The sequence below is a fragment of the Poeciliopsis prolifica genome, unplaced genomic scaffold (genome assembly GCF_027474105.1).
Source record: "Poeciliopsis prolifica strain line A6 unplaced genomic scaffold, Auburn_PproV2 SCAFFOLD048, whole genome shotgun sequence".
Classification (NCBI taxonomy): domain Eukaryota; kingdom Metazoa; phylum Chordata; class Actinopteri; order Cyprinodontiformes; family Poeciliidae; genus Poeciliopsis; species Poeciliopsis prolifica.
In genome coordinates, this window is record NW_026562423.1 from 4,217,316 (window position 1) to 4,284,334 (window position 67,019).

General features: G+C 38.5%; 3 protein-coding genes and 1 pseudogene across 3 annotated transcripts; 2 read left to right on the plus strand and 2 right to left on the minus strand.

The window, feature by feature from the left end:
- Positions 1 to 26,564: 26,564 nt before the first annotated feature.
- On the minus strand, positions 26,565 to 30,078 carry LOC129377611 (stonustoxin subunit alpha-like). The gene is given in 5 exon segments (XM_055057697.1): positions 26,565 to 27,327; positions 27,329 to 27,614; positions 27,865 to 29,346; positions 29,779 to 29,878; positions 30,018 to 30,078. Coding segments are annotated over 4 exon segments (2,091 nt in total). The 5' UTR covers positions 29,870 to 29,878; positions 30,018 to 30,078; the 3' UTR covers positions 26,565 to 27,095.
- Positions 30,079 to 33,719: 3,641 nt separating this feature from the next.
- On the plus strand, positions 33,720 to 36,857 carry LOC129377571 (microfibril-associated glycoprotein 4-like). Its single transcript, XM_055057617.1, has 6 exons — positions 33,720 to 33,879; positions 34,172 to 34,327; positions 35,012 to 35,050; positions 35,213 to 35,309; positions 35,382 to 35,549; positions 36,196 to 36,857. The coding sequence occupies exons 1-6, from the start codon at positions 33,874 to 33,876 to the stop codon at positions 36,447 to 36,449; spliced, it is 720 nt and encodes a 239-aa protein (XP_054913592.1). The 5' UTR covers positions 33,720 to 33,873; the 3' UTR covers positions 36,450 to 36,857.
- Positions 36,858 to 38,728: 1,871 nt separating this feature from the next.
- LOC129377616 (neutral ceramidase-like) lies at positions 38,729 to 50,204 on the plus strand. Its single transcript, XM_055057704.1, is given in 25 exon segments — positions 38,729 to 38,830; positions 39,364 to 39,487; positions 39,871 to 39,950; positions 42,120 to 42,260; positions 42,683 to 42,859; positions 43,024 to 43,132; positions 43,135 to 43,150; positions 43,683 to 43,760; positions 44,297 to 44,393; positions 44,395 to 44,415; positions 44,560 to 44,685; positions 44,762 to 44,848; positions 46,576 to 46,678; positions 47,095 to 47,101; positions 47,190 to 47,266; positions 47,360 to 47,410; positions 47,413 to 47,474; positions 47,675 to 47,769; positions 47,871 to 47,910; positions 47,995 to 48,093; positions 48,369 to 48,464; positions 48,902 to 49,051; positions 49,336 to 49,392; positions 49,527 to 49,612; positions 49,930 to 50,204. Coding segments are annotated over 24 exon segments (2,193 nt in total). The 5' UTR covers positions 38,729 to 38,830; positions 39,364 to 39,372; the 3' UTR covers positions 50,153 to 50,204.
- A 2,827-nt stretch (positions 50,205 to 53,031) lies between these two features.
- LOC129377579 (protein FAM13A-like) lies at positions 53,032 to 60,081 on the minus strand (annotated as a pseudogene).
- Between the last annotated feature and the right edge of the window lie 6,938 nt (positions 60,082 to 67,019).

Genomic DNA, 67,019 nt, shown 5'->3' on the forward strand with positions numbered 1-67,019 from the left:
TCTGTCAGGTTAGGGCACTGTCTTGCGCAGCAAGACGGTGCATTAACATTAGCACAAACATTACCATTTCACTGTTCTCGACTAGTGCACTGCCTTAGGCAGTGCAATGAGCTTATCCTGCCTTATCTTTTCCACCCAGGTTAGGGCTCTGCTTTGCGGAGCAAGGCAGAGCATTAGCATTAGCCTTTTATCTTAAATGAGGTATTAGCCATTTTCCTTACTTATTACCCAAGGTTAGTATACTGAATGGAGTAAGTCAATTACAGACTTCATGCTAGAGATGCCCCACATGCTACTGAAAGCATGTAGGCTCACATTAGCATTTTGGCTAATTTTAGTTTATACATTACTTTTAACATACTGCTTGGTGCAAGTCCATGTTAGTTAACGTGCTTGTAACTTTCTACCTACTATTGATTACACTGCAGCTTTCTTGAGCATTGATGCTAATGTTTAGCATCAGAACGCTGGGTCCAAACCGACGGGCACACTTTGGCAGGCCCCGGTTAAATTTCTTCAGGAATTTTCTAGTTGCTCTGTTTTTATTCTCCTGTTACCCCTCCTTCCAACCTCCAGTGATGAGTTGAAGAGTTTCATTGCACGAGGGACAAAGGAGTTCCTTAGTTCCTTAGTCTGTTGGTCTCCCACTGAATCTGCTTTCCTGGCTGCTGCTGACAGTGTGCAGAGGGAGGCTGGTGTTGTTCATAATAGCCTTGAGTTTTTATAAGCATCACAAATTTGCTTGGAAGATGTAGTTGCTAAAGTTGTGGAAGCATGTTGCTTGGTTGAAGGAGAATATACTACAGTGTTGCTTAGATTTATTTAATTTTTTTTTCTCCATATAATCCACTACAGAGGAATAGTGGATCATTTGGCCTATCTGTTCATTAAATATGGCCCCTGTTTTGTTTTTTTGTTTGTTTTTTTTTTTGCTTTTTTTTTTTACGTTTTGAAAACCAAACCGCCTCAGGGTCTGTGCTGAGCTTGGAAGAAATTTAAATGGGTTGCATGCATAATGAGCACCAAACAAGTTTGTGAAATTTCAAAGTTGCTAATTTTCTATGTCTCCTCGGTCCCCTGGCTACTCTTGATTGCTGAATTATTCATTTCATTTCAGTTCAGGTTGTCCTCCTCCTGATAGCCATCAGGGCATTCCTCAGTGAACAGCTGGATTTTCTTGCTGGAGTAAAAGAAAACCTATTGTGCATATGTGTGTCTCTACATACTATCAACTTAGAAGAATGTTCAGTTATTATAGGCAGATATATATGAATAAAAACTTTTCTTCATTTATGGTGAGAGTGGTTTTGTTTTTTTGTTTTTTACAAATGAAACTGAATCTGAAAATAAATTGGATTTGATAGGATACATTTACCAGGAGATGCTCTTTTCTATATATATTTATTATTATTATTATTATTATTATTATTATTATTATTATTATTATTATTATTATTATTATATATTATTATTCCTTGTAGTAGATTGCAGTACAAACTATAGAAATGACAATAGCACTAACTCAGGCAGAAATCAGTATCTTTTGCAGGGCTGTAGACGGATGAAATGGGGAAGATTTCAAGACATCGCCATACGTCTATAGAGATGGTAGTCAGTTTGTGGCAAATGGCCTTTGGACCTGTTACCTATATTGTTCACATCTCACACACATACACACACACACACACGGTTACGGACAGCAATACATACTAATGCTTTCAGGGAAACGGCCAAAACTTTAAGCCGTTTAAGTTTTTGATTTCCTGTAGGGTCAGCACGCCCAGGCCTCCAAACATCTGATGATGAATGACCATCCACTCACATAAAATGGGATTTTTTTTTTTCTTTTTCTTCAACGAAATGTGGTAACTGGATCATTTTTCAAAAACTAGTTGAATGAACAGAAGTTTCCTTCTGGAGGGCTTGAAAGGAGTTTCACATGACCTCAGCCTCTTTCCCAGGTGATCTGTCTCTCGAAGGTGCAACTGAGCTCTTAACTTTATAAGTATTTTATGGCTGAGTGATTCATACTTAAGATGCCTAACAAACACAATGAAATGTTTGAGTGAAAGTTGTGATTTAAAATCTTAACTGTCACACAGGACAGCAGAGTCTTCAGTTGTCTAACGTGTAAGCCTTTTGTGAGTGACCGTCAAGGAAGGAATTAATAGACTGAAAATGAATCACGGAGCATTCAATGGACATAAAATAAATCTTTGAAGAATATTCATAAAGCCGGAGGACTATTGTCTCATACGATTGCAATTTTTAAAATACATCTTTTAAAATGACCTCTTACTCAGAGGTCTGGACCCAGTGGTGGCCATTTTTAAGGGCTGGCTCCAACGTGGGAGATGCAGCAGAAAGCAAAATGGAAAATGTGAAGAGTGCTTTTTACAAGTACGTCTGAGCATTAAGACATTCCTCCTCGCTCTGATTGGTTGATTTCTGACTGGAATAGATACATTTCTTCAAATGACAGTACAACCACAGCGAGGACAATTCTCCTTCTGGACACTTTAAGTATTTTCTAAAAGCTGCCTTTCTCATTTTAACACAAAACAGATTTACAAAGGAGCTTTACACTTAAATGTATTTTTTTCTTTACTCAATCTCACGCTCATTATCTAAAAGTAAAGCTTGAAGAAACTGCCAATCTCCACAGCAAACAAATATAATAATAAAAAAAAAATAGCCAGTTTTCACTAATCCTTTGGGCGAATATTTTATGCAGCCTCCTTTTGCAACATTTACACCAGCTCATTTGGTTCAAACAGCCTGAGGCTGTACTGTATCTCACTGAGCTTTATGACTACAAAAGAACTGTTCTCATTCCTTCCGGGTGTGTTGGTTCCACCGCTGTTCGATAATTTCTTCTCGATGCCACAGATTCTTTACCAGACTTTGTTCTGGACTTTGACTTCTAGCAGAACAGAGACAGATGCAGTTCATCCAGGAAGTATTCACAGCACTTCTCTTTTTTAGTATCTTTTTACGTCACATCCATCATTCAAATTGTATTCAATGAGGTTCCTTAAAATTCTATTCATAAATATCTCCTTATGACCATGTGGTAAATTAATGAGTAAAAAAAAAATTTGGAAACTCGAACAAGACATAATGACGATGATTTGATTTTATTTTTCTTGGCTGAGATGTTTTAGCCACAGTGTGCATACTCTAGGTAAAAGATTATGAAGTCTTTTGATTCTTGCCAAATGGCCAACTTGCAAACAATTATGTATTAAAATTGAAGCAACAAACTTGAAAATGGTTTGTATACTTTCATAACATAAAGTAACCATATCATCTCTGTTTTTAAATCACTTTAAAACAAATAAAATATTCTGTTGCATTAATGGGAGTGAAAAGTTTTTTATTTATACGGTCCCAGCTGCTACTTTGGGAAAAAACAAAGATCCCATAATACGTATTTTTAGATCTAATCTTCTTGATATAATAGTAACTCTCGTCCAGCCAGAAGTCATTTCTTGAACTGTTTCCAGCAATATTTGATCAAATTGAAATTGCAGCTTTCTCAAGATGTTGAGACTTAACGTGTTCTTTTTCTTTTTTTCCAATAATGAGTGACTCGGTTTCCCACTTAGCTCCACTTTCCTGCCTTTTCGCTGTTGCTTTACTGACAGTTCTATTTAGGGAGTTGCAGTCCAGGGGGAAAAGGGTTACTTTATAGATGCTGCTTTGCGGTAGACTCTTGAACTACAAATCTAGATCAAGAAGTTCCAAAAGCTAATTCAAAGAACAAAACATGTCAAAGTTTTTGTCTCCTCCTGAGATTAGAGAGTGTTTATTAGCCACCTTTGGGTCAAAGGCATACAGAAGTAATAACATAAGGGCAAAATGTCATGGAGTTGGAATGATTTTCACAAGGTTAGGAAACAAACACAAGGAGCCCACGGCCTCCACCCTAATTCATCACCTTTGTAGTTATCTTTAGAGCCGTGGATTGATGAGTTTCTCCAGCCTGCTCAACCAAGTGTAAAATCCCTTGTAATACATTCCATTTTTTAATTTGGGTCACAACCAGATGCTGCATACCAATGCCACTTTTACAAAGCTTCTCCAAACTTGGACCTTTTTTTTTTTTTTTCTATTCTGCAACATAAATCTACTAACAATTCCTCTCCTTGGCTGACATGAGCTTAGATTGCTCTAACAAGTCATTTTTCTGCGCCCGCGTTTGTGTGTGTGTGTCCCTACATTGTACAATTTCCTGTTTTTTTTTTTTGTTTTTGTTGTTGTTTTTTTTAATTAAAACTCAAGAATAAGAAACTCTTTTTACTTTTGGTTTCTCATTTAAGCATTTTTAAAGACTTCATTCACTCTTTTTTTCTTTTTTTTTGCAAAAGCAATGATACAAGTGAAGTCATCTAAACACTAACTGGTATGAAAGATGTGCAGAATTTTTCATTCATCATTGTAAATATACTGCTGGAAAAAAAACAAAAACAAAGCTTATTAAAGATGTGTTTATTCACTTTGACATTTTATTTTGCATGTGCACTAACCTGGATGGCTGTGGACAAACAAAGAAGTTAATTATAGTAAGACCTTTAAAATTAAAACTTTTTTGAATCTGATTTTATAGACAGTAACAACTGACGAGACCAAAAGCAGCAAGGTAGCATTAAAATTTATGTGGTTTTCAAATTTAATTATCTCAGTTTTCTGTATATATTTCATCACCTGAGCTTTTGGAAAGGCTTACTCATATCCAGGATTTAGTCGCAAGTAGCAAAATGTATGTGACCATAAAAAAATTAAAATAAAAAAAAAAATGAACAAGTGTGTTTGAGCTTTGTAATCGTAACCGTGAGAAGAAGCATTACACATTTAAATCCCTGGCAATGTTTTACAAATCCATTCGGAGTACGTAGAATTGCCTAGTCATCAGAATTTGTCGCCAGGGGGATTTGAAGCGTAGCCAAACTTTTAAACCTGCAGTTTTACATTTAGTGTGAATGTTTTTACATTTGTATGAAATGAAAAGATAACCAAAAGCATGTTGAAAGGGTGTCAATATAAAACTACTAGAGAGGTCCAACAGGATGTGAAGATTTCCACAGGAGCTTCTCCCACTCTTTCCTCATCTGTTCCCCATGTTGCTCTCTGTTCATTACTACAAGTCCTTCTGAAACACTTCGGAATCAATCATATTGGCAGAACAATTATTGTGCTGAAGCACGCCACCCCACTGGCCATCACCGCGCCTTAAAGCTGCAGCAGAAATACAGACACAGACATGCAACCCACTCAAAGTAATTTACATAATTAATTACCCTCAGCTTGATGTCTGACCTCAGTTCTTCTGGACCTATATCCGTAAATATCTCCCTAAGTTTAGGAACTTATGAATGTTTGTGTACGTCGGTAAGCTGTTGTCTTATCTTATTTCAGAATTATTATTTTTTTGTCAAACTAACATCTGCCTTCAATATTCATCGTTACATGTAGGCCAGCAGTTCATATGGCATGAAATCCCCTTTGAACCATCTGACTATGGGTAGTCAGATGGACCTTGCTACATATTCGTCTGATCCAAAGAACAGAACCTGAACAAATGACAAGATCAGACCTATATACAGCCTCCAAACTATTTCATCAACAATGCCTAACTAACCGTGCTTGTTACTGTTGTGCATCAGCTCTGTCCCTCAAATCATTTGAGGTATTTTGACCTTCCCTTCTTAATGACAAAACTCTTTCACACATAACTTCCTCAATTGCATGCCATTTGTTTAATTTCTGAACACTGACTCGGCCAAAAGACAAAAAAAATATCTTTGTGTTGCAATTTTCTTAAATGTCTAAATTAAACCATGAGCTTTTTCCAGGCCAAATAAAGTAGCAGAGACGCTAAATCTCGCATCAACAACAGTGAGGGATGTTTTCGCAGACGCCTGTACACAACAATAAGGAATATTCTCTGAGGATCTTTTCTTCCCTTTCAAAACGTGCAAGTGTTTTAACTTGCTCTCAGACCTGTCATTGAACTGAGATGCATAAAGAGGCTCCATGCTGGCAAGCAGATGGAACAGAAGCAGCAAAAACTCTTAATGCTTTTGCTCAAGACAAAGCAAGTCATGTAAGCAAAAAAGGAAAAGAGAGGATAAAAAGTTGTTTATTTCTTTAAAAACAGTTTAAGCTAATATCAGCAATAAATGTTTTGTTAAAACTGTGGGAGGAAGCCAGAGTACCCAATGGGAAAACATGCAAGCTCAAGCCGGAATTTAAGTAACGGCGTTCTTGAATTCATTGTGAATAGTCTCTCGTCCCCTCTTGTGAGAATATTATACACAGGCTCAATTAATGTATGCATACACCCGTGTTTATATTCAGCTAAATGTTTCCCAACCGAGCGCCTTGACTACACAGAATCCGTTTAGCCACCAGTTTGTCCTTCAGAAGTCTGAAGCTGACAAGTGTGGAAGCCTGAGTCTGCAGACTGTGAAGATCCAGAGCCGTGAATCTTAAAAGATAGTGAGTAGGATGGGGGGAGGAGGGGGATGCAGGGTATGATGCGAGCACAAATCCTGTTTACCCTGTGCACTACAAACTTCCTCATCAACTGCGGCACCCTGCCACTTCCTTTTTTTTTTCAGAAGACACTTCCATTGTCGGCTTCTTCACTGATGAGGACTGGAGAAACAGGATTTTGTAGACCAGTGCCAGTGGAAACTGTGAAGGCCGAGAGGCTCAATTTTTCTGTATACAAAATAACCTGCAGGATTGTGGACAGAGGCGCAACAAAACTGATAAAAGGGATACAATAATTTATTTTAAAAACAACTAGTTAAAAAGGAAACATTTACTGAAGAAGGATCATTATACAAGTCCATTAAAAAAAGTCTTAACTGGCCCACAACAGGGGGAAGAGGAAGGGGCGCGGTCCGCTGCTGCTCACACGTCCAGCCCGGTCCAAACAATCCTCCAGTCCACACGGACCTCAGTGAGCGCTAGCCAACGGCTCCGTTCAGGGGAACACGGTCCTTACTGCTTCTGTACGTCCAGCCTGATCTCCGGTTCTCAGCCCAGCAGTTCCACTTCCTTAGCCGACCGCCCGCTCCTCTGCCGCGACCAGATTAGCAGTCCTCAGGGCCGGTCCCTCCTGTAGCCAACGCCTGAAGCCAGTCCGAGCCGTCTGCCGCTCCTTCACGCCGTCACAGTCCCAATGGCCTTTTTACTCCTCCTGATCTGTAAACAACTTGATGAAGATGCGGATCAGCTGTGTTGCTGCCGTGGGGGCATGCGGCACGTGACCAACAACCAATCAAAACATGCAAAAACAAAACATTTAATCCAAAATAAACTAAGAAAATAACTTCAAAATATACAATCCAAAACAATATCAAAATCTAACTCAAAAGGAACAAGGTCACCTTGCCACACCCCCCCACACTTTAATGAGGCCCGTCCCGGCCGATGTTTAGTCTCTATAACGAGAAGGACATTGTCCTTGTAGCGCGTGTTGAACGGCGCAATCCTTGTTCCGGTTCTTCATTAACCACAGGGTAATAGAGCATTAACGGCAGTTCAGGTGTCTCAACAGAAGGTTGTTCTCTCAACACATCAATGGAAGGAGCAATACAAGGTCTTTAGATGCAAATGATTTGCCTGAATCGCATAAGGTAAAAATTTTGATTGGTGCCTTGTCTGGGTTGCCCAGACGCCAAATTAATGTGCTCTGTGATGATGAACGTGATAGGGTGACAAAAATATTTTCAGTTTTGGATGACTTGTATACAAAGAAGGTTCCTGTGTCTGCTTTACGGTCACAATTTTTTGGTTGTGTGCAGAAACCAGGTGAGTCCGTTCAGGCATACGGACTCCGGTTGAGAGAGCTGTACCGTAAACTACAGAAACACAATGCAACTGAAGCACCCACTGATATTCACCTTAGGGACCAATTCCTGCTTGGCCTGGAGGATGGCGCCATGCTTCAGCTGCTAAAGCGAGTTGTGCGCCTAGACCCTGATGCGACCTTCAGCGCTGTTCAACAAGAGGCTCTTCTATTAGAAGAGGAACAAAGTCCAAGATGGCCTGAAGCGACATGTGCCGCGGTAAGGGACCCTAAACACTGTTCGATCTCACAGAGTGATGTGTGGAAACAGGAGCTGAAAAAGGAACTTATGGAGGAAGTAAAGGCCCAGATGAAGGACCTGGCCTGTGAACTGATCAAGGACCAGAGGACAAAGGGTCCCATGCCAACATCAGCGTACCCCAGGATTGTTCCCCCACGTCGCCGAGGGAAATGGCACCCGGACCGTGACACCAGTTACCAATGGGATGAGGATGGTAGGCCTATTTGTAGGGTGTGCAAAAAATCTGGACATATAGCCAGATTTTGCAGAGAATCCTCTGTAAATCAGCCAGCTTTAAACTAGCACACCCTACTGTAGCGGCCTATACAGTGGGGTCAGGTCAGCGAGACCAAAAGGCCACGACCGATTTAGTGGGGAACTGCCCCTATGTGGAGGTGTTTGTGGGAGGAGTCAGGTTGGAGGGACTTTTGGACACTGGTTCACAAGTGACACTTATGCAGCAGAGCCTGTTCCTCGAACATTTTCCTGACTGTGATGTTAGTAATGCACCTACCTACATCCAGCTTAAGGCGGCAAATGGCCTTAAGATCCCCTGTATAGGGTACGCCCTAATGGACTTTAAGATTGAGGGTGTTGATATTAACCAGAAGGGTGTTTTTGTAGTGACTGATGAATGTTCTACTAACCCCTTTGTCATTGGCATGAATGTAATTAGACCCTGTTGGGATGTAGTCTTCTGCAACCCGGGGAAGCCTTTGTCTTTTTGCTGCCAGAGCCCGAGGTTCCAACGGGCATGGCGGGAGGCTTTTTCTCTTTGCCGGAGGATAACTGTTGCCACAGAGGACGACTTCAAAGGATATGTCTGGCCAGCTCAGCGACGAGGGGTTAAGATCCCGGCAAGAAGCGAGGTGGTGATCTGGGGACGAGCTCGAGCAGGACCAGCTGGGAGAGACTATTGTGGCCTGGTGGAAGCCTTGGAGGAGCCCGACACTGTTTCAGTGGCCCGCACCCTCGCTGTCGTCAGAAATGGTAGGCTCCCTGTTCGGCTGAAAAATTTGAATAACTTTCCAGTTACTTTAGGGCGCTACCGGAAAATTGGCCGCCTCTATCAGGTTGATGACGTGGATGTCCATGGAGGTCGTGATGTCGGCCTCACTGTTGATGACGGCGGTGTGGTGCAGGTTGGACTGGTGGAAGCTGTGGATTCCTTAGAGGAGAGCCGAAGCTTCAGCCTACAGAGACTGGTGGAACAACCAGTTTTAACGCCTGCTGAGGCCAGTAAGTTGGCCACCTTATTACAAAAATGGGAGAAAGTGTTTTCTAAACATGATGAGGACTTCGGTCGGACGGATGCCGTCAAGCACACCATTCCGACGGGAGATGCATGCCCCACAAGGGAGAGATTCAGACCACTGCCACCACTCATGTATAAAGAAATGAGGTCATTATTAGCGGACATGTTGGACAAAGGTGTGATAACTGAAAGTTCCAGCCCCTGGGCCGCACCTATTGTCATGGTCAAGAAAAAAGATGGGAGCTGGAGGTTCTGTGTCGATTACAGAAACTGAACTCTGTTACTCATAAAGATGCCTTCCCTCTCCCTAGGATTGAAGAGACTCTGACCTCCCTCTCCAAGGCAGAGTGGTTTTCCACCTTAGATTTGGCCAGTGGATATTGGCAAGTCGAGGTTGATCCTAAGGATAGAGAAAAGACTGCCTTTACTACACCTTTGGGCCTTTTTGAATTTCAGCGCATGCCATTCGGCCTCTGCAATGCACCTGCAACATTTCAGAGATTGATGCAACAATGCTTAAGTGGTCAGATCGCTGAGTCTCTGCTTGTATACTTGGATGATATAATTGTATATTCACCTGATTTTGATACCCACCTACAGCACTTGGAAGAAGTCTTCATGTGTTTGTGGAAGCATGGCCTGAAGTTGAGACCTGACAAGTGTAACCTGCTTCAGAAAGAGGTGAGATTCCTGGGTCATGTGGTCAATCAGAGGGGAGTTATGCCTGATCCAGAGAAGGTGACTGCAGTTACAGAGTGGAATGCCCCAAAGACTGTTAAGGAAGTACGGGCGTTTTTGGGCCTGGCAGGCTACTATAGACGTTTCATCCAGGGGTTCTCTAAGATCGCATACCCACTTAATTCTCTGTTAACAGGCATCCCTACTGACAAGAAGCATGGTGCAAAATTAATTGATTGGACATTAGAATGTCAAATTGCATTTGACAAACTGAAGGAGGCGTTAACTCAAGCACCAATATTGGCCTATGCAGACTACACCCAGCCCTTTAGGTTGTACACTGATGCCAGCAATTATGGATTGGGTGCAGTACTGGCACAAAATCAAGAAGGAGAAGAGCGAGTAATCGCTTATGCTAGTCGTAGTTTACACCCTACCGAGAGAAATGATGCAAACTATAGCTCATTTAAATTGGAGCTTTTGGCACTGAAATGGGCAATTACTGAAAAATTTAAGGACTATTTGACTGGTGCCAAGTTCACAGTATTTACGGACAATAACCCAGTTGCCCACCTTCAAACTGCCAAACTAGGGGCAGTGGAACAAAGATGGGTTGCTCAGCTGGCCTCATTTGATTTTGAGGTAAAGTACCGAGCGGGAAAAGAGAATGTTAACGCAGATGCATTGTCTAGATTCCCCAAAACTTCCATCAACAGTGGCTGTGCTGTGGCGACTTTAACAGAGGCGGATACAGAAGACGTGGCTTTACTGAAGTGGGGTGAAGATTGGCAGGCTCTACAATCGGCAGACCCAGACATACATCAGGTACGAGTGTATGTGGAAGAAGGGAGAACCCCAAATACGACTGAGCAGGCAACTCTAAGTGAACCAGCAAAAAAGTTGTTAAAACACTGGAAAAGACTCTGTATACAAAATAACCTGCAGGATTGTGGACAGAGGCGCAACAAACTGATAAAAGGGATACAATAATTTATTTTAAAAACAACTAGTTAAAAAGGAAACATTTGCTGAAGAAGGATCATTATACAAGTCCATTAAAAAAAAGTCTTAACTGGCCCACAACAGGGGGAAGAGGAAGGGGCGCGGTCCGCTGCTGCTCACACGTCCAGCCGGGTCCAAACAATCCTCCAGTCCACACGGACCTCAGTGAGCGCTAGCCAACGGCTCCGTTCAGGGGAACACGGTCCTTACTGCTTCTGTACGTCCAGCCTGATCTCCGGTTCTCAGCCCAGCAGTTCCACTTCCTTAGCCGACCGCCCGCTCCTCTGCCGCGACCAGATTAGCAGTCCTCAGGGCCGGTCCCTCCTGTAGCCAACGCCTGAAGCCAGTCCGAGCCGTCTGCCGCTCCTTCACGCCGTCACAGTCCCAATGGCCTTTTTACTCCTCCTGATCTGTAAACAACTTGATGAAGATGCGGATCAGCTGTGTTGCTGCCGTGGGGCGCATGCGGCACGTGACCAACAACCAATCAAAACATGCAAAAACAAAACATTTAATCCAAAATAAACTAAGAAAATAACTTCAAAATATACAATCCAAAACAATATCAAAATCTAACTCAAAAGGAAAAACAAGGTCACCTTGCCACAGAACCGTGTCCAGATCATTGCAGGAAAAAACTACACAACTAATGGAGGAGCATCCCAGGGAATGGGCGATGACTCCTATAAGAAAGTGGGTCTTCCTGCGAACAAAAAACTAGACCCGAAGTACGTAGAACAGACTCTACCAAAAGATAAGGGTCTTTTAGGATGCAGGGGCGTGAACGACCTTTCTTTTTTTTCCTTTTTTGACTCACAGGTCAGACTGTCAATTTCCTGTGCTGCGATTTGCTGGAGGGAGAAAACATAACTTTCAACAGCCAAGAGGAAGCAGCTGGATAATTTGATCAAAGAAGGTCACCTCTGTCCTCAGACGGCCCCTCAATCCACTGAAGGTAACCAAACTAATATCATCCGTAGCCAATTTCTCTCACAGTTACAGCATTGGAAGCCTCCTGATGTAAGATTACGATTGGATGATGTTGTGGATCGGCTTTACCATGCACTCAGGGCTGAAGAAGCAAAGTATCTGTGACATCAAATACGTCTCCTTCTGGAGAACTTAGTGTTGGTTAATTTTGCTAATATTTTCAGCAGCAAACAAAACAAAAAAATTATATAGTGATGAGGGTATTATGCATTTAACATTAGCTTAACTTTGTAATTTTTCTGGTCTCTGGTATAGTTTTAGCAATGTTATTAGATTCATAATTGGTAACTTCTGTTTTTTTTTTAAATGTAAGACAAGGTTTACATTTCCTCCAATGCACTAATCTGTAAACAAATCTACAGGGAAACAACTCTGAAAAACTGAGACAGCAAAATGTGCTGCTCTTTCTGCTCCGTTTCTTCATATGCTGTGTGTGTGTGTGTGGGGAGGAGGGTGAGGGGTGTATGCGTGTGTGTGCCTGAGCATGCATGTGTGCGTGTCCAGGCAACCCCATTATCAGAACAACAGCGAGTACTGAAGAGGGCCTGCTCTGAGGCTTGTGCAGACTGACCTCTGACTCCTCTTGATTGTTTTCAGGCCTCCGCTGGATCTCTCCTGCTCCTTCTCAGCTGCTGCTGCTTCTCTCTGTCGTCCAAATTGTCATCGCAGCACCGCTGACAACGCGGCGTCCTCAGGGCTGATTTGATAGGTAGCCGGTCGCCTCACCTCCCCACCACCTCCAGACTATCGAAACGGAGGAAAATAGTAATTGCATCTGATATTGCATAGATGGAAGTGTGTTCTCTTCAGCGCCGTCCTTTTGTTTCCACAAGAGATTTCAGATATGTTGTGATCGCACAAGGCTAAGCTGCATTCTTCATGTCTTATAGAGCAGGCAGCAAATGGCTCCTAGCTCCCCTGGATTAAACCACATTGACGAATTTCTTTTGGCACCTGACGTAAATGTTTTTTTGTTTTTGTTTTGTTTTTGTTTTCTTTCCCCATCACCAATTTATTGTTTAATCAGCAAAATTGCACTGTAATTTTCTTTCCCTCTACATCTTTTTTATTTACCCTGTTCTCATAAGCTATTAATATTTTAATTTGGTCTTCCACATTTTAATGTAATAGCAGCCCACATAAATTTGCAATTTCAGGAAAATGAGCACTGAGGGATTATTAAAATGTTTTCAGCATTTGCAACAGAAATTTACATGTCGCGCTTAACATGCATGTCATAGCAAACGGAACAGGTCAAAGGTAACGTTGCTTCAAATTGATCTTGTAGATTAGGTCGTTTTCAGAACTTAAGAGCATCTTTTGGCGTAATTCCAGTTTCAGACATTCAAGGTAAGTCAGTTAATGATTTAAAAACGTTTTTGGTGTGTTTTATTAGTACAGAGTGAGGCGAAGTGTGTTTAAAAGCACCTAAATTATTTTTCACACGTATGGCGTTACCCTCCATCTCGGCAACAGAACGCCAAGCTTTCCAGCAGCAGCGATCACCATTAAAAAAAAAGAACCTCAAATAGATTCTGCTTGAAACCTGCGATACAACTTATAGTAGTCAGTCAGAAAAATGTATTTTTTAAAATCATTTTGCACTGTGTGTGTCTTTGTGTTGCCGAAGATGCACCCCACCAATGATTTTTGTAGACATGCACCAGCCTGGTTACACCATTAAGAGGGAGTAGCTTTAAATTATTGTTTGGACTTCACTGAAAAGCTTATTTGTTTTACAATGCAGACTGATTAAATTCTCTGGAATATATATATGTACAAATAGCACAGAGGTAATCTTGAGTTACACTGACAAAGGGCTCCACAGGGATGTGAGCAAATCTTATGATTCCACAAATAGTGAAGTAGTTAAAGCTCGATGTACAAAGACATACACAGCTCCAACTGAGCCCCTTTTTTGTCAGTGGTTCGAATATTAGTATTCACGTGGTACAGTACTTGCTGTTCTGCTGCTGGGGAGAACAGATCGGGAATATTTCTTTAAACCTTTCCAGAGCAGTTGCACCTAACCCACAGTGGGACCTCTCCAGAAGCCCTGCTGCTTCTTTATTGGAAGTAAGAAATGTGCATAACAGAGAACATGCCTGTCTGGCAGGACCAAACAAAGGCAAATCTGACAAACAAAGAGAACAAAAAAAAGCGGCATGAGTCAAGACGGTTACGGCAAGGAATGTGTTTTTAATGGGTAGAACGTAAATGTCGAGCAGACTTTCAGAGAGCAATACACACATCTGCCCTCATTTCCGAAGGAGCATTTCCTTCTAACAACTAGACAAATATGAATAGTCTTTTAACATAAAAGAATTTGTTGAAATCTGTCGAAATCTCAGATGAGAGCATTACAACGGACATCAAGATTTGCATGTGCATCAGCATGCCAAGTCACGCTCAGGAAGCTCCCAAGCTTCAGTCTATAACATCTCCACGTTCTCACACACACACACACACACTTCGAAGATTTCACTGATCAGACCCTCACAGCTTGTATCGAAGCCTGAGCTCTAAGCCCCCTGAAAGCAGCGTGCCTTGGGCTACACCAGCTGAAGAAATCCCTCCTCAGTCCCTGAAGAGGGAAAAAGAAGAAGCAAAAGAAATCACTTGCCTCTAAGCTCCAGAGAAAACAGAAATTTGCCAGACTTAACACTTATTTTATATTTCTAGTCACTTTTATAACAGAAGATTGTTAACGATGTTTTAATCTCATCACTGAAAACTGGATGTGTCAACGATATGGAAACTGAGAAACGAATTGCAAAACCACAACAACTCAATCGATTGGTCATCCATCTAAAGAGACAAGCTACATTTGTACATCTGTTGCCATGGGGGGATGGAGGGGATTTAGAAAGTGACTAATACTGGGCAAGTATTTGCAGCGTTTCAAGCTTCATTTTAATATTTAAGAAATAGAAGCATCTGTTGATCTAATTCCATGAAGGATTCACAGCAAAGCAGTCCCAGATTGGTTTGGGTAGCTTTTTTCCTCCCTTTCAACAATTAAATCATTTAACAACTGCCTTTTTCGTTACTCAGATTATTTTTATAAGGAAAGTACCCAGACTACTTTCAAAGCCCACATTACAATCTTTCATTTTGAGCTACATGTGGATGCACTGATTTAAACTAAGTCATGCTGCTTTGGGTTATCTTAGCCTTATCCTTATCTGCAATACACACAAACACACACATACACACACATGCTGCTTGGACCTTACAAAGAATTATGAGGCTGTATTGTCACTATTATAGCTGGAGAACAGCTTTACTTTTCTCAGGTAGAGAGCTGTTACTAAAGTCTCAGACAGTAGGTGTATCGTAACACAGTGATTTTTATTTGATTTTTTTTTCAGGTAAACAAGACGAATAGAAGAAAACAGAAAAAAAAATGAAGTGTTTTCTCAGCTACGTTTCTTCAAAACACACAATATGTTCTTGTTTCCACCGTTAGCTGATGATGTATGTTTGCACAGACATTGTGGTCACATCCTACACATACGTATGTCTCTCCATATAAGAAAAGTTCCTGTGAACAGGCATTGGAAGTTAGCATGTTAGCTGCAACGCTCAAACATCTGGTAATGTTTGTATTATTCATATTAAATCAAAATAAATCAATTCTAACAGACTTCCACAGAGAGTTGGAAGATGCTGTCTGACACTAGCGAGATGATATCATTGTCCAACTGGTGGCCTTGGAAAACAACCGAGAGCCTTAATGTTTGCAAATCAAATCAAGGACATACTTTATTGATAGTACAGCCTGTGTTTTGATGAAACTAATATTGACGTGTTTTGCCGTAATGAGCATGAATCGAAAATGAAATGCGCCGATGGCAAAATCATGTTGTCGAGGAGTTTCGCCGTAGGAGGTGCTGGACCGCTTAACAAAACAAATCAAACTTTATGAGGAACGGACTTTGTGTGGAAATATTGTTATTGTACGAACTTCCAACGTAATCCAGGTAGAGTCACTGAATGAGGATCTGTGCTTTCAAAGAGCCACGGCGTCTTGCAGCAGGAGACAGAGCAAGTCAAGAACATAAGTGATTATTGCCACATTATACCGAGTCAGTTCAGGACACGTCTCACCAGATCTATTAACTTCAGATGTTAAAGTTAGTCCAAAGCTCGTTAACGTTCTCTGACAAGGTGGGATGTTTGAAAGTAACTCATCTATATTCTTACAGTGAGTTTAACTAAATTTTAAAAAAAGTCTGTATTATTTTCATCAGTTCATCAGGGCCAAACAAAGGAGCATTTATTCTCTAGAATAAAGAAGAACATGAATACTTTATCTGTGTATCTGTGGGCAGCATTACAATGATCATGAAGCCTGGAAGTAATATATTTGCAGGTATGTAAAGATTACGACAACAGAAAGTAAAAACAAACATGAATGGAAGTCAGCGATGAAGCGACCTGCTAAACTTTGCAATCCTGCAACGCAGTGAGATGAGCCTCTCATCAGTGCAGCTGTAAGGAGATTTTTTTTTTTCAGTGCTTGAACGTAACTTCCCTCATCTGCAGCTCCATCTTAGTTCTGAGAGCGTGCGGCCTCCTGCCTTTGACAGAAGTGTCCATTTTTACCCTTTTTGTTGCGGCGCCAACTATTTTCGACTGTCAAGCAGACAACGGCAACGAACAGAGTATTTTCAGGGAGTGCGTGAAAAACAGAAACATGCATATTATGTCTCAGGAAGAAGTGACAGATGTGTCCCTTACTGGGAACACACAATGTTTATTTTGGCAGGCTGTTCCACTTTGATCGAATGGTACAACACGCAGGCATTTGTTGAGCCATCAGACTGTTAGCTCTCCTGAAGTCCACCCCCAGCTCCATGGTTTTTGTTGTAAAGATGGCGTCATCAAAGCCCATTGACATGCTCACTTGTAATCCCTGTAAAGAGATGTTCTCAAAAACAGAATATTCTGGAGGTAAGAAAGGGTCTGAGTAATCTGACAGCCGAGTGTCTGCGCAGTGACAAGTCAACAAAGATCATTCATGTTCACTCGCTTGTTGTTTCCCATCATTCAAAGGCTGGCCAACAACTAGAGGAAGCTTCGTTCCCAGTTGGGCAGCAAAGTCCAACAGAATTATCCAGCTGAGGTCCGTAAAGCTCCGCCGCTGTTTAATGAGCGCACACACGCAGATTCGAGGTGTCTTGATTAACTCCCACTCACACAGCGGCAGTTTTCCTCACAGAGCCTGCTTCTATCAGACTTAAAATGGCTTCATGGTCTACACGTCCTGCGGTGTTCTAATAAAAGCACTGAAAACATTATAATTGACAGGTTTAAATCCCTAGACGATTACTTAGACGAGAACGTGACTCACTCAGTACCCGGCGGTGGTCCACACTTTGGTTATTGCATTTAACAATCACTTCCACCACACTAAACTGATTGTATTAATACTTTTTCAAAGCTCCACACACTTCTACACACCTTTTCTTTCTTTTTTTTAATTTGGTTCCCGTGGTGGAAATAAATCAGGAAGGAACGTTAACCAAGAAAACTATCATGGCTTAACAAACGTTCAGCCTCATTTCTCTAACTTGACTCTCAATCTTGTAGATGATATGAAAAGTCTTGGTTTAACCCCTTCTTTGATCTGTTGTGTGGGATTGCCAAATTCACTCTTTTTGATAAAATAGCCATTTGAGAAGCAACACATCTTTTATTTGTATAGAGAAGCACTTAAATGTAGAAAGGGTTTCATTTAGAGTTCAGCAATTCATACTATCATTTTTACAATACCAAATATGCTGTATTAAATTGCTAAGTAGCAAGGCAATGTCATAAGAGCATTAAAAAACAACACTCTACATATTTGATTGAAATGCCAAATAGTAGAAATAGGTACTGATAAGTCTCTTCATCAACTCTAGTCTATCAGTAGTTCTTACCGTATATATAAACTTTAAAACCTTATGAACGAGCAATGCAATTTATATTAATAAAAACAATCAATTGAGTCATGAAAGAGAAGCCAGTGGAGTGAGTCCAGAACCAAAGTTTAATGGTTCCCTTTAGTAGAAATCCAAGCCGCTAATCATATTACGCTAAACTTATTTTGGGAACACCCTCAAAATTTTAATATCAAACCACCGAAGTGTCTGAACATTGGGACAAAAAAAAAAAAAAAAGCTTTCCAGTTCAAACTTAGGTGCCCATGTCAAATGGTGGAGGTCAGCATGAACATTAAGCTAAATTGTTATAATGTTGAAATGTGTTTGTTACAACGCTTCCAATAATCACCCTGATCTGGGGTCAATTTACCCTCTAAATGAACAGGGTTTTTTTTTTTTTTTTTTTTTTTTTGGGAGGGGGGGGCGAGATTTAGATTCCAAAAAGCAGCATCCTTTTTCTTCCATCACTAATTATTTCACTTCAGTCTCTCTACGTAAACCAATCACTCGTAACCTCCCGGCAGAAGTTTGTCCTCGTGCCCAAATTTAATTTACCCCTAATTCAGATATTCTCAGTCAATAAAAATGTTCTCCCTCCCCTTCGGCTCGCCGAGGTTGTTTTTAACGACGGGTTTAAATTGTTGAAGCCACAATTAGGATAAGGTAATTTCCCTGACATGCATCTCTATTCACCCCTTCTCTTGTTTATCCCTCTACTTTTTGCAGTCGGATTCACCCTCTCCATGGCTCCTTTGGCCAGTAAATGGAACAAATAAAAGGGGGGAAAAAAATTTCTTTTTCCGTTTCATACAGATAAATCTCATTTTGTGATGCTGGTCATAGAATCCAATCTCCTTCAGCTCCCACAGCAAATAATAGACAGACTGAAAGGCACAAGCCATTTCCAGATCCTGTACAAGACAGGCCTGATGCATTCAAAGTGATTCAAACATCAAATTGCATGCTTGTACGTTTTCTGTTACTGTTTTCATTCAGTTTTTTAGTGGGGGACTCAGGCTTGGGTCTATGTGACTTACTGCTGATGTGTGAGATATGGATGAACTTATTTATCCACATGTTTCTCCCTCACTGAGGGAGATATGGAGTCATTCAGATGTCTGCAAAGCCGGGTCACCATGACTTAAATAAAGTAAAAAAAAAAAAATAACTCTTAGTTCAATTGGACAGAACGAAAGAAATTTCTTTTTCAACGGTGTGAAAAACCTCCAAAATGAATTCAGCTAGTTAAGCAGTCCTAACTCTGGCATGAGCCCACAGACACTGTGGGCTTTACGGAGTAATGATTGCAGCAGCAGCTAGTTATCTGCACAGGGCCTCCGCAATTGATGAATGTCTTTTATTCGCAATAGACTGATGAAGAAAAATGGAGACAGAGGTCTTTTCCCTTGATAAGACGTGCATACCTGGAACTGTAACCTTGCCTCCTTCTTCTTCTGTATGGATATCTATATTCAGTGGTATGATGAATTTGCCAAAGCTGAGAGGTTCCACTGGGGAGTCAGATCATTCATCTGCTGCCATGTGAAATTCCATTGAACCGGAGCGCTCCCTCAGCAGCAGCCAGGAACACCACTTTAATCAATTTCACTGTCAGTGAGAGGGAGCAGAGAGCAACGTATTTACATATGGATGCTGGGGTTCCTTCACGTATAGCTGAGATGAAAGGGCCTCATAAACATTTTAATCTGCCACAAGGGGGGGTTGGCATTGTCTCGCTTTAGAGACAGCTGTAAGCAGCTCCTTCATTGTGAAAATGCTTGTAGGTTGTGCAGATGCATTGTTTCACACTGAAGCATAAACTGAAGCAAAAAGCTTGAAAAAGTTGATTGTAGCAAATTTCACTCTTCCTCAAAAGGGATGTGCTGGGCAAAGCAAACAACCTCCAGAATTCAGAATGAACAATCCTCAAGTTTATCCTGAAGAATATCTAATAAAAGGCCAGTGACAAGAATGTCAGCACAGTACCTAATAACGGGGACTTTGAGAGACAAATATATGGAAGCTAGTTTAAGAATTATGTTATTTTATGAGGAAATTGGGCTTCATTTAAAAGAAAAGGAATAATAATTCAAACACAGGGAGAGATGTCCACTGCTTGCAAAAAGAAATAGCTTGACATTCTGACAATGTTAATTAATATTTGAATATTGTGTGATAAGTTTTCACTGAAACCAACAAACCGAAGAAATAAAACAAGTATTAAAAAGAATGCCCAGCGGAATGGGTTAATCTTTCCAATGGTTTTTGTTCAATGTTTTTTTTTTTTTTTTCCTCTTGGGCACCAACAGAACCACTTTTTTTTTTTTTTTTACAAAGTAAAATGACAAAGATTGTAAAACACAATGACTCGCAATAAGTAACTGTAATCTGATTAGTGGATCACTCATTACTGACGTCACTGCTGGTGACGCTGTGGGTAGCAGTCGAGTCGCAGCATAGCACAACCTGACAGCGCAAGTCCCACTAAAACAGAGAGCTGCAACTAAAATGCACCTTGTGCCAAAGACTGACAAGTTCTCAAAGTTCTGAAAATATTTTTTAAAAATGTAAAAAAAAAAAGATAAAAAAAAGAACTAGTCCAAAGTGAGGAAATGTGTGAACTGAGATATTTCTCTATTCTCACCATTTTTTTAAACATTTTAATTTTAATTTTTTTTTGTATTTTCCCATTGTATTTTTATTTTTTCTTCTTATCCCGATCCCCTTGGGGAACTATTAACTCTTTCCACAAGAGAATAAGTACCCAGGAGAGTGGAGGCACTTGGCAGTGGCACCATAAAAAATTGCTGAGCTCGACAAAAGTGTTAAATGAATCCAATCTCAGAGGACAAGAAACAGAAGAAGACTGCAAAAGTTGTGTTTCTGTGCTTGCAGTGACTTAAATACTGGATGTCTGCACTATCTTCCTACTAATTAATTGTGATAAACCTGAAAATAATTTTCACCCATAACTCATTTTTTAAGCCATTTATTTGTATTGATTTTGACTACTATGGGAGATGCCAAATGAAAACACAGAATTTTGATGATCTGAAAAGTACATAAAAAATAAATAAATAAAAAATTTCTGAGTCAGAAAACCAGAAACATTTTGTGACAAACTTAACCACTCAATGTAAACAATTTTCATTTTGTCCCTTGTGGGAAATAATGGAACCTAAAAATTCAGAAAGTAGAAACAATTTTGGGGAAGACCACTTACGTAACAGATGTCCGTTAAACAGTTAATGAGAACCTCCTTGCTATTGGCAGAGGTCACCTGTTCAGACTGTTTCAGCAGTTGTCCTTTGGTCAGACTTCCTGTCTCTGGAAACTGTATGAAGCCCCATGAAAATCCACCTGTCTGTTCCTCAACCCTGCCTGATTTCTTTTAATGTTCCTATGAGATTAATGTGTTGGAGGTTTGCAACAGGCGTATTCCTATCTAACTCAAACCAGAAGTTTTCAAAGTCATGTCAGCTTCATAAAAATGTAAAACTGAGAACGTTGTATTTAAATTCAAACCATAAAACAATGGTTGTGTCTTTTATGTTTTGTATGTGTACGTATATCATTTTATCACAACAAGACAAAAGAATCTCTGAGTTTTTTCTATAAAATCAAGCATTTTCTTATCAGGTTGAGTTACGACCAGTCTATTTCATTTCATTCAGTCAGATGAGTACGGTCATTTTGTCTCTCAAACCTCTAACAGGTCAAGACACCTGTAACTCAATGCTGTGCGTTTGAGTAGCCCAAGATATATCAGATAACAAACCACTGGAACAAATGGGATTCTGTGATCAGGCTTTTTGTTTTGTTTTGTTTTTTATGACATCCTGCCATAATTTGGAAGTACTTTTCAAAGAACACCTTCAGAAACTTTTTTTTTTTTTTTTTGTAAGTGTTGTTAGTCTCTGGACTTCAAAAGAAATGCTTGAAAGTAATGGACTTTATCAGCTACTTAGCATTCATGTCACCAGCCATGAGGAACAAGGAGCAGAATGTTAGGAGTAACAGGCACAGTCCCAGTTCAAAATTTTAACAAAAAGAAACATATTATTAAAAATAATATGGTTCGTAGGTTTGTACACCTGTAGCGTGTACTATCTCCTGTGTACTGTATTGAATTAAATATATTAAAAATTACTACAAGCTGCAAACAGCCAACATCCAAAAGCATCAGAGGATGCCATGGTAACTTAAAGGATTTTCATCTTTCCTTAGTTATTGATTTAAAAGAAAAAAAAAACTTTTGTGTAGAATTTGGACATTTTCAATAAGAGTCTGCTTTGCATCTGGAAATTTCACATCCACTATGAACATTTTCTATATTTTTTTTCTTCTACTTTACAGGTAAAAAATTGAAACAGCACAAAACAAACAAACCAGCTCTGTAGGAAGAGTGTTAGTGTGCGTACATTTGTCATTAAGGAAAAGTATTTTGAACTTTTCAAAGACTATGACGCTCCACCACTACAGCTGTCCATGAAATATAATCATTTAATGAATGGCATGTTTTTAATTCCACAGAGCCAGAGCTAGATAGTCTTTGAACATTTTTAGGGTTTTTTATTAAGCCAAATGTCTACAGATATTTCCTTATATTCATTTTTTCTTACCAATTCCAATTCTCCCTGATAAATTTGACATTCCAAAATTAGGATTGTGGACTGTCCTGCATGCCCATATTGTAAGTAATGCCTTACAATCAAACATATTCGCTTTATACATGTGCAGAAAAACACCCATACAGTGGTTTCATTTCACTCCTCATCACATGAGATAAACCTTTTACCAACATTCAAGTTTCAGGCCAGGGGTTCCAGTCATGTTTTAGGTCTTTACGACACAACTCTAAGTCAATTTCAAAGTTTTTTATGCAAGTAAACCTAAGATGCCATTCTTTGCTTTTGGATAACGCATACAGTGAAACCATGCCCTGCAAAACCCCTTCACATGTTTCTATTAGGCTTATTTGAAATGAATGGGCATAAATGTCTGTTTCCTGTCTGTCAGAGTAATCTCAACGCTACTTGAGATCTAAGACAAAGCAGCAAATGGTGCTGGCCACTCACTGAAACAGCTGGTGACAAAGGACGGTTTCCAAGACATTTCTCCAGAAATGCCACCCTGTGTCTCATCCTGTCACTTTAATCAGGAACATCCTTCTTATCCTGCTCAGGATCTTTCGTGTTGCATTTGCTCAGCAGAGTGTAGAGTGGGCAATTAATGTGAGAAGCTGAGGCAGTTTGACAGACCCCTGTGTTGTTCATTGTGTTGGTGAACAGGCTCGACATGTGACCTGGAACAGTTCTTCCTCTCTCCTGTCTGCACATAATTTGTTCTGTCAATCTACTGCCATGCAACACGACCTCCAACTCCATTACGGTTTTGCAATTCTACTTGTCATTTCTGATATTTTACATCTTGAATTTTTATTTTTCTACTTTTCTAAATTATGACACATTTTCTAGGTTCCATTATTTCCCACAAGTGACAACAAAGGTTGTTCACATTGAGTAGTTTACACGGATAACAATTCCTAATATTGAGTATGTACGTGTCAACAGTGGAAAAGAAAGACTCCTTTTAACTGGAGATAGGGCTCAAAATCCCATATGAAATCCACCGCCCTGGCGGTTAATCTCCCAGATTGGCTGGAAAGCAATCACAGACATCCCGGTACATTGGCCAGGAGAGATCCTTTTCAGACATGACGGTGGACATGTACACAAATGGATGGAGCTCTTGTATTACATAGTGGACCACAGGTAAATCTTCATTTTAAGATCTGAGAGCAAGCCATGAAGGAGGATTGTGGGACATGGGGGTATTAATGGTATGCTCCCAGTTGTGGTCCATTGTGACTGTGGGGGAGCAGCTGCAGAACTTGACGGAACATTTGGGTGGATTGAATTTGTTCTTGTTTTCTGAGTACATGACCCTGACTGGACCAGGCCTGGAGCGTTGAAAGGAGCCACAGATACTTTATCACCTCACAAACCTGCACACTTAAGCACCCCATCACAGACTGCATTCTCCTGTACCAACAACTGGAAGTTCATGCCCCTGGTAAGGCAGGAGAACCTGAAACAGGAGCTAGCGTTCCATCACCCAAAGCCTGCAGGAGCTTTGCTGGACCACCCCCTGAGTCTTTATGGGACATTTGGGTGGACTGATAACCGTTAACATGGGACATTTATTTTATTTTCATGAAATAAAGAGAATATTTCATTCAGGAGACAGCTGTACATTTCGATCCTTAAACATGATTCAGGTAATCACTGATATTTACAGCAATAAAACACGGCTTTTTCACACAATGTGGATGACGTTGATTGCTGTAGAACTGAGGCTCTTTTGCTCTATAAATTTTGTTACACTGTCCCCTAGTGGAAATATAAAATAAGTTCTAGTCTTGATTGTTTTTTTTTTTATTATTTTATTTTGTTTTATTTTTGTTTCCCATCTCTTTGGGCACTGTATAGCAGTTTAAAATAATACCCTGTTAAGTCATGGTTATTTATATTTAAAACTAATTCCCAGTCTGACTATTGAGGAACAACGTAAAATATATTTTTCTCTTTGACAAAAAATACAAATAAAAAATAAAAACATCTGGAACATCAGGACATTGTGTAGATGTCATGTTAAAATGAACAAACCTCTCCAATTTGAATATGTTTAAACAGGTCATATCTCCACTGCTAAGAAACACAATTAAAATGAAATAACACTTCAGAGTTTAAAATAGGTTTAAGCTTTGTTTGTCTTCCCACCAGGTGGCAGTGTTTCACTTATTGAAAAGATACGAAAGCCCTAACAGCAACAACACACTCATCGTGGTGACGTCAATATTTTAGTTTTTTTAACCAGAAACTCAGTGAATAGACTTGGATGATAGTTCAGGGTAAAACGTCCATGAGATGTTTTGTTAATTAGATTTCTTTTTTTTTTATGTTTGATTTTTTTTTAAGAAAAAAAAAATCAAACATAAACTAATACTATGTAACACAACTTATCTAAACTGATCAGAATCACAAATCAGGAGAAAGGCTTACAAAAATGAAATAACTCAAAAATGAAACTTCTCCACATGATACAAAACATTACTGTCAGGCTAACTGATTACTTTTAAAATGTGCTTAAGAGTGTACGGTGTTTGAGAATTCAGATGAATCAAGAAAACTCAAGAAAAAAGTCACTGACCTCTTCTTTCACCCAGAAGGCATTTGGAAAGGATTTAAAAAAACATCATGTTTTCACAAGTTTTCCAAAGGACCTGAGGGTTGTACATTGTGTTGAAGTTATGCCCAGGCAAAGGCAGACATGTTTTTTGCCATTACTGTTTATTTTCATTTCATGGACCAGCAGTTTCTTTTCATAGAGACATGAAATATGTGGTCCCTGAGAGTAAACATTGAGTCCTTACACAAAGAACAATTGACACATTCTGCCATCAGCAGGAAACAATCCTCTCTCCAAGAAAAACCTTCTTCCTTCATCAGCTGCTTCAGGCTGCAGTAAAAACTAATGTAAACAAACTCTCGCACTCTTAACCTAATGAGGTCAACAAGAATTAGCTGAGTTTTACAGTCAGTCTTCACATAGAGAACAATGTCATTAGAAAAAGATTCTGTTCAGCCAGCGGCATCTTGTTCTAATACCAGTTCTTTCGTCAGTGACAGAAACTTCATCACAGGAACAGGTCTTGTTGAACTCGGTGCATCTTCACAACACGGCTAGTTTTTTTTTTTTTTTTCACTTTTTTTTTTTTTTTTTCCACTTGTGTCTTCACTCGTATAGAAGATACAAAAAAAATTTCATCCAAGATTTTTTTTTGCATGTGTTTTGAGAAGGTTTTTGTTTGCTTGTTTGTTTTTTGCAGTGTTGGGCTCCTTTTCTCACCTCAGTTAATCCACTGTATTCGGTTTTCACAAAAACAAAGTTAAAACCAGTCTAATCACAAGTCCAATTAGAATAAAATTACATCTGATCCGATTAAAAAAAGTTTCCCAGGTGTTTAAACTTTACTCCAGTGGGTTTCAGTGTTGCTGAGACTATGATCATGTTTTTTTATGTTTTAAAACATCAATAAAAAATTTGTTGCCATTAAGATTGCGGTGGAATGTGACTACTCTGTTCAGGATTTCATTTTTCCACTCTGAGGATCAGGACCTTTCCAGGGAAATGACTCTGAGTGTCTGAGGCTAAAGGAGAGATCAGACCTCCTATACTCTTTGCACAGAATACACTTTCAAAGTAAATCCTTTTTTTTAATTTTTGACAAAGTTATGATTCTTTTGGGGGTTTTTTCATGGAGAATTTAGAGACAAATGAATCAGCCAAAGCTGATGAAAAAAATCTTAAGCTGAAGATGAAGCCCTCAAATTAAGAATTATTTTGTTATATTTATATGTTATAGTTACGTCACCAAATCGCCGTTGATTGTTTTGCAGCGTTTTGTTACTTTTTTATCGGGAAAGGTTCAAATTTGATAAAAACGATAAAACTGAATGTAATGTTGAATAATTTCACAGCATTGCAATATAAGTCCAACTTTACTGAATTATTTAACGAGGTGCAAATATTCAGTTCACACAGTTCAACTCAGGATCCAACTTTATTGATTATTTCCACCAGGGGGCAGCATTTCACACGGTCAAAGACAGCATGCAGCACATTTCCTTGAAATAGAAAACTTAGCCAAAATATCTAAAAATCCAGCATTAAATGTCAGAAAAACCTGGACCATGGTTTTGTCTTGCTCACTACTTGGATTATTATTTAATCATTTATGTGAAGCTCAATGTTTTACATGATATATACATTTAATTTGTTTTACAGCTGTGAACAAAAACACAAAACTGATAAACACAAAAGGATATGTGTTCGCCTCAACACAAATCAGAATGAAAAATTCTCAAGCTCAACGTAAGCTTTACACAACAAAGCAAAACATATATCGCATCTATGTCCAAAAATAGTTCCTTATGACTTGACAATCTGATAGATTTAGAAAATGAGATAAAATACCACAGCAGGCTAAACAGCTCATGTTTTCAGTTTGCTTTACTTTTAGCTGTACAAAAAATCGTGACCAAACCAAGTCCATCACCAACATCTGCCGATCAGTTAATCAGCTGGGCAGAAGGTTGCATAGTTATCATCCAGTATCGCGTAAAGACCTGGGTAAACTGGATCAGAGAAGTTGGAATAAAAGGTTTGCAGGTGATGCAGACTTTTTCCACAAACAGCAAAGAAGGACACAGAACCAGCAGGGTAGTCCAGGTACACCCCAAACCTGTTGCATCCTATAGGAGGATCAACAACATAGCTCATGGCGTGGCTTTGGCCTGCCGTAATCATTCCGTGTATTATAAAAATTATAATATTTGTGATAATCCTCAAATGTTTTTTGCTTTCCAGGTTTTTCTCCAGTGCATACAAGAAGTACGCCTGTGTATGTGAACTCAACTGAGCTCCATGTGACCTCAAAGTAATGACGACCGGTCAGGCCTTCTGTGCACATAACAAGGGGAATAGAACCATCCGGAGGCTTCATTCTCCACATCTGCGTTGCCTTCTTGTTTCCCTCAGAGAGTTTGAGAGAGTCAGCGGCTGTGTTTGGGTCCAAGGTAAGATCACAGTAGTCTGATGGACATAGGAAGCACACCATTAAAGTCTGATTAGTTAATTTTAGTTCACTTTAGAACAAGTTATTATGTAAATATCAATCTACTACTGCAATAAATGATAATATGAGATGATATTAGTAAATTTAACACATCACTTGTTTTATAGGAATATGAATCCTTTCCTGAAAAGAAAGGTCTCACTCTCAACATCTTTGCTCAAACTAAAATTATGTATTTTAAAAATATCATGATGATAATGTACTTACAGTATAAGAGATCTCTTCGATCTAAGTTGGTTGTGACATCAGCAATAACAGGTTTTGAGAAGTCTTCAGTTTTTAGAATACCCTCAATGTACTGGTAGATGGTTGCTCCTTTGAATTTCCTATTTGGAAGAACTGCGACAAGGAAACAAAATTTCCTGCTGCTTTTTAGGTTCTTGCCAATTTGGTGGAACACTTTGGCTTTTTTCCTCATGTTGGCTACGATCTCATTGGAGAAGAACCAGTGGTCCTTCGTGGGTGCAGTCACACTGGGTGGTGGTGCTGTCGTATCTCTGCTCAAATATTTGGTCATCTGCTCAGTGAAGGGGTCGACAGTTTCCACAGAGGTGAAAACAAAGCAGAGAGCATTTTCTACACCCGCAGCCAGAGCTTCTCTGTCCAAGTCAGACTCATCTGGGACGGTCTTGATTCCTTCCATAATGTCTACACATGATTTGATGATGTTGATTTCTCTCTCTGCGTTGTCTAACCACCTATCTAAGTGTTCCTCACAGAATGGAGACTGTTTGTGGTCATCAAGGAGTTTGTCTACAGACTTTTCATCTTCTTTACCGTCACGAATCAAGGGAATCTTCTTCTGCATGGTTTTCCTGAGCATTGTTGTGTAGTCATTACAGAGATCATGGAAGCGCTTATACTTTTTATAAAGCTCCGGAAAACATTCCACCACTTTCTCATCCAGAGCCTCATTGCACCTCATTTGCATTTCTCTGATACTTTCCAGAGTGTTGGTGGCTTTTCTGACCAAACCAACAGAAAAGTCTCCCATCAGCTCTGACGCAGATGGTTCCAGATTCTTCAGAGGAGTCAGCCAGACCTTAATAGGAACTGAGTTCTCTCCATTTTTTCCAAGGAGCTCTGGAAGCCGGGCGTACGTCTTCACTGCATCCTCAAAGGATGCAGGGTTCTTGTCGAGAATTAGGTCTCCGTAGAATTTGCAGGAGAACTTATTAGTTACAGCTTTTTCTTCATCAGTGAGCTCTATTTTAACTTTCGCCTCAAAACTAAAGATTGGAATTTTGTTAATTGCAACTTCTGCGCTGGCTCCAATCTTCTGAAGACTGCTGGAATCTAACTTCTCACTGTCAAACACAAAAAAGGCATTTGCTCCGTAGAGTATGCCTGTCACCACATGTGTTGCACTGAAATCTGGACTAAAACATTTAGCGTCCAGTTCCTTCTTTCCAACATGAGACAGAGACAGATGTTCGTATGTGGTTGTGGCTTTGTACTGAAGGGTGATTCTGCTCTGGTTCTTATATTTTTTCGTATCATTCAGATAACTGGCAGATCCTCCAACCTCAACCAGACCACCCAGGATACTGGCTTTAAGGGACACGTTCACATCCAGCAAAGAAGACTTGGATTCAAGGGTGTCGGATGCAGTAACATGATAAGAGCTGCTGTTCTGAGCCTTAGTAGAACTGTTCTTTTTGATTGTTTCTGTGTTGCAAAGTGTGAAACCTGTAGAATCCGCAAAAAACACATTAAATAGATTAGATTTTGCATGAGAGTTTTCTCTGCACGTACTCCAGCTTCCCATTTTCAAAATATTTGTTTAATATCAGGCAACATTTGCCGCATGAACTTTTCATTAACATGGAGAAGGTCTCTCTCACATTTAATAATTAGTAAATTAAAGCGATTTATACTCCTCCTTATGTATATACATATATCTTACTCTTCCTGATGCACTGTTTGACCTCTGTGACTGACACTGCTTTAACGCGCCTCACTGCACTGTTTGCAATTCAGCAAAAGTCTTTGATTCAAAGCAAGGAAGCAGCTAAAACATTCAGGGCAGTTGCCCTTGAGGTTCATAATTGGGAAACACAGTTTCAAACCACATCTGTTTCAGTTTAAATAAACTCTAGAAATGAGCAGGTTTGTTCTCACCTGTTATCAGCAGATCTTTGCGAGCATCATACAGCATTCCCAAGGCGAACGGCCGGCCGAGGGCTGCAATCTCAACCTGATTTGAGGTCATGTCTCTGATCTAAGAGGACGGGCAGAAACATCAAGAGGTGAAAACAGAAGCAATTCCAGAACTGTGAAATAAATTTATTATGCTGTTGGATAAAATGATGACAGGCAAACAATTATGAAGCTCTTCAGAAACACGGGGATTTCCCTACCCGATGAAGACGAGTTGTTGAGTTGTTCAGTTAAGTTGTGTTGAAGCTTTTTTGACTTGTTTGAATTCTTGATTTGGGGTGTGTTCTTAAATCCTTGAAGCTTTTCCCACTGAAGTGTCTGGAACGCCCACTTATTTCACATTGAGAAGTCTGAATGAATTATTGAGGACCTGCTCAAACGCACTAAAAAAATATGTACAAATTCATTCTGGCTTCAATGTCGAGCAGAAATTTGGACTTATTGCTCTCATAAGTCAGCAGAACATTTTCACCCTGCGGCGTTTCAAAGTGTGTGTGTTGGCTGGGCAGAGGGTGACATGTTTTTTTTTCCTCAGGGAGAGATCTACCATCATAGTGGTATGATGTCAGATATTTGATCTGGCCATCAGCTATCTGGGAATAGTTTTGACTTGCCTGAGAAGATTCCTCTCACACAGAGAGCTTGTTCCACAGCAGCAGCTTCATGTGAAAATGAAGACAGATACAGGCAAAGGTTCCCAATTGACTAAGGCTTCTTCCTGCAGCAACACAGTTTCAGCTGTGAGTTTACTCTGAGCAATTCACATTCATGCAGAGTTAATATTTGATTGGTGTAAGAGTACAGAAACTTCCGTGTGTTAAACTCTGACTCTACTTCATGGTCCTGAGATTGGATCGTCAGTATTTTGCAGGATCAACATGTTCGCCCTGATTGCTAGAAGAGTGCCCTGTCCAGAGTGGGATGGAAGCATCTCTCTGAATCAGATCAGGTTTTCCACAAAATATTAGAGTGTTATAGATGCAGCAGACATTTTTTAAGGACATCTAGACAACTCATGTTTCAATGATGAAATTTAGCGAACCATGCTGAGTCCAACATTTTTATCGCAAACTTACTCACCAGACTCTTGTACAGTTATTTGTTTCCTCTCCTTTGCTAATTAGTTCCAAATACAAATGTTTCCAGGACTCGACAAAGCATCTAATTCAATCGTACATGATCATCATTTGGTCGTGCATCTTGGCATTCATTTCTGGAAATTGTGTTATTACGGTAATGATATAGGTGTTTTGTATACTTTTTTTAAAAAGATTTTTGTCTGGTTATTCAGGATTGAATGTTATTTTACAGGTTCATGCCTGATATTTGTATCACTTTGCATGTCTGAATAGATCCTCAATATTGTTTGGTTTCTTTGTTTATATGTGCATTTCAGTCGCTAGGATGAAAATGGAGTTTGGACAGAATCTCAAAGTTCATTGGACATATCGACTGACTTTCAATATAATGAGATGTTCGGTTCTGTGCTTTAAGCCAAACTCTCACCTCAGTGAAACAGAACTTATTAAAAGTAAGTCTATTGTTGCCTAAAGTTAAATATTGTGCAGTAATATGTAAATGTTTAGATTGTTATTACTGCCTCCTAGTGGTTAGGGATCTTTTTATGTATTTTTATTTACTCTTATTCTTTTTATTATTATTATTGCTGTTTTACAAAACTTTGGACTATGAGTCTGCAATAAAATCTACCTTAGAATCAACATTCTAACCTCAGTTTTGCAGTAAACAACTTTAATGATCCTCTTGGAAAGCAATCCATTATTTCTTAGAAATAGCTGCTGTTATCCAGATAAAATGAGATAAGCCTTTTCAGCATGTATTGGAATTTATTTTGGTGCCAGATATTCAGGATTAGGTTTGACTTGTTGCTTTGCCCAAACAACACTAAGGTCCCATAAATTCCAGTAAGGCGCACAGCAAGGAAAGACAGTGCATGTCTCCACCCGTTTTTGACATCACATCATAAAACATGGTAAAACTGAATAGTAATAAAATAATTTGCTGCCTGTGTTATGTCACTCCAGTTTCTTATTTTCCACAATATATGAGAAAATCCTGTCCCTCACTGCCGGTCAGCAATTTGCTTTCTTTAGCAGTCAGTGGTGAAACTGACTCCTAGGGGATGAACTCCAAAGTGTTTGCTGTCCAAGGTGCATTTCCTTTTAAAACCATTTACAAACACTGATACCAATGACATATTACAGAATTAGTAACATACATTTTTTTTCCTCAGGGTTTCACAACCACATGAAGTTTCCAGCTAGCCAGAGAAAGAAAAGAAAGGAACAAGTTTGAATCTGTTGCTTTCATAACTCAGCAGATTATTTTCACCCTGTGCTGTTTCAAAGTGTGTGTGTGTGTGTGTGTGTTGGCTGGACAGAGGGTGACATGTTTTTTTTAAATTTTCCTCAGGGAGTGATCAACTATCATACACTGGTACAAAGAACAATGAACACATTTTGCCATCAGATATTTAGGAAGAGTTTTGACTTGCCTGAGAAGATTCCTGTCACACAGAGACAGCTTATTCTCAGACCAACAGCTTCATGTGAAAATGAACACAGATATAGACAAAGGCTCCGATTGACTAAGGCTTCTTCCTGCAGTAACACAGTTTAAGCTGTGAGTTTACTCTGGGTAATTCACATTCATGCAGATTTCATATTTCCAGCATTCAGCTTCTGGACCAACTTCTGGTGACAACTGACGATTCTTGGTGACGATTCCTTTCTTGTCTTTTCACTCCATAAAGTTGATCTCGGGCAGTTATCTGAGTCTTGCAATCACCGTTTGAGGAAATACCTTCTTGGTCAACATCTTTGACTTTATGACTCTCCCCAGAATTTCCATTTCAGTTTGAAGTTCTCGATGCAGAGGAAAAGGTTGTTTCAGATGCTCTTTATGGATAGTTAATTATCTGAGTAGTTTTGTTAACTGATTTCAGCTGTTTTTCATAGTGGAAATGCATTTACGACTTGATGCAAACGATGCAAATCGCAGTTTGTGAACATCAGCATTCTTTGTGGAAGTAGATGTCACAAGCAAAAATCTGGTGGAATGATGTGGTTCTCCACCTGATGACCAACAAACAGATTAAGACACCCTAGTCATGGCAGCGCAGGAACAGGCTTTCAGCACCGGAGCAATAAAAATAGAAATCCACCAAATCAGACATGACCCATATACAGGCTGTACAAAGACGACCTGAGAGAAAGGGTGATAAAAAGAAATACTCACTCTTTCATCACATCAGTGTTCCCTCTTGGGTCCTTAATACTCATCGTTATATCTTACCTTGTAGCTTTACTATATTCTTGTTTATTGAACACCTTAAAACCAACCAGTCATCATTGACACAATAAGATGATGGATCTGTAACTTAAATCTTGTTGTCTTTCAGAGAGTAAACTCTTAAACAATCCTTGGGAACTGTAAAATTGCAACAACTTCATACACAAACTAGTTTTTGAAATCTTAGATTAATTTTTAACTCCACTTTTGGTTAATTATTACAAACATTTTTGATTGTTATATTGCCTCGTTCTCTTTTCTCCCCTTCCTTCCTATATAAGCATATCATTTGGTCTATTTGATTTATTTCAGAAGAGACCAAATTATATGGTCATATAAAAAATGTTACAGCAATAGAGTCTCTGCCACAGATATATTTTAGACGTTTGAATTTAAATGATGGCTGACTTACAACACTTGCTCTTAAACTTGTGGAGGAAATAGTCTATCATCTGCTCTTTGACTCATGTAACAGCCAATTAAAATATTGATAAACTGTGCTTTATATGATCACTGGTTAAACTTTAATCAGACATTGTTCCATTAACCCACATTCTCATGAATACATTGTCAAAAAGTCTAAGGTCTTATGGGTATGCGATGTTGACCATTTACTGATTTGTTGGTTATAAAAGTCACAGAAAGACCAGAGATTGACATCAGATCACAACAGCAGAACTCATCGGATCTCTTCCTGACAGTCATCACATTTTTCATCCCTATCTCTGCGGCACAACTAAGAACATGAAGGTGAGTTTACAGCTATTGTTGTTTTGCATTGGTTATGGTGAACCTAAGACATATTGACACCACTCAAAGGATCCCATATCAAACATTTGCCAATTTTTCTGGTAAGTTTTTCTTATTTAATTCACTGCATTATTTTCATTGATTTATTTTTGACTTGAAGTTTTTACCCACCTCCCCCACAAGTGAATCTACATTTTGCATGATATAAATTTTGAAACAAAACTTTAACCTTCTCATAAACAAAGTGCTTTCATAGCATTTCTAGTAAAAGATGGAATCTGTTCTTCTGCAGCTGCTGTCAGCTCTACTGCTCTTCCTGATTCCTCTATGGGCCAGCTGTGCGCCTCTTGTCCTTCCTCTGGACTGCAGTGACATCTATAACCATGATAACAGCAAACCCAGCGGAGTTTACACTATCTATCCTATTGGGGCCACTTCAGCTGTCCAGGTAGAGTAAAAAAATATTAGAAGACATTTAAATATTTCATAACTTTCAACTTTTTCAGTAGAAGGAAAAAGACAACTTGAAAATGTACACAAAAAAGACACACGGAACAGAATTATCTCTCCTATCACAATCCCCAAAAAATCCTAAATCACAATTTTTGATTTGAAGCTCAGGCTGCTCAAACCTAGATATAATACATCAGTGTAAATCACAGCTGGAAACAGATGTATCTTTGACTTGTGACTTAATGAGTCCCGTTTGTTATGTTAATTATTGGATCAACTCCATTGTTTAATGAGTTGTATGAAATAATTCTGAGAGAATTAGCCATATAAAGGCACCTTTAATGATATTACAATATATTACGTATCAGTAACGTAAGTTCAAGTTTATTTGTGTAGCACATTTGAGCAGCAAAGCGGATCAATAGCTTTACATTATAAAAACACAAAATTACCAAGCTTTAAAGAAAACACCACAGACTCGGCAATTTAACAAGCATTATGTTTTAATGAGTGCCATCAACCAAGAAAATCAGAACCAAATAAGATGGAATGTTATGGTCATGTCTTTGATTTTCACATTATTCTTCAAAGCAATGAGCTGAAGTAAATCTTAGGATTTTCTTTCTGAATCAGTTCAACAGAGATGCAGGTCTGAGCACCTTCCTGTTTGTTTCTGCAGGTTTTCTGCGACATGGACTCTTTGGGAGGACGGTGGACAGTGAGTGTCTGAACTCTTCAGTTTCTTATCATCTTCAGACAGATTGAACTTCATTGATACGATCAGTCGCTCTGCATTGAGCTTTGTTATGAACAATCATTATCAGTTCAATATTAGAGTCAAGAACATAATTTTCAGCTGTTTTTGTGTGTGTGTTTTTAGGCGTTCCAGAGGAGGATGGATGGCTCCGTGAACTTCTACAGGCCTTGGGCTCATTACAAGGAAGGCTTTGGGAATGCTGTTGGAGAGTACTGGCTTGGTGGGACCTGAAATGAAACAACCATCAAGCTTAAGAAGAACCAATTATCCATTAAAATATTGTATTTCTTAGGTTTGGAAAAGCTGTTCCACTTAAGTCTCAGGAAAAAGTATGAACTGCTGGTCGACATGGAGGATTTTGGAGGAAATAAGGTGTATGCTCGTTACTCCTCTTTCTCTGTTGGTCCAGAATCTTATGGATATATTCTGCATGTATCTGGATTCAGTGATGGAGGTGCAGGTGAGTAAGTGTTTGAGACATAAGCTCGTTTATATTTTCTCTGATAAACACTAAATAATTGGGCATAATTGTAGCAACTATACATGGCTTACATTTTGTTTCACATATAAAAACTTTACAAAATGAAAGGTAATTCTACTTTGTAGAATTACCTTTCATTTTGTAAGTCTACAGACCGAGTTGTTTAAATATTCCTCCTCTCAAAATAGCTCAAAAGGCATTTCTTTGCTACTCTTCCATAAAGGCAAAATTTGTGTAGTGCAACATAAATAGTTGTTTTATCAACAGATTCTCTTCTCTGAAGCTCCTCAATTTAGCCTCACCTCAGTTTGGTCTTTATGAGGTTTTTTGCTGTGTGATTTTCTCACTATGCTAGTTATCACATCTCTGAGGTGATCACCACATAAATGGAGCTGCTAGGTGAGCAGCTGCATTTATACTGATATTAAATGTTAAACGGCATTAATTTACATTAAATTACCAATAGAATTTACTCTAACTATTGACTTCTGAAGGCAGTTGTTGCATTTAGTTTCAATTTAAGACATAAAACTAAAGGAGAGTGAAAACAAACAGAGTTGTTTCTGTATAACATCTGAAGTGAAATGTTTCTAACTGTGGGCTAATTTCATCTTTGTTCCTGCAGGAGACTCTCTAAGCTATCATAATGGATTCAAATTTTCCACCTTTGACAAGGATCAGGATGTTGATGACGCAAATTGTGCCAGATTATACCTCGGGGGGTTTTGGTACAAATACTGTCATCTGAGCAATCCCAATGGGGTTTATCGCTGGGGTGCTGATAGTACTATCTTTGCTGTTGGAGTGGAGTGGTCCACGTGGAAAGGCAACAACTATTCATTGAAAGCCATCAGCTTTAAGATTCGTCCTGTTCAGTAAAATGACAGCATAAGATTAAATATCACCTTATGTTTTTACTGAAGGCCACGGGTCAGAAAATTAATTTCTGAGCTTCAGTCAGAAATTAATTTCAATATAAATTTGAATTTTCACTTCACATGTCTTTAGCTTCTTCCACTACTCTAAATTTAGGTTGTTACATTATCAGAACATTTCCTTTCACTTTGCAGTCTTTGATTCTTCCTAATTTCAACCAATCTAGACAGTTAAATTACACCACATTATCCTTGGCTTTTCAGTTTTGTGCATTTTAATTCTTTTCTTCTTTATTATATAGATTTCTCTGTTATCTGTTGTTGTGGAAGTTACCCAACAATACATTGCTTGTATTCCTTAAAATGTGCTATTGGTAAATTAAAAATAGTATTTCATCTGCTGTGCTTGCACTGTGTGTTTGTGTTGAATACTTTTTAATTAATTGAAATAGTCGCAAATTCCAGTTAAAGTTAGAAGCTATTAAAACTCAATTTTACACTTCTATTTGCTGTGTTTTTTATGGGTTAAAACAAAACATATGCTCATTGAACACAATAATGGATGAGCAATAATCTGTTGAGAGTTGACATTTGGGGATGATGAGAGTTCATGTCTTTCTTTGGATATATCAGAAGTCACATGATTTCAGGTGAAGTCATGTTTCTTCTGGATGCTCATTGCTGCTGGACAATGAGATTTCTGTTATATTCAGGAGAACATTTTTAATACACTGAATTAATCACAATCAGTGTCATAATGCTAATAATCAGTTCATGTGTGTTGCACTTATAAAAACTACGGAAGTTGACCAAACTGTTTTACATTTCAGCCAAATCCAAACACAACGTTTGCGAAGATTAGGTGGCTGAGTCGTTGGCTGATCAAAACTTCAAGCCCATTTATTTGGGTCCAGATACTTTCTGGAATCTGTAATATCAGACAAAAAAAATCAACATTGAATGTTGTAGAAGCATAAGCAACAGCTTATTCAGTTTTTTTCACTGGATCACTAAATCATGTTGCTTAATATAATTAGATTTCATTTGTTTTATAGCTATGAGTAAAACCACAAAAAAGAGAAAAACACAAAACAAAATTAAAGGTTCACTTACATCTTTTTTTAAACATAAAAGCGTATTGTTCCTTGTAGCCTAAAGAAACAGATTGATTTAATATTCCACCCACGATTAAGGTCTGACAAACTGACAGAGAATAAAGTCAGCCAGCTTCTACCTCTTCCAAAACATGATCAGGTTGTGAAAGTTATCATACAGTGATCTTTAACAGAAACACGAGTTGTGGCTTGTAAATATGGAAAAGAAAGTTTAAAAAACAGCAGTTCACTTGCAGTCAAATCAAAAAGTTGCACATCTACTGCCCTCTGCTGGTGGAACATTCATTAAAACTGTAGATCAGTGCAGTGTATAAACACGTTTTCTAAGGGTCTTTAAATGTGTATGCATGCAATTTTAAATCAATGTTATAAAGTAGACCAGAGTGTCTGCAAATTTAGTGCGAGGAAACTCAAAACCTATTGTAAGGGAAAATAAGATTTACTGTAAACTTATTGGAGAAAGGTCACGAGGTTGATATCACAGACAAAATTGTATACATTTTTGCAAATATTTTATTTATTTTTTTTTATTTTTAAACCTCAAAATAGAAATAGAGATAATGGTTCTTCAAAAATAACAACAAATTTCCCAGATCTGATATTTTTCTTGATGTTGTTCCTTTCAATGATGGCATCGTTAATTTGAAAAAGTAACTAATCGGATTACTTATTTCTCCTTGAAAAAGTAACTTAGTTAGATTACTGACTACTTGATTTGGAAGGTAACTAAGTTACATTTTGAGTTAAGCCATTCTTTTTAGACAATACATACTTTCAGTGCAAATCCAGCCCTTATTTCTGGTGTTTCAGCTAAATATGGAGTTGTGACGTAAACAATATACATATTTCACACCCGAATGTATCCTTTTATTGTGAAGGAGAGAAAGTGATGTGAGAAGACACCAACGGTTTTACTTCATTCAAATTTTGGATTTGATTGGAAGACATTGAGAATGAAACAGGACTCTAAGTATATTTTCATCTTTTTCTGCTGACTTCCACAGAGCCAGATTTTGATAGCATCTTTATTAGCAGTACAATTGGTTCTATCTGAAGCTAACTATCAGATCTAAGAGCGGTTTGAAGCTCAGCCGTTGACCTTTGAAGTGCGAACCTGCAGATTGTGTGGAACAACCTTCAAGAAGTAGATAACAGCTGCAGCGTTCAGGGCTGGGAGACATTCTGAACTGTAGAACGCTGCTCAGGTCAATAAACAATCACAAACTTTCTCCACTTTCTCCAGGTTTCTCCGGACCTTCTCAATCTAAAGGTGGGTCAAAACTACCTGTGTTCCTGTATTTTCTTTTACTTTCTTCCTCATCGTCAGAAAATCTGTCTGTACTTCCCAGAAAACTTCAGGTCCAGGGTGTCAGACTGATTTTAGATTAGATTTAGTGTTCAGAAGAAAGGTTGAATAAGACGAAATAAATCTGATGCAAGGTTTCACAGAGACCTTCACTTTTCCCAACTGATATTTTCTGACAAAAAAAAATGTTTTTTGATTTCACCTTTTCCTCGTGTTTTGCAACAATTAGAGATAATTGTTTTTATTGAGTTTCTTGACGTGCGACAAGTGTTTTAGGCAAACTTTGTAGAAATTTATGTTAATTGCTTTATTTTTAAGTCCAACTACTCTTCTTTACCAGATGCAGCAGTTGACACACAGCAGTAAATATTTCCCTGGAAATATTTACCTTTTTCAGTGTTTTTGTAATATGACATCCCTACAGACTGCAGCACATTCTGATAGCTAAATGTGAAATGAAACATGAATGAAATGATGATTTGTTTTCTTCTGCACAGACAGGCAGCATGGCAGCCAGGAGGTGTTCAGCTCTTCAGGTGACGCTGATCGTTCTGCTCGTGGTCATGACAGCCGTCTGTGTGGCACTGATAGTAGTGCTGACAACTGGTAAAAAAGACAAAGGTAAATAAATACACATGAAGATGAAAATTATAAACTGTGTCCAGTTCACTAAAAAAAAAAAACCTAGACATTCAGGGAATTCAACTGTCATGTTATGATTTTTTTTTTGACCCGTAGAAACACAGATATTACATCAAGAAAACAAAGAAAAACTAATCAATTTAACGGATTTAACAGCCAATATTTACATTTGGCTAAAAAATAATAACACAGATAAATAAATTTCTCACTGGTTGTTCTCTACTGGATGTTTTCGTATTTTGTATTGGTTGATTTTGAAAATTTAAACCTGATGAATAGTATGAACATTTATCTCCAGAGTTGAATCTAACCATAAGCAAGACAAGAGTCTTTTCATCTCAGTCAGAATCTCTGTCCTCCAGCCCCAGGGCCTCAGGACACAACTTACCTGATTGGAGTAGGCCGATCTGACTGCACCGGACCGCCAGCTGAAATCCCTCTGGTCAGTATTAAACCATACCAAATATTTGAAGGAGTTCTCTATGAAAATTTTTGCTCACATTAGTTTACGAATGTTTGGAAGGAGAGCTTCAGAGCTGTACAAAAACCACTCGTCCGTCTCTTTATTTACAAAATAACATTTGCCTTTTAATCTCCATGTTTGGTTCCATTTACTTAAGGGAACATTAAGTTCAGCTTAGCAGAAAGCACATGCTGCCAGCAAGTGTTAGGAAAACTGAAAGTTTTGTAGTGTTTATTGGGAATAATTAGAAATTTGAAGGTAATTGCATCTGTAAGATCACTGTCATCTAACAATCAGCATACTTGCCAGTGTTTTGGTTCTCCATTTGCTGCTGAAACAACTCTGATGAGGTATAAACTGAAGGTGTGCTGCCTCTTCTCAAGGGGAATCTTGTTTCCATGTGTTCTTCAGGATCCTGGACACAAGCACCTTCTCATCATTGGTTGTTTCAGCAGTGGACAGTAGTTAGCAAGCCCTGGAGTGACTATTTTCCAATTAGGCAACCCAGTAGGTGACTCACTGTGATGCACTATATGTTAAAAATGAGCAGCCCTATGTTGTCATATTTGCTATAATTCAAAATTAGGGTTATTTACGTGAACACTTCAAACAGATTCAGGATAGGGTTTGGGTTCGTTCTGGTAATACTGCTTTTTGAGGCGTCCATTGGGGCCTGTGTCAGCCATAGCATAAAAAGCTATGCCAGATAAAATTGCCTATCAATTACCTGGGGGTGTATTCAATAAAATCAAACTGAATACACCCCCAGCCCAGTATTACAAGTCTGCTTACATCAAAATCAACCCATGCCAGATTAACCTTTACTTGTTAATTTGTGTGTTTTGCTTTTGGAATCTGTTTATCACAAGGATTCAGATACCTTTTAATATTATAAAGACATTGTTTCAATAGTTGCTGTTGAGAAATACCACTTTGGAGATATAAATTAATATTTTTTGTTTAAATGGTTATAGATTCTAGTAAAAAAAAAAGCAATTGGTACTGCATATGTCTCTGTGACAGACATTGTAGTAAAAGAGAACCTAACGTTTCTAATCATTGCTGGTTTTCTGGTGAGTTTTCTGCTTGGTTTCAACACAACATTGGAAATTTCGTCTTCACAGTGGAATCTTTTATGGTTTCTGTGTATGTAATAAGTCCATAAAAATAATTATTTACTGGCACTTTGAAATTATAACAGAATTCAAATGTTGCACTGATAATGACATGCTCATTCTCAGATATGCTAAAGGATAAGGGCAAAGTCCTAAAAGTTAATCTCTAAACATCCTGAAATTTTTGGTCCAATCCCAGGCACCACCAGCGCTAACAAAACAGAAAATCAGATACAGACGATAACAGCAGAGCCTGTCTGAGGTCGCAATTTCACTCAGGGTTAATTACACTGGGTCATTGGTTGTTTACTTCTTATCTGTTAGTTATCAGCAGACTGAAAAAATCCTTTGACTCTAACAGTGTTTGAATGGTCCTCACATCTGAAGCAGGCCAACAACATCATAAGAAGGAAAGTCTGTAGGAGACAGGACGCCCCTTCACCTGACTGGGCGTGTTAGACTGATATCCTTTATGATGACTCATCAGAAATCTTGCTAGACACATGTGCTGAGTTACCAGAAAACAGCAAAGAAGATGTTGCTGGTAGGCCTCTCAGCAGGTGGCCTGGTCTAATCTGAACGGGATGACTAATTTTTCCATACATTCTTCAAGATAGCTGAATGTCTTGTAGTTGAGGCCAATTTATTCTCAAGACACCATATCAGGAGCCTGAGACAGATTCAGAACTCTCCATACAGACCATTGAAACGAAAATCTTGAAGTCAAATTTCTTGCTTGGCAAAATCTTTTGGATCCTCTATTCAGAGTCAGATAAGTTTGACAATAGCAGGTGAACTGTCCAAAACATTTATGTTGCTATAGAAATGGGAAAACCATATAGCTGAATGTTTACCAGTTATTCAATGCCACCCTTCACACTGTGCCAGAGAACATGGACTGAGCTTAAAGCTCATCTTTACGTGCACAAGCATTGATCCCCACTGCCCACAGTTCTAAATGCTAATCATCCTTCTAACATGATGATAAGAATGCTGTCCTCCTCCCAAAACATGTTTTTTCTGTGTATTTCAGATGGGTTATGCAAACCCTCAACAAACTGCTGCAGGGATACACACACGCCTGTACAGTCGAGCCTTCATCGATGACGGGAATCGAAGAATCGTGTTCGTCACTGCTGATGTGGGGATGATTTCTCAGAGGCTGCGGCTGGAGGTGAACACACACACGTACACACACACACACACACACACACACACACACACACACACACATCTGTACCGAGGAATGATGGACAAAATGCCTTGTACAGATTGTGTTGTTATTGTCCCCATATTGCACATACTGTTGTTTCCTACATACTTTATGTTTTCTTAAAAATACCTCTTCTCCTGCTGGAACACAACAGTTTGACCTGCTTTATTCTGCTCCACACACATTCATAGACAAATAAACAACTAAGAAATTACCTGATTGCAAGCAAAAAGAAGGAAGTGAGTGGGTTAGGTTTGTACTTCTTACCTGCGTAATCATATAATGAAGGCTTACAATGCTGCTTTTACTGTCCAGATTGTTTAGAATTCACAACCTGGTTGATGTCAGGATTATAATTATTGTACAAATGTCTCTGTTTTCAGGTTCTTCAGGCACTGAAGGACAAGTACGGAGACTTGTACAGACATGACAACGTAGTTCTGAGTGGGACACACACCCACTGCGGACCAGCAGGATATTTCCAGTACACACTTTTTATGCTCACCAGTAAGGGGTACATCAAGGCAGCCGTGGAGCCTCTGGTCAACGGCATCGTTAAGGTTCGTGTGGACCAGAGAGGTCTGGTTCCTGTCTGACTCCGGTTTGGGTTTCCCAAGCAACCTACATGTTACCTAAAATATTGAATTTCATTTTTTTTTTCTGGAAAAACAACATCATCTGTAACATCTTCATAGTTATTTAACTAACTTCAATCTTATTTCAGAGCATAGACATAGCTCACAGTAACATGAAGCCAGGCAGGATTTACAGGAACAGAGGAGAGCTCGACGACAGCAGCCTGAACAGAAGTCCTCACTCCTACATGAACAACCCAAAAAAGAAAGGAACAGGTATGAATGGATGCAAACAGTGAAATAGGTGAAGATCCAGATTCCTTCCCTTTCACCTGGTTTTATGTCTTTGTTCATCTTGTTTTATTATAATGACTAGTTGACAGTGTTAATGGATTTAGCTTAAAGCTATTAACAGGTTTTTCCCTTACTTTTCACAATACTTTGACTTTTGAGTTTGTTCTACTTTGATGTTGAGCATTTTTTCCTCTACTTTCTCCAAACATTTTTGAGAAATGTTTGGAGAATGTACCGTACTTTATTTTTATTCACATATCAAATTGACCATTAGGCGTTATATGTATTTCTAGTGTACAATAGATGAAATTATTAGATGAAACCCAGGAGATGTTGAACCTACAGAGCAAGAAAAATATCATCTCTGTTTGTATCAATAAATAGCTGTGCCAGATATCAGAGCAGATAAAATTTGTTTTGTTTTGTTTTTTTTCAATCAGACCTGCTTTACCAGCTTTTTCAGCTGGTGAAACTTCTGAGGAGACTATTAATGAGTGCTAACACTACTCTTCAGGTACAAGTCGAACACAGACAAAGAGGTGTTGGTGCTGAAGTTCACAGATCAGGATGGCGATGGGATTGGTATGATTAGGTAAAGATATGATTTTTTTATTATTGTTTATAAGAGCAAATGAATAATTACATTTACTTCTAAACAAATATCTTCAGTTGTTCCAATATTGTTTAAATTATTAATGAGTATATTAATTTTGGATTATCAACCAGGGTTATTACACTTTTTTGCTTTGACAACAGCCTGAGCTGTTCCACGTCATTTTTGCATCACAGAAACTGAAGGGGACCCTCATAAAATTTTAGTTTTTTTAGGATTTCTTTCTTTTAGAATCAAAAACAAATTAGTATCGAACTTGCATCTCTAAAACTATGTCAAATTTTCATATTCTCCACTACAATCATTAGCAAATAAACGTTGAGTGTCTACACCATGTTTCTAAACTTCATCTGTTTAAATTTGACTTCACTTTCCAATCAACCAGCTCCTGCAGAGTAAGAATGTAAAATGTAACATCTGTTTAGAAAAATATTGTAAAAACAGTTTAAAGTTTAATATTTGCATACAGTTAATTAACCGTTAAAGGTCCTAATATGAAGCTCCTTTGTCCACAGCTGGTTTGCTGTGCATGCTGTCAGCATGAACTACACCAATCGCATGGTGAGCGATAACATGGGTTATGCTTCCTACCTGCTGGAGGAGGACAAGAACCCTGGGAGAGCTACCTGGACAGGTGCAGGACACATCCATTGCTTTGAATGTCCCTTACAAATTTATTTCAAAGACAAGCTCCCATTTGCATTGAATTGATATAAATTGCATTTATTTTTCTTTCCACTCATTGATTTTACTGATGAGTTGACTTGTATGTTTTTAGGGAGGTTTTGTGGCGGGTTTCTCCTCCAGTAACCTTGGCGACGTTACTCCAAACACCAGAGGACCTTATTGTGTGAACACTGGGCTTCCCTGTGACTATCTCAACAGTTCCTGCCCAGTTGGAGGGGTAAAAAAATGCACTCTATATAAGATTATACAGACTGCCACCTTTAAGAGCTGAGGACTAAGTGTGTCTCTTTCAGACTAAAATGTGTCAGGCATTCGGGCCAGGAATAGACATGTTTGACAGCACAAGGATCATTGGACACAACATCTACTTGAAGGCAAAGGTATATTATGTTCTTTGTGACAACAGAAGCTCAGATTAAAAGTGTTAATCAAAAATAGTTTCTCAACGGAGGAGTTCAGAGGACGACAGGGGGCGCTGGCGGACATTTTTACAAATTGGGGGTGCTGAGATTATGTCATACACCTCATGCACAACAATACCAGTTTAGACTTTGAACAACTTGCTAAAACTGTATTGTGTAACATTAAAACATGCTTGGCTGCAACTGTATCGATGGCAACTCTTCTCTTCAGTGTTTGTTGGCTTCTGATAGTTTACACCGGTTGATGGCCTTGCTGTTATTCACTTATCTGGTGTCTGACTTTCAAATATTTTGTTTTATTGAAGATTTTTGTACATGTTTTGGCAATGCTGATCAAAGAATCTGGCGGTTAACAATAAAAAATCACTACGAGGGGCAAATCAGGTGAAACACATGATGATTAAGCGGAGCAGCAGGTGATTGACATGATGAGTGAAGATTACTGGTGGTTAATACAAACGATAAAATAAAACCAGCAACAAGAAAGAAACTAAAGAAGGCATAGCAATAAACCAAGAGATCATCATACTAATCAAATGACTGAAGCACAAAATGTAAGAATAAACTAAGAAATTAAATTAAATACAGAGGAATAAACCTGTATGGCAAGACCTTTTTAGCAATAATTAATACAGAGGACTGCATGGCGACAACAAACACACACTGTTTTCAGATAAAAGGTAAAATAATATTGTTGAGGTGCCATGGGTTTGTTGAGACCACATCTAGTACTAAGAAGAAATATATTTTACAGACAATAACAGTAAGAAGCTTATCACTTATTTATGTTTTAAATTTGGATTATATTTTATATATTTATTTCTCCAAAATTACTTTTCATATCAGTGTTGATGTCATGACGGTGTTCAGTGACTCCATGACACTTTCAGTTTGACTCATTAGGATTTAATTAAGAACCAGCTTTGTTGTGTGTAATATCTGTCCAGTAAAACTATTAATCTATAAATCAATAGACAGGAGTATATAAAGATATAATCCATGATCCTTTTATATGCCATTAAAAGGATCTGGAACTTTTACTTTTCCATTGAAAGCACAGCTTCACATAATAAATGCCATGTGGGTGAAATTTTATGGTGATACTCCGATGTCCCATTCTCCTGAAGGCAGCACAGCTCTGCACCACCAGAAACTGACAGAAACATTAAAGAGAAGAAGAGTTACGATTGACACTATTGCAGTTCTGTCTATGTTTTTTCATGTTGCAGATTACTGTTGTTTTGCAAACAGATCAAAGTTTAAACTTTGGCATTGTTTTATATCTTTGGTCATTTTGTTCAAGATTTAGCAACTAACATCAGAAAATGGCACAAAACAAGAATATTTTTTCCCACTCTGATAGGCTGCTGTTAGGCCCACTACTTTTAACTTGAATATCCATTAATTGCATTTTTCTTAGACACCTGTAAAAAAAAAAACATTTCTATTCAAGTTCTCTGGGTAATTATTTTTGATGTTAAATACAGAAACAAGCATAAAAATCAAAACATCAACAATAGTGACAGTAATGTTAATAATAAAATAATATTCAGTGCAAAGCAGCCTACAAATTATTTGATGGGGGCAGTGAGGGGGCTGGATAATGGATAGGAGGGTCACTGGCTCAAAAAGGGTTGAGAAACACAGACCTACAATGGCTGACGGTGCACTGCTGCCCTCTGTAGGAATTGTATGCGAACGCAGTGGAAGAGGTCACAGGTCCAGTTCAGTTTGCTCATCAGTGGGTCAACATGACGGACGTCACCATCAAGATCAACGACACACACGGTCAGGAAGCACACATAAAACATATTTAGAATGATCATAATTGTTAAAATAAAGTTTAGAACCTGAGGTATTTATTGAAAATTTATCATTTTTGTACGTGATTTAAAAAAAAATACAATTCAACATCCTTTGCATTCAGATTTATTAAAATGTTGTTTGAATTTGACATATTTTTTTGTTACAGAGACGTTTCAAATCATCCATCACCGCAATGCTTAATTTCTGAAAGGATTTTTTGCAAATTTCTTCTACCTGTATTTTCAATTATGTTGACGATTTGTAGAGAGTGGCAGCAAGCAAATTGTGAGTTAAGATACATGTCATCATTAAATATGGTGTCTGGAGTGATAGGAAGTTTTATCAAATAAACTCTCAGTAAAATCTTGTTTTTTTAGATTGTTGTGAGTATCTGAAAGTTGGAAAGCTTCTACGAGTTTAGTAATTCAAACTGGAATTTTTCCTACATTACCCCCGTATATATTTATGTCTGTGCTGGGTTTTCTTAGGTCAGCACATGCAAACCAGCACTGGGTCACAGTTTTGCAGCAGGAACGATAGACGGGGGAGGAGACTTGAATTTCACTCAAGGTGGCTTAATTGTCGTCTTGCTCTCATTCAAATGTCAGTACGAAACGTTGCCCTTTCCCTGACATAGCCTGTGACCCTCGCTTGTGTGTGAAGGTGCCGTGGAAGGAGACCCCTTTTGGGATGGGATCAGGGATGCTCTGGTGGGCCACCATCCAATCAGTCGAAGGAATGTCATCATCCCAAACCCATCCTCTTCAGCACAGGCGAGGTGAAACATAGCAGAACTCAGACGCTGATTTTTATTTTTCCAAAAGATGACCAGACAGAGTACAAATCAATACAACAAGACTGACATTTGTATTACTCTGTCATTTTCAACGTGCTGCTTATGTGAACGCTTGCTCTTCTGTCTACTTAAAAGATCAAACATGTGATCATTGAAGCACACTTTGTTTTTGTGGCGTACAGATGAACTGGCCTCTGCCTTGGCATCCTCAGATTGTGGATGTTCAGATCATCACCGTCGGCTCCGTGGCCGTCATCGCCGTCCCTGGAGAAATGACGTAACCGCGTCGTACCTCAATTATCTGAAGCTGCCTGCTCACTAAGTTTACTGGTAGCACTGCTGCTTACATGCTCTTTATTTATGTGGTTGCTTCCACAGCACCATGTCAGGAAGGAGGCTACGAGAAGCGGTCAAAAAAGTGAGCACCGACATGGACACAAAAATTTGGCAGCGCGTCACGTGGCTTTACACGGAGGTCTTAACACATGTTGTTGTTTATCAGGAGCTGACGGCAGTGGACACCTTCAGGAACTCAGAGGTGGTGATTGCCGGACTTAGTAACGTCTACACTCACTACATAACCACGTATGAGGAGTACCAGGTATTTGTCAGATCAGTCGTCAAATGTGTCGTCTTAAAATCAGTCTACCAAGCAGACAAGACCAGAACAAAATGAGAATAATTCATAACAGAGGTGCTTAAATGAACCTAAATCAAGCATTTAAGACTCTAAGTCCAGTTACATGTTATGTGAAATTTCAATAAATTTAGTTATGATGAGAGATTTCTTTTTTTTTTTTTTTTTTTTCATGGCCTGATATTTGTCTCAAGTTACTTTCTGACATTATCCAACAAATTTCCACCCGTGTGTTGCAGGTGCAGCGGTATGAAGGAGCGTCCACCATCTATGGTCCACACACACTCACTGCTTACCTGCACAAGTACCGTGAACTAGCCAAAGCCATCGCCCAGGTGTGGTCAGGCAATGAATAAGTTTGCTGTGATTTAAAAAGAAGAAATAATAATAATAATTTTTTAGTTAGGGGTATTCTTCATCACCGGTTAGAAGTAAACGGTGATGAATATTGACATTTTAAGTGATTAATGTTACTGTTAGGAGGACAGTGTATTTTTTTAGACTAGGGTTAGGGTTGGTAAAGGGAAGAAGCAGAGGTCAAGATAACATTTGTGAATGCAAAAAAAAAAATCACCTCTCTGGATTCCATGTTAGGTTATCAGAAAAGCTGTGTGTGGGTTTTTTGAGTTTTTAAAAACTAACGTTTTGCAAAAGGTTGCTCTGACGTCTGGATTTTAAAAAATAATGAATAATTGAAAATCTCAGATGTTTGATGCTTCAACAACGAACTTATATGTATAAGTATAAATCAAATGCATAATTGTGTTTTCAGGACAAAGTGTCAGAGCTGCCTGTTGGCCCTGAGCCTCCCTTCTTTACAAACAACCTCTTTAATTTAATGGCTGCAGCAGCGGTGGACAGGAAGCCTGAAAACAGCAGCTTCGGAGATGTTCTGGAGCAAGTTCTTCCCGCCTACAGGCAGGTAGGAGGCCCAACCTCACACCCGCTTTATTGTTTTCATAATGTCATGTAGATTTATTAAGCATTCATCAGACTTCCATTAATCACTGAATACTTTATTTTGGCACAAATTCTCCAACAATTCAAATATTTTTGTTTCATTTAACTTAATTTAATCAAAAGCGGAATAAATGGAACACTTCAAGATAACCTTTTACGTTATTCCTTGTATGCATATACTTAAATGCAGATATGTTTTTTATGTACATATCTAAAATACACTTTGTTTCCATCTCTTTTTTTAAGGGTGATGTCGTCTCAGTCACATTTGTAGCAGGAAATCCTCGACATTCAGGAGACATTGTAAGGAAAGAGGTTTTTTGTTGTTGTTTTTTTGCTGCAGTAGTCGGTAGATTTACCTTTGAACGTCTGAGCATTTTACAAAATTGTAAGATTCTGTTTTCATCCTCACTAACAACTTGTTTTCTTTGTTGCAGAGAGACAAGACATTTGTCACAGTGGAGATTTATGACAACAGAACAAAATGGGAGGTTGTTTACAATGACGCGTCGTGGGAGACCAGGTTGGTTTACCTGCAAATTTCTTGATGGATAAAAATGAAAAATAAAAGCATTTCAACATTCTTAAATAATGGGATGAAAAAATACTTAGCAAAAACTTGCATCAGTGTAGTGTTGTGTGGCTTGTCAGTATTTTTTTTTTTCCATTTGTGACTTACCTGTACAATAGGAGGTATGTAAATGTTCTTTTTCGACAGTTTTGAGTTGGGACCTAGCAATTTCAATTTCAGGCCACAAACTGCAGGAGAAAACCTTTTTTTTTTTGTAAATGTAACATTTTCTTTAAACCTGAGACTAAAGTTCACTGTAATTTCTGCAGGTTTCATTGGTTAAAGGGTTCAAATCGACAGAACAATGCCACAGTTGAATGGTTCATCCCCTCCTCTGCTCCTACTGGCTCCTACAGGATCAGACACTTTGGACATTACAAAGAGCTAAATGGCCTGAGACCCGTCATCATGCCGTACGAAGGCTCGTCCGACGTCTTCTTGGTCAGGTCCAGCTACTATTACTCACATGACCAACCTGTCCACAACTCTTGATCCTTCCTCTGAACTCTCAGAAGTGTCCCATCAGGATCTCAGAAACATTTGTTTTTAGATTTAAGGAATGAGCCATTTTGAAAAATAATATTTCAAAATAATAAGTTATGAAATATAAATGAATTGCTTTGTGTATATTGGTGAGAATATTTTGTTTTCCTTGATTCTGCAGCGTTTCCATTGTGTCTCAGACCTATAATCTTGTGTTTTTTGAGAACAGTTTCTCTCTTTGTCTTTGTGGTCATCTTTGCAGGTGTTTCATCCTATTATTACAGTACTGTTGCACCCATATTTGATCTCTTTTATTTGTTAAAATCTCCCACTTACTGTATTTCCAACCCTCAACTAAACATTTAACTCAATTAAAAATGACAAACTCACATTTATAGCAAAAATATTTATTTTAAACTTGTCTGTATAGAAATGTCTCAGCCAGGCCAGGGTTATACATTACAGGAACAATAATAATCGTCACAGCAGCATGGATAAGGTCACTACAGCAACACTGACGTGCATTCGGCGGTTTCAGGAAGTCGGCGGACAACTAAACCTCGGTCAAGTAAAACACATTTCATCAGAGAGATCGGGGTTACAGAAGACTACCAAGGTTTCTTTGTACATAACGGAACCCACAAGCTCGATTATGATTATTTTACACATGCTGTTCCTCAACAATGGAGTACATTTTTAGTTTTGAACATGTGATGTTTTTTTTTTGTTTTTTTTTTCCTTTTAAGTCGGCTGCAATATGAATCATCATCACAAACTCTGAAAAAACGGATTTGTTCTCCAGGTTCACTCAGCATATAACTGTTTGGATCGACTGACGCACAGACGTTACTCATGTGACGTTCGACATTTGAGCCCTGCAGCCTCTGGAAGCCCTTTTTTTCTCTCTCTCGACATCTCGCACATTCACAGATTATTTACAGATTATCTGTCGGCACTCTTATCCCTAACAACTGAAACTCTTATGCGTTGAAGATATGGAAAACTAAACGTCACCAGAGCAACTTAAACCCGTTTGCATATTGAGTTTTTGGGTGAAAATGATTTTTCCCTTTTTGAAAATTTAAAGTGCTTGGATGTATTAAAACATGCATCTCTGTTCATTCAGCAGTCGGATTAAACACTGAGCGATGGATGTCCTCCTGCACTTAAAGTGACTTCACAGGTAGATTGATGATGCTGGAGCAGAGGATCCCTCCATATTTTCTTCTCAAAACCATTCTGACCAACAGCAACAAACATATTTAAATATAAGTGAATAATTAAAAATAATTCTAATCTTTTGGTTCTACTTTATAATAGGAAGCAGCTCTTTCGGATTAAAAACAAATCATATTTTTTTCCCTAAACCGGAGCTAAAGCGTAACAGATTGTTCTCATGTTTGAGTCACAGCTTCATGTCAACATTGTTAATATCTCTGTGATTATTAAAGGCACAAATGCTAAAACAACATTTAAAAAATATAATGTAAAAACTATTGTGGCTTCAGTCAAATTATGTCTCCAGTCTGTTGGAATGCAAACTGAATTTTGACTATAAACATTGAATAACTGAAAGGTGCCACCTTATATGTTATTTACTGTCTTTAATTTTGAACCACAACTATTAAAAATATATTTTTAAGTTAACACTTTTTAAAATATTTTTCTTTTCATTATATCTGCTTTGAGAAACCTGCTTGCGGATCCACTTTACCCTGGATGCTGTGATGCGTTTCATAGATTGTTGAAAACTTCATTCGATAACATTTTAGCATATAGACAAGCGGCCTCTGATTGAGCATATAGTGATTAAAAACACGTAGGAACATCAACCTCTACATCTTAAATGGGATTTTTGAAATTTGAATATCATCATTATGCCAGTACCTTCAGGATCGGCATTGAAATAAAAATGAAATATTTGTCCGCCTTGTCAGATTCTTAGCTACAGACAGACGGTCACAGTGTTGGGGGCGAAAAATTAATATTTAGGATGGAATTCATTTGGTGATTTCAATGTTTTTTTAAATGAGTTAAGAGCACATAAGTTGTTGATCAGACTATTTTTATTGAGCATTCCTAATATAACCAATATATGGCCAAGGTTTGTTGGATTAAATTTGTAACTGAAAAGATTGCTAAAAGTTGGCATGTTCAGACATGTTTGAGATTCAATCAAGTGTGTGATATTTGTTAAAATATACAAAGTATTTTTAAGCAGCTGCCATTATTGTGCTGGACGTAACTAATGTTATTAATCCTACAGCCAGGAATAATGTGGATCTGATAACCTTTCTTTTTTTTCTTTTTTTGTTTAAGTAAAAGTTGGTCGTCTTCATTTGGTAAAACAAAATGAAAGCATCTCAACCATCTGTGCAACTTTCTTCACCAATGAAAACAGACCCCTTTGTTCTATTTTAAAAAAGAATGAATGTCAGATTAAAGGAATGTTTGTTCACATTAAACTGGGCCTAGACCGGAGCAGAAGTCCGGGCGTTTTGACTGATCAGCTTCAGGCAGTTTAAGAGGAAATAGAGGGAAAACCGGGAGCGGCTCACGCCGGAAACATCAAACACAAAGTCACACAGTTTCACATACGAACACACACGGGCAACACACTTCAACCACACTTTAGCCTCATAAGAGAACCTTTTAAACGTTATGAACATGTTTTCCATCGATCGTGGTCGCTTTGGACAAACCGTATAAACTACAAACACATATGGAAGTTTTGTTCAGATATCAGAAAATTACTGTGGGATAAATGACGCTCTAAATGGATTTTGCACTTGTGCAGTATATTGAACTGATGACATATTAGATTGAAGACCTGAAAACATGTTTGAAACATCAGAAATGTGTGAGAAATGTGGAAAAGGTGACGGAATCATTTCAGACATTGTGTCGAAATACTGCTATTCTGAAGATGATGTATGGCACTAATTTCTAACATTTGATAGTTTTATTTTTTTTTTTTCGTAGTTTACTTCTGTTGTTTGCCTTCAGGGGGTTTGGTTGACGTCCTGTTTACTGAGCAGAACCTCCAGCAGCCGCAGTTTGGCTTTGAGCTTTGTATTCCTGGTATTCCTCCTTTATCGGAGTGCGGTCCTCCTTCTGGCAGACTCTGTTGGGAAAACCAGCCACTTGGTAAGTTACGCCATGTATGGCTGCTCACTTATTTAAGAAAAATCCTGATCAAATCACTTTTTAATCTTTTTAATCATGTTTAAAATGTAAAATTCTGGCAATCTGCCGTTTTTACATTTTTTTTTTTGCACTTCCCACAAGCTCACAATACCTCAGCTGAGCTAAAAGGGGGAACTCCATCATTGATCACTCATCACATAGACGTTTAAAGTTTGGAACACTTTCGGTTCATTTAGATCGCATCCAGAAGTGAACAGAATCCTCAATATTTTTGTTTTTTAAAGGGGATTCTTCCATGTTTCCTGCATTACAGAAGCTTTAGGACAAAAGTTTTTGCCAATTTTCAAAACTTGTGACTAGTCAATACCAAAACAAAGTCTAACAATTGCAAATGTGTATTTTCTCATGATTTAGAACGGGCACTGTGGGCTTACATACCGACCGGTCTGACGGTAAAACTCGTCCTCGAACTCCCTCAGAACTTTTCTCCTGACTTCTTCTCAGCTCTGGTTTGCCGCAAACACTCCAGCAGCTGAGACCTTAATCAGCGTCAGGAGAAGGTTAAAAGACATTCAGCTCTGTTAAAGTAAACCATGAAGAATGCAGATGCAGATGCAGCTGTAATTCGGTAAAAGCACCTGGACGCTTCATGCAGGTTGGCCGTGATGAGAGCTCCGTGCTGACGGACGGCTTTCACCTCGTCTATTGGGGACACGAAGGCCGGGTCGCTGTCCCGGTCGCTGTCCTCCTCATTGGCAGCTGGCCACGTCACTCTGCAAGAAGGCGGCACTAGAACATCACTTACCACAGAGGAGGTCAGAGACTCTTCATCTGAGCCCTCCTCTTCCTCCTGAGGGACAGAAACAGAAAATGGATTACCGTACGCTCTCTCTTCCACGCTCAAGTTCTTTGGTTTTATGTTTGTAATTTAGACATTGGATAAACTGATTTTCAGCTACATTAACCCACTGAGTTTAGTAAAAGCTGAAATATATTTTTTATTGAGAGTGCCACCAGAGAAAACAGAAAACAGAATCTGCTTTTGATTCAGATATTTTCCTATTTGAGAAAGAAGCAAAACTGGTGAAGAACAATTTGCGTGTGTGTGTGTGTGTGTGTGTGTTTGCTTCTCACTATGGTAGTGATGGTGGGGCTGGCACACAGTAACCGTTTGATCATCTGGTACCGGTCGTAAAGAGGCTTCACCAGGTTCTTCTCCTGCTTCGTTCCCTGAAGGATAAAATGGAGATGATAAGCCTCTGAAACCCTTTATCTTGACATAAGCTTTTCAACAGCATTTCTACACAAACTAAAGGGTAAAAAAGTCTCATTAATCGGTTTGTCCCGTTCCAATTTTGATATCAATCCAATATAAGCCAAAAAAAACGAGTATCAGATTGTATTGGCATCTAAAATCTCCATAAAAAGCATTAGAAGCACTCCGCTCCGGTATTCCACTCCAGACTCAATGTTTAATTACAACCAATACATAGTTGTTGGCTATCGTTTACTATAGTACTTTGTAAAACCTTTTCTACCATTCCTTACAAAAAAATAACTAAAATAAGTACGTATCAATTGTGCTGATATCATATTGGATCAATATCGTTATCGCCAATACGCAAAAATGCAATATCGATATATCGAATATTGCTTTGTATCGGGACGCCCCTGCTCATTAAATGTCTGAGATGAAGGTAAAGTTTCCGTTGGAGTCTTACTGGTTGGCCGTGAACACTCTCAAAGTACAGCAGACATTTCTGCAGTGTGATCTTCTCCAGGACCATCTGTGCCTGCGTCATCTCCTGTACACCAATAGGAGCAGACAGGAAGTCGAAGCGGAGGTTAGGCTGAGCTCACGGCAGCAATTCAGACCCCGTCACAGTGAACACAAACCTTCATGTTGTCAGGGAGACCTAGAGACTGTCTCTTTTCTCTCAGCCGCCTGAATAGAGACTCCACAGTTTCCTCTAGAGATGGTTTGTGGTCCGACGCCCCCTGCTGACCGGAACCCGATCTGCAGATTAAGAGAACCCAGATGAAAATATTTATATATTTATATGCATATATATCTTTAAAAAATGTTTTATGCAGCAGTTGAGTTATACCTTTTAAATATGATTACAAATTTTATTACTCTAATTAATTAATTTAGCTGTGTAAATACTGATACTTCAAACAATGAATGGATGAAATTGTATGGAACATTACCTGCATGTTTCGCTGGATTCTTGCTCCTTTGACTCAAACACCGACTGTCGAAGTCTCAACTCTGCAGAGGAGGCACAATTAGAACAACAGCAAAAAATACACTGAATAACATTTGCATTAACAATTGCATTGAACCGACTATTTATGGAATGTGCTGCAGAGAAAACGGAGGATATTATAGCAAGACCAATTAAATACCTAACATGTGGTTTGTTGTTTTTTATTAGTCTTTTTCAGATGTTCTAACTACAATAGATTAATTATAGTAACTGCGACAAATCTAAATTCAAATAAATTTCTTTTTTTTTTTTTTTTGATAAACCGGTACAGAAATTGCAGATCTTTGTTGCAGTTTACCTTTAAGTTGTTTCCGAGCTTTTGCCAGCTCACTCATCACTCTGATCATCTCCGGGTTTGAATATTTATCATTGTGGGACGGCTGAAAAAACAAACACAAAACAGACGACAATTCAGATCAATTAAGAATTCAAAACCATTTAAAATAATCATCACAACAAATATCCACAATACTAAACTTTACATATCAGTAGATGGTTGAAGTTTTGTGGTTTTGGGAAGTTGTCCGGGTCGGCATTCAGAAGAGGGGCGTGAATGAGCACCAATATATTTTGTGGAAATATTCTGAATATCAAGACTGCGCGAGTGTCGGAGTAGAAACAGTCTTATTTTGTTTGCTTATGAAATGGTTTATCCTATGTTTAAGTACACGAAAAGAAAGAAAACAAACACAGCTGGAAATCATGCGTTTTTCTGTTGTTCTACTCCACAGTGAAATATGAACAGATGCCATAAATAAAGCGAAAATAGGAAGAGAAAAGAAGCCATAGTTGAAGGCTTTAAAACTGATCAAGGTGACCGTTACCTCATCATGTGAGAGAGGAAGTGTAGATTTACCTTGTAGTTCATTTCCTGCTCAAACTGATCCTCAAACCTGCGAACCTCTTCTTCAAGCTTGAATGTGTCGGGTGAGGAAAGGGATGGACGATGGACACTCGTCCTCTGAGACCTCAGTCCTGTCCCCGAGACTCCTGCACCTATATAGAGGAAAGTAAGGTTCAGCTTCACTAGTTTTCATCTTTCTGCAGAACATAAACTACAATCAGGGCCTCAGTGAAATTCAAACTAGATATTATGCCTCAGTTTCACTCATTTCTGTTGAGCATCAACGCTCCCGTAATCAGGGAGTCGATTCTGAAAAATGCCTGAATAATTTGGGAAGGCCAGCCTTTCTCTAGCAAAACACAGTCAAATTTGGTAATATGGAAAGAGAGTCTAGTGAGACATCAAACCTCAAACTGGGTCATGGACACACTTTGAACCCCTGCCTCAAGCTTTGGTTCTAAAGATAAAGTAGGAAAATAATGGATGGATTACGTAAGATGCATTAAAAAGGCAGACACAAGGTCAAAATAAAATCGCCTCATCAGGACAAAAAGAAAAAAACAAGTCTCACTAGATTTTATTCAAAACACTCTGCTTCTTTTTATAATCTTGTGTGATAGTTGAAAGGAAAATCCTTTATGTCTGACAATGACCAATAGAAATTCATATTGTGCAACCCAGTCGCACACTGTGTCTCTGCCTATCATATGAATGACATTCAAAAGAGCCTTAAATGGATAACTACTAACTACATTGTCCCATTAAAATGTTGATGCATATTGAGTTGTTAATGTTGTTGATTATTTGATGGCAAATAAAAGTTATCAAAATAAATTATCGCTGAAACTTTCTCCACCTTCAATGTGACCTATAACCCATTAAACTCAACTGAAAAACACAAAAGCACAAACAAAGTAGAAAATTAATTAAAAGTGGTTGCATCAGAATGCACACTTTCTAGTATTTGGGGAGCTGTCATCTTCAGCACAAAGTATACCAACATGACATCGCATTCACCTGGAGCAAGAATGTCCTGCCTGAGCCCAGACCAACAAATTAGATTATACAGAACCAAATACAAAGGAATATAAATCTAAATGAGTTCAAATGGGATTCCTGAAGAAACAAAACAAAAAGCTACGTCATGAATCTATCACCAGATCAGTACTGTCACGTGAAAACCACCAGCTAATTCCACATGGTCAAAACCCAGATTTCATTTATAACCAAACACACTCATCTAGAGCTGCACAGGAGAAATAAAGCTCAAGAACACATAAAAGAATTTTATTCTTGATAAATCAAACATTCTGTCTCATCCAGATACAGCATCAACAAGTGCCAAAACTTAACACCAGGCTTGCTGTTGAAGTCTGTCCTATCACTCTTAAACCCAAACTACATTGTACCTAAATCTGGACACATATTGTACAAGTCCAGAGAAAACCATCAACAACTGCACCAGTAAAAACATAAAAGAACAATTGGGCTCCAATTCTGGACTCAAAGAAGACTGTAAAATCAGAGCCATTTAGGACCAACACATCCCAGTTCCCTAAATTGTCTGAAACATATCTACACTAAAATTAGAGGATGTCAAGTTCCAAAAGTCAAAACTCAAATTCTAAGACACATCCCAGGTCTGTGAAACTGTTAACTGAAACTATTTCAGAACAAACGACATCTAAATTCACAAACTAGCTCAAAATCAACTTCGTTATTACGTTTGACTGAGTCATACGTATGTTGGGTTGTGAGCCAACATGTCCAGAATCCAGAAGGCATCGATTCCACTAAATCAATGCCATCCAGCTCACCAGGAGCACCTCTCTTGAGTATTTTGAATTTGTTTTAAATGCTCAAGCACACCTGCCTGGGATTCAAATGACTTAATCCTTCCTTAATTTGTGCAGACACCTGCATCAAACTCTAGTCCTCCATGGACAGTTTCTAACGACATTTAGGTATGCCCTGGTTCAGCACACCTGAATCAAACAGACACATTTTCTTGTCCAAAGAAATGAACAATATCCACCCTTGAGGACTGGAGTTTGATACCCGTATTTTTACCCAAGGTTAACATCTCAACACAACGCTTTGGATGCTCACAGCATGTACTGCTGGCTGCAGGGTGGTGATGGAGCTGTATCTGGGTCGGAGTTGAACTCAGGCTGGGGCTGCAGCAGCGTGGGGAGGGGAGTGGGCTGGGGAGGCCTGCCAGCAGCTGGAGAAGAGCTCCGCCTCCTCCTCCTCCCCCTCCGATCCATCTCCTCCTCCAACCTCACCCCCAGGGCTGCTCCTCTGTGGGGAATGATGAGGACTGGGGGACAATGTCCCGTCGGAGACCAGGGGCTGCTGGCTGGGATGGATGGAAGCTAACGGCTGGTGTCTGGGGGGTTGTGAAGGTCTGGTCAGGACCGTCAGGAGCTCTGGTGAAAACAAACGACAAATTAATGGACATAATGGCCCATTTCTCATGCATATTTGATGGGATCACATCGGTTCTCCAACATTTTCAGCAATTAGCTAGTTGTAAAGATCTTCTTGCTACAGCAGCTGATCCTGCTTAGTCTCCGGTTCCACTTTAAATTCCCAGCAAATGCTAACAGAGAGCTGCCTCGGTGAAGCACGCAGTTCGAGCGAGAGTCGAGGAGCTGAAGGAGGTCAGTGTGCTTCACAGAGTTTTACTTCGGTGGCTATAAATAGCTGATCGCTGAAGGGAGGTGGGAGACTGAAAACACACGCACACACACACCCACTCTGTGAGAGGCTAGGAGGAGCTGATTCATCAAAAACCCTGAGACAAAAACCTGAAAATACTTCAGAAGGAGCTTAAGAGGGACACCATCTGACCTGCACAGAGACAGACGGGTGAGGACAGACAGGTTGGGGCAGGAACAGAAAGACGAGGACAAGAAACAGACAGGTGGGGACAGAGACAGACAGGTAGGAATAGAGACAGACAGGTAGGAATAGAGACAGACAGGTATACCTGGTGGGTGGTTCTCATCTGTCGGGGCTCTGTGGCAGAGAGCTGTCGTCCTCCCGTCCTTCCCCCCCAACTCGATGGGGACGCAGGGGCTCTTCTGCTCCTTGCTGACCAGGGCAGAGGGGCTCTCCTCTGGGGACGTCCCCCGCGAGGACCCTCCTTCCACATCCAGAGCCTGGAGCTTAAGCAGGGAACTCTGCAGGCAGAAGCAAAACATGCCGACACACTGATAAACCAGGTGCTAAGAGGAGTGTGTCCAACACGGTCAGCAGTGACTCTCGTCACCGAGATGGATCCAGATATTAGCCCGCTCGCTGTCCCTGGATGGCTACATGTTGAGGGGGCAGGAAGATGTGCTGATTGCTTCTTGGGGTACGATCATGTCCTCCAGGCGAAAGGATGACTCACTCAGGGTTTAACCCACGAATTAGCCTCATCCCTGTGGGTCAGCCAGATGTAAGGAGGTTAAATATAAATCCTTCTCTCACTCAGCGGTGTGGTCCAGGTGTTTCAGTGAAATCCGGTTGCCGTGGATGATGCTCTCCTGATTCCTTCCTCCTGCGCTGGCAGTGAGTGCTCAGGAATTAGCCTGCTCCGATCAGACTCAGCTCAGCAGGACGGTTTTTTGAATTCTCAGCCTGTCGTTTGCACGTTCACTGACGATGATGATGGTGGTGACGATGCAATGGTCTCCTCCCTTCCTCCTCCTCTCTCGCCCTCACTGTGCGCACCTCTCTCGCTCCCCTCCCTCACCGGCTGGATTACTCATCCTCAGTCTTGAGAGGAAGAGGAGGGGGATGAGAGAAGGAGGATGGAGATGTTTGCCTCCGTCAGGACGAGAGGTGTGCGGGGGACCGGCTCTATCTGATTGTGAGGTTTTTCCTGCATCAGAGAGGGAGGGCCCTGCTGCTGACATCATCATCTCATTCATAAACGGGCAAGATGAAGGAGAAAGAGGAGGAGGAGGAGGGACGTCCTTCTCCTTAGAGGCAGTGAAGCTGCTGCCTCACAGAAAGATGCACACAAAACATCCTTCTCTTCTTCAGCATCAGAGATTGATGGAGTACCCAAAAATTATACCCAGAGTACTTCAACATATTTTTACTCAAGTAAAAGTGGAAAGTAGCCATGCGAGAAATTACTTCAGCCACAGTAAGCAAGTATTTGGCACAAGACCTACTGAAGTACTGAGAAGCTGATAAAAACATCAACCATTTAATATTTCAAAATTGCATCATCAGTTGGACCAAAGTGGAGTTATGTTGAGATTTAGGTTTTTTTTTCAAGACCACAATCAGAACTCCCACTGGTATTTAGAAAATAAAACAACTATGACTATTCCATGATTCTCCATGACCTTTAGTATGTAAAAGTTCAGAAAGAAAAATGTATGACTTTAGGACGAACGCCACCAAGTTGAACTAATGACAAAATGTGAAATATGGGCTGCATGGTGGCACAGTTGGTAGCACTGTTGCCTTGCAGCAAGAAGGCCCTGGGTTCGATTCCCGGCCTGGGGTCTTTCTGCACGAAGTTTGCATGTTCTCCCTGTGCGTGTGTGGGTTCTCTCCGGGTTCTCCGGCTTCCTAACACAGTCCAAAAACATGATTGTCAGGTTAATTGGTCTTTCCAAATTCTCCCTAGGTGTGAGTGTGTGTGTGCATGGTTGTTTGTCCTGTTTGTCTCTGTGTTGCCCTGCGACAGACTGGCGACCTGTCCAGGGTGTACCCCGCCTCTCGCCTGGAACGCAGCTGGAGATAGGCACCAGCACCTCCCGACCCCGTTAGGGAGAAGGGTGACCGGAAAATGGATGGATGGATCGATGGGTGTGAAATATCAAGTCCACACAGACAATATAAATTGAAAAATGTCAATATATTGACTGAGGAATCATATGATGATAATGTCAATTCATACCCGAAAACATATTAGCACCAATGCAAACACAAGATTGTACATGTATGTAGAAATAACAGCTTCTACTAAAGTTCAGAACAGACAGGTGTGTCACATAGGCCACGTTGGTGTAATAGTCGATTAATATTGTTTTGTGTTATTTACTCATATTCTTGGGGTTGGATTGAAAATATTTCATATGCCACACTCTACCCTATTCCATATCCTTAGAAGCAAAAATGCTTTCAAAAATACAAATGTGAATGGAGAGACGCACATCCCAGGCTGAACAATGTTTGATTCCCTGCTAAAAGGGCAATTTTTAGAATGGACAAATGCAGATCTGTCAGAAGCTAAAGAACTAGACATCAGCATCTCTCAATCATCTCTTGAGACTGATATGATACAGAACATTTTTGCTATGATTATGTTTCTTATTTTGCTTTTAGAAGACAATTATAGTGTGATTATTTGCTCAGGATGTTGAGTTTGGATACTTTATTGAATGTACAATAGTATTATGTAACCCATGTGACCAACATGACCCAATCATCTTCCCTTTAAGCCAATCCCTTTAAGTTCATTGTCATGTGTGTTTCCGGGTTGGCTGCTGCTCACTGTTGGTTGTCGCGTCAGTTGTTGATAAAACAACTTGAAGTTCTAAATCAACACATCACTCATTTAATCTCTAAACTTTGAAGATCTCCGGTGAGTTGTCAAATACCATCTGACTTGACGTTGTGTTGTATCTGCAATAATAGCGCCGCTAACATTCCCTCCCATTACAATATTCGCCAGGTTGTGATACCTTCCTGATTTGAACAACTTGTCATTGCATCCACCTCCTCAGAAAATTTGTTACTCGACGGTGAGTAAATATCAGTCATTTATAGTAGGGCGTTATTTTTGCTACGCTCCGCCAGTTAGCATTAGCTACCAACTCGACAATCAGTGGCCACATCAGTCAAGTTTACTTATGAATTAAACTAAATAAAAAGTCATACTGTTGCAGCCGAATTAAAGACCACACCGTTGATACTTAAGGGTTTCCCTTTCAACTTTAGATTGAATTATTTTTTGTGATTTCTTTGTTGGTGTTACTTTCTATGCTGGTGCAGCAATGAAGTTCGGTATCCAACATGATCTTGGTTGTAGCTACACTGATCAATCACATTTTTAAATTGATTGATTTGATTCAATTAGTTGTTGTTTAACGACTGCTAATTATGTCAATTAAGCAATTTTGAACTTGAATTATGAAGTGCACTTTTTAAAAGGATTTTTTTCTTATTATAATGAAATTGTCAAAACATAGCAAGTATGTATTTTTTTATATAAATATAAAATTTATATATGAACTTAATGTGTGTTTGCTGGCCTTTTAGGTCAGGTTTTTTTTTCTTCCAGATCCCTTCACGGATACACTGGATGACGGAAGATGGCGAGCTACCCACCCACCATCTGGTGGTAGGAAACAGAACTACACTTTCCATATAGGAACTGAACAGACTCTAAGGAGTATCAAAAAAGGGAAAATAACTATTCTCCCTTCATTTTTGGACATCTTGTGGACTCTATTAGCTTTTGAAGTGTCACTGACATAAGTGTTTTGTTTGTTTTCTATTTTCCTGTTTCTTTGAGAACTTTATTTATTTATTTTTGTTGTTTTGGTATTATCATTATCATTATTATTATTACTACTATTATTATTATTGCCACTGCAATAAATAGCAGTATTAACAAACCTTTTTTGGCATCAGTTGTATTAATTATTCACCCAATCATGACTCCATGTCGTACCTATTTCTGATCTACAAACTGGTTAACACTATACCTTGCAGTCAGATCTGCGCATCAAAGAAAGCGTTACAATTAGCCAAAATAATATAAATGGCCATTTAAAGACCAAATCATGCCAATAGATTAACAGTAATTTTTTAAAATTTTTCCCACATTTTAATGGTTTCTTAGGGCTTTCTGTGGGTTTTTTTAGAAATGTTAATATATTTTATTACTGCAGTGTTCAGTGGTCATTTGAAGTATTACGTCACTATTTTATTAATGTGGTTTACTACCTTGGTTAACGTGACTTGTTATTAATGGCTCTAAAACGTATGATTACAAAAGATAAATAATAATAACAAGAAAATTTAAACGGGCTTGAAAAAATGTGCCCATTGGTGGGACCTCAGCTTTCTGAGACTAAACATTAGCATGAATGCTAAAGTAAGCTACAATGCTCAGTAGCATGTGACTGTTGAGACATTTCAAAAGAGCGGAAGAATTCCTATGTTTTTCAACAATAACAATATTTGTTGGCAAGCTGTTGCTTTTTACATTTCTGAAATTTATCTAATGTATGTTTCTCATGTCTAAGCAGATAAGTAGTATTTCAAAAGCACTTGTGTTTTACAAATTATGAAGAGTATTCAGGCATTTCAAAATAGTGGAAGAATTGATATATTTTTTCAACAGTAACATTTGTTGGCAAGTTGTTGCTAAGAGAGGAGCGTCTTCTATTGTAATAAATTGAAACGAAGTAAACATTTGCTTTTAACTTTTCTAAAATTTAGCAATGTACAACTATTAAGTGGAAGCATTTAAGTAGTATTTCAAAAACACTTATGTTTTATAAATAATTAGTGTTGAGACATTTTGAAATACCTGTAGAATTTCTAGATTTTTTCAACAATAAGCATTTGTTTACGAGCTGTTGCTAGGAGACGAGCATGCTTTTTGGTAACGAATTGAAACAAAGTTAACGTTTGTTAGTTTTTTCTAAAATTTACGTACTGTTCTTTTATCTTAGCTTTTAAGGAGTACTTCAAAAGCGCTTATATTTTATAATAAACTACAGTGTTGACACATTTTAAAATAGCAAAAGAATTCCAATGTTCTTTCATCAATAACCATTATTTGTTGACGAGGTGTTGCTAAGAAACGAGCCTGTTTTCTTGTAACGAATTGAAACAAAGTTAACGTTTTATTTTATTTTTCCATAAAATTTACGTACTGTGAAGCTCTTGTATCTAAGCATTTAAGGAATACTTCACAAGCACTTATATTTTATAAATAATTAGAGCATTCAGACATTTCAAAATAGCGGAAGAATTCCTAGATATTTTCACAAAAGGCCTTTGTTTACGAGCTGTTGCTAAGAGACGAACATGCTTTTTGGTAACGAATTGAAACAAAGTTAACGTTTGTTTGTTTTTTCTAAAATTTACGTACTGTTCTTTATCTTAGCTTTTACGGAGTACTTCAAAAGCGCTTATATTTTATAATAAACTACAGTGTTGACACATTTTAAAATAGTTAAAGAATTCCAATGTTCTTTCATCAATAACCATTATTTGTTGACGTGGGTGTTGCTAAGAAACGAGCCTGTTTTCTTGTAACGAATTGAAACAAAGTTAACGTTTTATTTTTTCGTAAAATTTACGTACTGTGAAGCTCTTGTATCAAGCATTTAAGGAATACTTCAAAAGCACTTATATTTTATAAATAATTAGAGCATTCAACATTAAAATAGTTGAAGAATTCCTAGATATTTTCACAAAAGGCCTTTGTTTACAAGCTGTTGCTAGGAGACGCATGCACTTTGGTAACGAATTGAAAAAGTTAACGTTTTATTTTATTTTTTTTCGTAAAATTTACGTACTGTGAAGCTCTTTATCTAAACTTTAAGGAATACTTCAAAAGCACTTATATTTATAAATAATTAGAGCATTCAGACATTTCAAAATAGCAAGAATTCCTAGATATTTTCACAAAAGGCCTTTGTTTACAAGCTGTTGCTAGGAACGAACATGCTTTTTGGTAACGAATTGAAACGAAGTTAACGTTTGTTTGTTTTTTCTAAAATTTATGTACTGTTCTTTTATCTTAGCTTTTAAGGAGTACTTCAAAAGCGCTTATATTTTATAAATAATTAGAGCATTCAGACATTTCAAAATAGCGGAAGAATTCCTAGATATTTTCACAAAAGGCCTTTGTTTACGAGCTGTTGCTAAGAAACGAGCCTGTTTTCTTGTAACGAATTGAAACAAGTTAACGTTTTATTTTATTTTTTCGTAAAATTTACGTACTGTGAAGCTATGGTATCTAAGCATTTAAGGAATACTTCAAAAGCACTTATATTTTATAATAATTAGAGCATTCAGACATTTCAAAATAGCAGAAGAATTCCTAGATATTTTCACAAAGGCCTTTGTTTACGAGGTGTTGCTAAGAAACGAGCATGCTTTTTGTAACGAATTGAAACAAAGTTAACGTTTTATTTTATTTTTTTCGTAAAATTTACGTACTGTGAAGCTCTAGTATCTAAGCATTTAAGGAATACTTCAAAAGCACTTATATTTTATAAATAATTAGAGCATTCAGACATTTCAAAATAGCGGAAGAATTCCTAGATATTTTCACAAAAGGCCTTTGTTTACAAGCTGTTGCTAAGAGACGAACATGCTTTTGGTAACGAATTGAAACGAAGTTAACGTTTGTTTGTTTTTTCTAAAATTTATGTACTGTTCTTTTATCTTAGCTTTTAAGGAGTACTTCAAAAGCACTTATATTTTATAATAAACTACAGTGTTGACACATTTTAAAATAGCAAAAGAATTCCAATGTTCTTTCATCAATAACCATTATTTGTTGACGAGGTGTTGCTAAGAAACGATCCTGTTTTCTTGTAACGAATTGAAACAAAGTTAACATTTTATTTTATTTTTTTTGTAAAATTTACGTACTGTGAAGCTCTTGTATCTAAGCATTTAAGGAATACTTCAAAAGCACTTATATTTTATAAATAATTAGAGCATTCAGACATTTCAAAATAGCGGAAGAATTCCTAGATATTTTCACAAAAGGCCTTTGTTTACAAGCTGTTGCTAGGAGACGAACATGCTTTTTGGTAACGAATTGAAACGAAGTTAACGTTTGTTTGTTTTTTCTAAAATTTATGTACTGTTCTTTTATCTTAGCTTTTAAGGAGTGCTTCAAAAGCGTTTATATTTTATAATAATTAGAGCATTCAGACATTTCAAAATAGCGGAAGAATTCCTAGATATTTTCACAAAAGGCCTTTTTACGAGCTGTTGCTAAGAAACGAGCCTGTTTTCTTGTAACGAATTGAAACAAAGTTAACGTTTTGTTTTATTTTTTTCGTAAAATTTACGTACTGTGAAGCTCTGTATCTAAGCATTTAAGGAATACTTCAAAGCACTTATATTTTATAAATAATTAGAGCATTCAGACATTTCAAAATAGCGAAGAATTCCTAGATATTTTCACAAAAGGCCTTTGTTTACGAGCTGTTGCTAAGAGACGAACATGCTTTTTGGTAACGAATTGAAACGAAGTTAACGTTTGTTTGTTTTTTCTAAAATTTATGTACTGTTCTTTTATCTTAGCTTTTAAGGAGTACTTCAAAAGCACTTATATTTTATAATAAACTACAGTGTTGACACATTTTAAAATAGCTAAAGAATTCCAATGTTCTTTCATCAATAACCATTATTTGTTGACGAGGTGTTGCTAAGAAACGAGCCTGTTTTCTTGTAACGAATTGAAACAAAGTTAACGTTTTATTTATTTATTTTTTGTAAAATTTACGTACTGTGAAGCTCTTGTATCTAAGCATTTAAGGAATACTTCAAAAGCACTTATATTTTATAAATAATTAGAGCATTCAGACATTTTAAAATAGCGGAAGAATTCCTAGATATTTTCACA

What these genes read in the sequence shown, in the direction of transcription:
- LOC129377571 (XM_055057617.1), top strand. An exon ending in TGTTGGAGAGTACTGGCTTG is followed by an intron (nt 35,310 to 35,381) that starts GTGGGACCTGAA and finishes TGTATTTCTTAG; the next exon opens with GTTTGGAAAAGCTGTTCCAC. An exon ending in ATTCAGTGATGGAGGTGCAG is followed by an intron (nt 35,550 to 36,195) that starts GTGAGTAAGTGT and finishes TTGTTCCTGCAG; the next exon opens with GAGACTCTCTAAGCTATCAT.